Consider the following 60,948-nt stretch of genomic DNA (forward strand, 5'->3'; position numbering starts at 1 on the left):
TTAGCAGCATTTACTTATCAAGTATATCAGAAGACAAAAACATGATATAGCCATAGCCAGCAAAGGACGAACAACTAAGAACACCAATTAAGAATCTCAAATTTCTCATCCTCGAGCAAAGGACGAACAACTACGAATACCAATTAAGAATCTCAAATTTCTCATCCTATAGCTTCTCTGTGGTAGCATTCTTGGATGAAGCATCGCATCTAAGAAAACAATGGGAACCCAGAAGCAACCAGGTCAGCAAGGGAGCCAACAAAATGATTCGTGCTTGATTTAGACGATTATTCCAGATCCAGAGTACTTATTGCAGCCAAATGATTAATTCAGTGTACGTGGTAACAGTTGTTACGTGCTTTGCTAAGCTGCCATACATTGCAAATGCAAGCCAAACTATCTATATGGTACCTCTTCAGGATGATGAAGTGACATTTTAAGCACATCTGGGTGCCAAGATTCACCTGGTGCCATGGGAATGTTGCAACATTTTGCACCAAACAATGACTTCACCAGGATTTTCAAGCCCTCAATACACTGAGGCAAAGGAAAATAGGATGCTACAACCTGCATTTTTCAATAGTGGCTCTGAATCACCTCTCTGTAACTGCAGAAGCAACAAAAAGAGAGAGGTCCTATAAGTTCAACAAGTTCACTACTTACTGAGGAATCCAAGTTAAAAGCTGAAGACTTCATGAGGGCAGTGTAGTAAGCCTCATCCCATGGCTCCAAATGTGCAGTAGGACTACATTTCTCCCTTTTAACCCTCCAAATTGCTTCAAACTCCTGAGAAAAAATAATTGCCCACAAAAGGAATTTCACAACTGCTAGAATGAGAACATCCTAAGATTTCGCATGAAATAAGAATGACAAGAGATACCTCATCTGCTTTGTCCTTGACAATCTCACTCATCTCAAGCAAAAAGGACGCCACAACTTTAGGTGATGAAGCCATGTTTTGCTTCACTACAAAGTCTGCGTAGGTTCTATATCCAGTTATCTTCACATAACAAGGGTAATTAGGTTAGGTTGCTGGCTTGCAAAACTATTGAAATTACTCCTGGCCCAATCATTGCCAAATACAAGTGAAGAAAAATAGTGTACTCCAAGTTAGTCACAGAATCTCATGTATCAAGTTAGTTACAGAATCTTTTATAACTCCAAATATGGCATAGAGACAGAATATCTAAGTAATAAGACGTCATGCACAAAATGTACGTGCAAAGTACTGCATCCAATTTAAAGTACCCGTGCAAGCTCATGGCGTGCAGCTATAAGCCTATCTAGAACATGAAGGTTTCCATGAGGCACAGAATTTCCTTTAATATATGCCATTCTCCTAACCTGAGAACCAAAACAACAAAATCAATTCTTCTGCTGGCAACAAGCAAAATGAATATATAAATTGCATTCATTAATGCAAGAATGGAACTCTCTACAATAACCTAATGCCGCCCTGGATCGTTTAACAATAAAAACTGCTCAGATATACAATGATAAATAATTCATCATTCCTCAGAAAATCTATAGTCGAAAAAGCAGAGAAAGTAGAAGGTAAAAGCTACCTCTTCGTCAGCTGTGCATTGCAGGACAGAAGAAAGGGCAGATGGTTCTGTACTTATTCGAAATCCCCTCTCTTTCATGTGATATCCTGACTTCGATAATGCTGTTGATTCTCTGGATGATGATTGATAGATGGGCTTACACAAATGTCGCAGCTGTTTGGGGATGCGAGAAGTCGGAAATACATCGACATAACCTGGATCGTTGATTATATTTTCACCGAATCTGAAAGAATACACAAAATGGGAAAGCAAATATCAGTTGAATGATCATGGTGTGTTTTCTATTCTCTAATATGGAGAGGTAAGCTTATGAAATTAATCACACTTACTGCCTACAGAGCTGTGCTATTTCAATATTGAGCTGATTAACTCTGTCCAGTTTTTCTGTGACAAAGAATGACAAAGAACTGAGACAATTTACACTCTAAGTAAAGAGTTGCAGATAGTACATCATAGCAGAAATTAGAATAAAAGTAGCATGTAACATACCCTCACAGAGATGAATTCCTCCCTTTTCAAAGTCAACCCGCAAGTTATGAGCAGCCCTTTGAGCTTCTTCTGTGAGCGAGTTACCCTCACGCTCAGCTTTTTTCACCGCATCATATAGGCTATGATCGGTATTCAGATACTAGATAATGCAGTAGAAGAAGGAGAAAATCAGTTGAAACAGATGTATAGGAGATATGGATTTTAAGATGAAGTTATTAAAGACAAAAAGTAATGGTCACCTCACATGTAGATATTCATTAATTCTCAAAGATGCCTTGTTGGCCTCCTCTACGTACTCTCTAACAAAGTGGACAAGTAAACAATACTGAGAATTCGATATAAATAATTTTCCTAGAAGTATATAATTCCGGTGAAACTAACCTGTCCGGATGAGTATGTCGACAGAGCTCAGCAGAGTCCACTACAGAACAAACCTGACAAACAAATCAACAATTGCTGAAAATAACCATTAATATTGAAAACACAGAACCGACATAGATCCCCACCAACAACAGCAAGAGATAATCGATAACTCCAAACTTACTGTATCTGAGATCTCATCCATTGCTCGGACGACATCAGCCGCTGAAGGCATCGTAGAAATAAATGCAACCAATTCTGTCGACCTAACATATATCAGCAGAACGATAACGCGTCGGGATTTCATGTGATTACTGAGAACGCAGATGAAAAGTAGCAGAAACTGGAAACATTCAGTTGCTCGCCGCTTACACCCTGCAATTTCTAATAGTGGAATGGGAGAAACAGCAACAGAAAGTGCGCCGACCAATTTGGGCGCGCGAGAGCTATAAAAGTTTGGTATATTCATCGAATTGAACTGAGCTCAAATAGTTAGTGAACTTCTCCAGTTTGAGCAAGTAAAGAATAAAATAGTCAGATTCAAGTTCCATGCTAAGCATCCTCTCTCACCGCTCAGACGCATTGCAATCAACTGATCTAACATCCTCCATGAATAAATTGTATATACCTCTCGATGGCCTCATCGACGAAACGCTGAAATCCTCCTGCAGTCCTTAAGTGATGAAAGCCGTAGAGACCTGTGGAAACTCCGCTTCGAGGAGCGGCGTGATAACCTCGGGCCTCGAGACGGAAATTGGCGGCAACTCTTCTGATTAGGTTCCACATGGCTTATTTACGGTATGTCAGGAGAGACTGGTGAGCTGGTGGCGGTGGCGCCGCCTCGAGACAGCACACGAGTAGAGAGGAGCGAGGAGCCGAAGCCAACGAAAAGTGGAAAATGTTACGAACGATGGAAGGGAACAGGTCTGGTCTGGCTCTCTCAGTCCGATGAAACTGAAGTTTAATTTACACGCGCGTGCATGCCTTCGTCCCCGATGGGCCGGGCAGTGAGACGGAAATGTACGAGCAGTGATATCTTCGGGCTGTATTTCCTTTGGGCAACAGAACAGGCCCATATCATTTGTATGGATAATGGTCTCTTTCGTCAGCTCTCCTGTCTTCTCATACATACATAACATAATAATATACTTAAACTCCCGAGAAATAAATAAATAAGATACCTCTTTTTCTCCTCACTCATCCTCAACTCGATATAAGATCGGCGTCATCTATCTTATTTATTGCTATGACCAATAATACGAACAACTTGAGCCAAAAAAAAAAAAGAAAGAAAGAAAGAAAAAGAAGGAAAGAAAACTTAAAGACATATACACTTGTTTGATTTGTGAGTTGTGTTTTTAAAATTTTAACTCTAACTTTAACTCTATTCACTATACAATAAAAATCAATAACACAATTATTACTTTTAAATTTTCTTCAATTTTTTTAACTATTCAATTCAATTTTTAATACTAAATTCTCTTAACTATTCATTACTTTTTTAAAAATTCAACAATACAATCATCACTTTCTCTCAAATATTCATTACTTTTTCACATTTTTTTTTCATAATTCAACAATACAATCATTATAAACCAATTAAAATCAAAACCCAACTCTACTTAACTCTAAAACTAAACATACCATATATTTTTTGCTCCGTCGGATTTCGTCACACAAGTATTTTGGAGAGTTCTTTTTTTTTTTTGCATGATATATCATTTGATAATGCAATGATGCATTTTTTAAAAGACAAGCAATAAATGAAACAAATCGTACGTAATATCTGCTCAAGTGGAGAAGTGGGGTGTACCGAGTGGAGCAATGACCCATATTGCTGCCCTGCCTTCTTTTGGAGCGTGTCATGGCTTGATGAACAAAGGAATGATTACATATGCTACCATATTCTAATCTTTACAGAAATTAATTAATATAAGCACTATGAGAATATATAAAAACTTGACAGTGGGGAGCCAATCCGGCTTCAACTTTTCTTGTTTCAACAAAAAAGAGGATCGCTCTTACAAATGGCAGCTATTTGTTCTAACTACACATTCCATTAAATCCAATCCAATGTTAGGCACCTCGTTTGCATATTCTTGTTTCAAATTAAAATGCTTCCTGCTGGCCAATCGTAAATATATAATTGCGTGCAAAAAGAATGAATACACCTGTCCACCCACCACAATAAAAACGAATATAACGTGGTGTTGTGAAGTAGACCTTCAAACCAATCATAAATGGTCGAAGATATATATGATTTTTTTTTACAATATATATATTGTTTGAGATGCCTCAAATTAAGCCCCAAAGATCCAAATAATCGAAGACCCGGTAGGCGGCGACAAGATCGGTCGAAAAGAGGAATGAGCGATATATTTCGTATTTTTCAGGGATTTCGTTGTATTTTCTGAATATAAGAGTGAAATATTCTTAGAAGATATTAGGGATATTTTTAGAAAAAATAAAAATATCTATATGTCAAAGGGAAAATTATTCTAGAGAGATTTATAATATCTTTGAGATATGGGGGGTCTTGTATCTATACATAGAGAGTGAGTCTTGTACTCAAGCATATAACATTGCGAGGAACGGTGAGCGTTGGGTGAGATCTTTCGGGATTTTCGATTGAGACGTCGAGAAAGACTCTTCTCGGTGAGGTTTGAGTCGGTAAGGGGCTTGGGAAACACGAGTGATATCTCTGGTTTTTCGATCTAATGGACACTCATACTCTATCCATGAATGTTTCCCTCCATTTGAGGGTTTTATCACGTATATTTAGTGTCGTTATTTTTCGATTTCTCGTTATTCTAATCTCGTTTGCACCTCTTTGGAACAATATATATATATATATATATACATATATACATATACATGACGTGGTGACGGTGACGCCAAAAGATTTTCAAAGCCAATATTCTGACTTGGGAGAAAAACATTCCCGAAAGCTGTCTCAGTTGTGGATTGATTTCTTTTCTGCAATTTCGACTTTGTGAGTTGCGGGCTTTAAGGTTATCTTGATCATCGGTTGATCTTTTTCCTTCACAATCTGTTTGTTTAATTCGGCATGATTTTGATTGGTAGGTGAGCTTCATTCAGATGCATGCATGCTCCCCATTCTCATGTTCTGAATTAGGCCGGAATAAGTCGGATTAACAACTTGGTGAACTTCATAAATTAAATATAAATATATTTATTAGTGTAGCTATGCTGTTCTAATCCTCGAATAGTTGTCCACTAGAGTACTTGCTCGGTTGTAAAGCAAGCATGCCATCCGCGTTTCATATGTATATGTAGTATTCTCTACACTATTCAGGGGAAGATATGTATGCTACATCAATCAGGTGGTATATCCCATTGATTCAGATACCATTTCTACTCAATCAATTTGTGATATTAATTCTATATTGATTTGCAACTCTGGTGAGTGGATCAGATATAATATGAGAAAGAACCAGCCAAGAAAAAGTTGAATCATTTTGTACGTTCGATTTTATACATATATATCTGAAAAATAACCTTAAGTTTATTGATCAGCTATAATTGCACTTTCCTTGGTAGGATTCTACATCAATCAGTGAGTAATACTTTAAATGGGAGACAAGTGTGTACAAAGGTCAGGAAAATAGAAACTGAAGTCTGTCATATGCATTCGTAGGAATTCACATACAATGGTCGATCGATTAGACACCCTTAAGTACGCCTTGTAATCCGCTTTCGCTGGGAAGCCTTAATCATCAATGCATGCATAGTCTTGCTTGCCCTTTATTTGCCTCCCGTTTCTAACATGTTCATGTCCATGTCACCCACGAAGCAATCTACCAGGAATCTCTCCTCCTCGAAGCTCTTGCAACTCAAAAGCCACGAAGCGTTATCCTCTGATGAAGATAACCCGCATATGCTGAACTCATCTGTGCTGCTTGTACCCTGCATAAAATTCCAAGCTGAATCGTCTAGGAATGCCTCCGACCAGATGTACCTCATCAAGGGATCGTCAGGGTCATTGCTCTGGTCTAGGGACTGGCACCCATCGTTCGAGGAGTTTTCTGTTGGAGAGCAGTTACTAGAGTTCTCACATGAAAGCGCAGGCAACAAGAAGTCTCCATTAGTACCGACATCGAGCTTAACTTGTTCAGCATCAGGTCGGCACACCGTCTGATCTTGCGGGCTGACTTGATCATCTTTATACAACGGTTCATGTGTTACTGGGTCGATTCCCATCCTTATAAGCTTCTTTTTTATATGGGTATTCCAATGATTTTTTATCTCATTATCGGTTCTCCCGGGCAATCTTGCCGCAATTTTCGACCACCTATGAGGATCCCATGAATTAATAATTCATTGGCAGATACGACATGATACAACAAGGAGATCAGAAATTGAAGATGGAGATGACAAGCAACAAAATTAATTACCTATTGCCAAGAGCAGCATGAAGATCAATGACCAGTTTTTCTTCGGCCTCGCTAAGGAGTCCTCTCTTGAGGTCAGGACGGAGATAGTTTGTCCAGCGAAGGCGGCAGCTCTTCCCACATCGCCGGAGACCAGCCAGCTTGGGGACTGCCCTCCAGCAACATTGGCCGTGAGTTAGGATGAAGTTGACCAACTTCCGGTCCTCCTCTGCGGTCCAGGGCCCCTTCTTCACCCCAAGCTTGTCGCAGCAAGGCTGTCGACCCATCACAGTGTCCTCCCACCACTTTCTCTCCAAGAATACAATCAATATTATTATATCCTACCAACTCACAATGGAATTATGCACCCCCCCAAAGCTTACCCACCTTTATATATATATATATAGTCTCCTTTCCTTTCCCCCTCACCCTCACTTCTATTTTATGGGAAGTTATATATGCTTATTTAAAAAGAAAAATCACTTCGACCCCCAAATTCATTAAAAAAAAAATTCACTATTGAAAAGTGTGTTAATAATTTATGTGGCAAATTCTGATCTCCCCTCCCCACGTTCTCCTTATGGGCACGTACGACAGGTCGCAGTCCCAAGTGCTGGCACAAAGAAAACATGTTAAGGGGTTTTTTAATTACCACGTTAACATAAAAAATATTGACTAAACTAATTAATCGACACACCAATAAGCCTTGTCTCTCATCAGGTTACGGTCGACAACTTTTTTTTGTGGAAGGTTACCGATAATTTATTGATTATATAAGGGAGATTCATGAAATTAGTACAATGAAATAAAAAATTCTAATAACTAATAAACATGCACGGGTAAGTAATTTCATCACGAATATCAAATCTAGAACTTCTTAATTATCGAAGGAAGACATGCATCACTCCATTGCACCCTCTTTGATAGTTTACGGATACTTCAGATATGCATGCATGCACCGTGCTTTTCTAATGTTTCAAGAATTATATGAAGTAAGATTTGATTATTTTCTTATATTATATTCAAGGGTCTTCATTATAATTCAAAAGGAAAAGAAAAAGAAAAAGAAAAAGGGGTAATAGTTTATGAAAATATACGCATTTCTTTTACAAAAATGTTTTAAACGTGCATATTGATTTAACAACAAAAGGTTGCATTTTATTCTACATCTAGGAGATACCATAACCAAAGTTCCCGACTAATTAGGTCCCTGTAGGCTGTAGTAGGATCATAGACAAGCAACTATAAAATATATATATATATATATATCGTAGGCAAGCTTAATATGCTCTATTTGATCCGAAGCAATGTTTAAATTTATATATATGTGTATTATTTTTTTCTAGACTCAGAGTTTGAATGATTCATACATCTAGCCCATTTGGTGATAAATATATAGTTAGGGAATTTTCAATGTAAGAATATGCACGTAAAATGAAAATTTTAAAAGAAAAAAGTTGTAACTGGGGTCCAAATAGTTAACCCTCATATAGCTTCGCATATATATATATATATATATATATAAAGATAAACTACTTAATAGAGGGTCAATTAATTCTACCGAAAAAAGGTCAATTATTATTCAGAGTGTTTTTAATTGTTAATAATGCTGATCATAACAAAAATGGAGCAAGTAAATCCTGACGTTGACTGTTCCTTTCCTACCAAAACTAAAAAGTACATGATGTGAGTAGGAGAATATATGTATACTCGTCGAGGATCATATGGGCAAGGTCTCGTTTTTCACGCATAGAAACTTAAGCAGGGAAAGGAGCAGAGCACATCAACGATCAGTTTAGGAAAAGTACAGTGGAGCTAAGGTTGGTTTGTAGTTTGGTTGGTTCGTTCCGGGGCTTTTGGCAGGACATGAGTTGTGGGCCCACTTGATTGTGATAGTTAGTGGAGAAACTGACCCCCCCTTAACAAGAAAACAGGTCCCAATCCCATGTCCCCCTTATCATCTCCCCGCGGCCGGTCCCTCATAAAGTATCGATCGCCACCATTCCCTCATTTTTACTCTTTACTCAAGCGTTTCATCAGCACTGACGTCAGCATTATCTATGTCAGTGAAGAGGAGAGGAGAGACGCTTGGGCCACATTTTCCCTGTTTAAAATAATATTTCTGCCTAGGGCATACATATACCAGTTTATGGCATGATTTAATACGATGAAGGCAAGTGATAGGTTAACTCGTACCGTATGGGATCAGATCAAGCCCATCACTCGTAGGCCTGTACCCCTTAGCCCGGTCCAACACCATTGAGCCATGCACAAAATACAGAGAAACTCAACGGACCCTTTCCCCAAGAAATGCTCCGTTGAGCCCTTTCCCGAGAAGGGCTCGACGAGCCATTTTCCGCCCGTGAAGACCCTGAGAAGGGCTCGACGAGCCCTTTTTCTGTAGGAAGGCATGAGAGGGCTCGAATAGCCCCTCTTCGAGAGAAGGGGTCGATGAGCCCTTCCCCGAGACTAGGGCTCCACGAGCCCCCCCACTTGAGCTCTCTGACATATCAGACATATCTCCAACAAAAATTGAATCTCCTCTTGGTAATGTTGAATGGGACGATCGTGAACTCCACCCGTGCCCTGAAATCCAATCATAGAAGTGACAGTTGAGATTTTATCAGGTATATTCCGGGTATAAATATCCAAGTTCACCATGTTTTTGGTAAGTTCATTGTTCATGCTTTATTTATATTCCTTCCCTAAACTCTCTTCTCGAGGTAGATTCTAACTTAGGTGTCAGAGAGGGCTTTTGGGGAAAACTCCCGAGACTCGACTGACCTTAATTCGTGTGATTTAGGGTTATTGACAATTAGGCAACATACACGAGAGTGAGATGTGGATTAATGTGCGGCAATGAGGGAGAATTTTAATTGGCTCAGATTTCAAAATTGTTCGTGGTGGGACAAGGTTCAACTCAAATTCCTTTTCCACATAAGGAAGGTCTTCCATTTACATGCACCAGTATTACATATCCCGGTGAAAAAGTAACACTTTGAAGATGACATTGAATATTATACATATGGAGCCGTGTACATATAAATAAATTAGAACCGAATTCGCGCTACTACACTTATATATACATATATATATATGTGTGTAGATATGGACTAGTTTTAAGTATATGGTTCATATATATCTACATTATTATACCAATGGAGCACTCTTTTGTATGTTGAAAGAGGTCAAAGGAAGTGCCGAGATCCCTTTTTTTTTTTTTATCACTGAAGTGCAAAGATCTAGCTCTTACAATATGAACTCTAGACTTTTGTGGTGCGTTTGATTTTAAAGTTAAATTAAATTTGATTTTGATTTTGATTTTGGTTATGGAAAAGGACAAATGAGATGAGATTATAAATTTGATTTGGGAAGCGTGTATTTTTGTTGTGTAGTGTGTTGAGTTAAAATTAAAATTATGATTCTAAAATCAAGCTTACAAATCAAACGGTGGCCTTAATGTTACGGGAGTTATTGGAGTTGCGGTCAACTCAGCTCTACCTCTCTTTGCACAAACCCCTCACCGCCGGGCTACCCCTGTCATAGCCGAAGCGTCCGCGGATGCCTGCCCCCGTCCCCACCCCTGCCCCCTCCTTTCTCCCTTTCTCTTCCCCTATCCTCCCTCATCTCCACTATTAAGGAACTCGGCGCTTTCCTCCTCCCTACCGTCAAAGATCTTGATGCTATCTTCCCACTGTCCATCTGCTTTCGATTTGAGCTAGTCTTCTCAGACTAGGAGTCGTCGTCCTCGACTAGCTAATCTTTGAGGTGCCGCTGCAACATCTTCTCGACTCGTGCTCGATGGTCTTCCTCAGCTCCGATCCTCTTCTCCGGAGATCCTCTCGCCGCAAGCTCCCTTTAACCTTCAACTCGACAATTGGTTTCGGGCAGATCGAGCTTGATCCGACCATCCACAATCGAACCCAGCTCATATCCAAATCGGACTAGTGGTGGCCAGATCCCGCTCGATCTGTTCGGATTTGAGCAACCTCCGATGATGGCTGGTCGGCTTGAGCTCGATCAGCCCGGAATTGACGTCCACGATCTGATCTATCATGTTAGGTCGGAAGTCGTGTCGATTTAAACTGGTCGGTCTGTGGTAAGGGTCGGTTCTGAGAGTGCCTGAACTGAATGAGACGAAGACGGTGCTTACAGTGTCCCGATGGTCGCAGGGCCCTCCCCCTCCTCTCCTCGGTCTCCGGCGGGTGCCTGTGGTGGCTACCTCCTCTGCCCATCGGGGTCGCGCCCGATCCCTCTCCGACAGTTCGGAATCAGGGTAGTGTGATAGTTGCTCTGTCGGGTACAATCCCTTTATCGACTAGCACTGATGTCAGAACAGTGGAGGCATCATCCTCCTTCATGGCATTCCTATCCACCTTCTTTCTCCTTGGTAGCGGTTCTTATCTGTGGTTATCCGCCTTCTCCCCGCCATAGTATCCTCGCCCTTCACTTCAAGGATCAAAACACTAATCTGATTGGTTAAATCATCGCCTGCAAAATCAACCTTTCGTTGCTTGTAGGTCTCGACTCCCCGGCTATAGTCACTGGTTTGAACCGATCAGATAACCTGGCTGATTTGATTTAATTGTCTAGATTGATCTTGGCTGGTTTGAACTGATCAAAGAAGCCTAGCTGCTTGGTTTGACTATTTCGAGATTGAGTTTGTTTAGGATTGGTTTGGCTGATTAGATCAGGAGTTGTGATCTGTGAGGGGTTTCTGCACCGAGTACCAACCTAAGACTCATTTTAGCTCGACTTCTCTAATAGTAGCCATCTCTATATAGATTACGTTATCTTCTGCTTCTCGGTCTTTACTGGGTCTGTATAGAGTTTAGTCTCAAAATGTTGGGAGCGAACTACAACAACTAGAATGATTTCAGCAATTGTACTCGTGTTTTTATCCGACGTGCTTATTCACATGTACTTCCCTTTGCATTGATATAGGAAAATCTGCTGTACTTTTTTTTTATATATATAATGTACCCTCTTAGGCATTTTTTTCAAGTACTCGTTTCTTTATATCAATGGACATTCATTGATTAGCAAGAAAAAAAAATATTGGAGTTGCGGTCACTTCACATCATCAGATTTGGACAATGGTGGTTTATTGTGGGAAAAATGCATTGTAGCTTTATGTTTTGTCTGGTGCGGAGCTTTTCCTTCCGGAGTTGAATTTACCGCTTCAGCCTTCAAGTGTCAGTTTTATCTTACCTATAAAAAGAAAATTTCCCTAAAAAAATAAACACAGAGAAAGGGAGAGTTTGAGTACTAATTCAGCAACACTCTAGTTGATTAGCCCAAATGAGAAGAAAAGGAAAAAGGCTGCAAGATGAAGCCAAAGCAGCCTTACTAGCAATTTCACTGGCCCTCGACCACGGATAGCGTAAGGTCTGGATTAGGTCCGACGCTCTACTGCTAGTTGACGCCGTTATTTTCCTGCATCGGTCGTCGTGGGAAATCAAAAGCATCGTTTCTAATATTTTTGCATTATAGCCTAAGTTCTGGGATTGGAAATGTACTTGAATTCCTTGTTCGGATAACTCACAAGCGCACGACTTATGCCAAATGGGCATTAAATCAAATTTTCCTCCCTTTTGTATGTTTGAGGGTTATCCATGCCTTGATGTACCGTCTCTTCATTAATATTACTCCTTCTACCTTATTTATCAAAAAAAAAAGAGAAGAAAAGGGAAAAAGAAAATGAAAAAGGGGAGCTATAGGATCCAGTTATCCAATTTATTTAATTTAATCAAAGATCCAATCATACGATTTGCACGAGTGGATTAAATAAGAGTATCTTTTTCTATGGATAATTAAATAAGATTATCGTGGATTAATTCAAGAAATATGTGATTTTTATTGAAGTTGTAACGTAATGGAACACGGTATCATTAAAATAATTGTGATCCTCTAGGGAGATCTGACGGACAAACAAGTTGTATTCCTTTTCTTTTCTTTATTTTTTTTAATAAGTATGCAGTCATGTAGGGTCCGAGTTATTGACCTCCCTCTTTGAATTAAAAGCTTAAGCATGTTAAAATTCACTTGAAAAAAAGCATGTTAAGCACGCTATGTTACTTTTGGCACATGTAAACTCGTGTGGATTAAAGTAATATTAAAAGAAGTTGTAACGCAGTGGTACACACTCTCCCCTATTGACCTAGAGATAGCATGTTTGATATCTACTGGGACTCCACGTACCTCTCTATTAGTTATTTATTATTTATCTTTCATTATAGTAGGTCTTGTGCCTCTTTGTAATAATAAAAAAAAATATCAACTTTCCGCCTTGTAGTTTTATTTGGGCTTTTGTCTCGTTTATCTGCTAAAAAGAAAACAAATACTAACTATTATGTTAGAAGAGCAACAAATAATTACGATTTACGACGCCTCTACAAGTCAGAGATGAAGATATGTAAATTGAGTGAACTTCTAATATAAGAATTTAAGAAATATAATAAATGGAATCAAGAAAGGATATAGCGTGCCTAGTCATTAAGAGGTTTTAGATTCGATATCCAGTGAGATTACCATACTCCTTTATTAGATATATTTAGTATTTCTATTTTAATATATTAGATTCATGAACCTCCCTTGTAACAAAAAAAATAATAATAAAAGGAGAGAGTGTGAACTGAGCAGGCCTTGGTCCAAGTCCACCCGAAATGCTACCGGCCCATTTCAAGGCTCAATGGGCTGCAACTTGCAAGTCTCATTTCAGAAGATACTTCTTCATCTCAAACTCAAAGAACACCAACCCCACCACACAACAACCCCCCCCCCCCCCCCCCCCCCCCCCCCCCCCCCGGGCGCCAATTTTGGATGAGTAGAAGGACAGGCGGTAGCTCAGTCGCGGCGGTACGGTGGCGCCGTGGAGATTCGGGCTTCCCGATTATGCTGACGGTCTCACGCCCTCCTAGCCTCCGTCTCCATTGTTCTTCGTCCCAAAGGAAGCAAACTGACCAGAAAAATGGCCGATATCTGAGCCAGCGGCATAAGAAACAACGTTCTTCTACTCTCTCCTTCCGGAAGTCATCTCCGACCCCTCTCCTCATCAACCACAAGCCCTCCCCTCAGACCAAGCTCGAAGCCCTCGACGCTGTGATCAACGACCTCGAATCCTCCATTAACAATGGCATAACGATCGATACGCAAACCTACGCCTCCCTACTGGAGACGTGCTACCGCCTGCGAGCCCTCGATCAGGGAGTCCGCATCAACCGGTTGATCCCGCCCAACCTCTTGCGCAAGAACGAAGGCCTGTCTTCGAAGCTGCTCAGGTTATATGCGTCGTGCGGTCAGGTGAATGGAGCTCACGAGGTGTTTGATAGAATGTCTAGGAGGAATGTGGCAGCTTTTCCTTGGAACTCCCTTATAGCGGGATATGCAGAATCGGGTCAATACGAGGACGCTATTGCACTTTACTTCCAGATGGCTGAAGAGGGTGTCGAGCCTGATAGGTACACCTTTCCTCGTGTGCTGAAGGCGTGTGCTGGAATCAAGTCGATTCATATTGGCGAGGCGGTCCACCGGGATGCCATCCGTTCAGGTTCTCTAAAACTCGAACAGGAATTCTATAATCACCAGTTAGATATAGTGGCCTATGTAATACTGGTGCGATCAAAATGGCCTATTTATATAGACACACGCACGCACGTAAAAGCATGAATTTTATAAATTTATGTCTCGATTGCCTAAACTAGTGACCTTGCTAAAGTAGGTTTTACAAAGGATGATTTCGTCCTCAACTCACTGGTTGACATGTATGCCAAGTGTGGTGACATTGTGAGGGCGCGGAAGGTATTCGAAAAGATTGTGCACAAAGACATGGTCTCGTGGAACTCCATGCTGATGGGCTACATTCGTCACGGGCTTTTGTTGGAGACCTTGGACATATTCCGTGAGATGCTATTTCAGGGATTTCAGCCCGACTCAATTTCATTATCCTCTATTCTTACGGGGATGTCATCACTGAAGCTTGCTCTCCAAGTCCAAGGCTGGGTTGTTAGGAGGGAAGTTCAGTGGAATTTATCCATAGCCAATTCTTTGATTGTTGTCTACTCCAATCATGGCATGTTAGATAAAGCGAGGTGGATATTTGATAACATGCCCGAGAGAGATACCGTGTCGTGGAACTCTATAATATCTGCCCACACGAAGTCTCGAGAAGCCCTTTTATATTACGAGCAGATGGTGAGGGATGGTGCTAAGCCTGATTGCATCACATTTGTTTCATTACTTTCGACTTGTGCTCACTTGGGTTTAGTAAAGGATGGGGAGAGGCTATTCTCCACAATGAAGGAGAAGTTTGGGATAAGTCCGAGCATGGAGCATTATGCATGTGTGGTAAATCTCTACGGGAGGGCCGGGATGGTGTATGAGGCATACGCCATTGTTGTTGAGAGGATGGAGATTGAGGCGGGCCCAACTGTGTGGGGAGCTCTGTTACATGCTTGCTGCCTTCATAGGAACGTAGAGATTGGAGAAATAGCTGCTGAGAAGCTATTTGAATTGGAGCCTGATAACGAGCACAACTTTGAGCTCCTCATAAGGATTTACGAGAATGCGGGAAGATTGGAGGATGTGGAGAAGGTGAGGATGATGGCAGCTGAGAGAGGATTGGATTTTTTACATTCTGATGGCCAGAAGCATCGAACTCGAAATACTTCATACTAATTAAAGCTTTCTATATGGTCTGGGGCATTGTCTTGTATCATTTTTCTGCTGCAAGTTGTAATTATATCAGTAAGGATGATACGTGGATTCAGATTTTGCTGTTGTGATTGATTGATGGGTGCGCCGCTGTAATTTTTTTTTTATAACTAGAATACATTATTAGCAAATTGATTACGTGAAGTGTTGAATTTGAATTTTATCACCACGTCGATCCAAACGCACAGCCGCCTTTCCTTTTCAAGTTATGTATCAGTCCTGAGAGCTAACTCTTCTGCAGAGCTATTAAGGATATTTTGGATCGTAGGAATCTTGTATATTTAGTTAGTCGATATATTTGGTAGTCCTTGATATTAGGCTTAGAATATTACAGAAGGTTATTCTGATTTCCTTTTCCATGTAAGGCTTATGGCCTAATTACTAGACTGAACGTTCTCAATGCAATTGAGTTACATTGTTCCAAACTTCACATTGTATCATAGCGCCTATGCTCCTGGACCAATTGAATCTTTTCCAATTATCTCTATAGTAGCAGATGTCAGATGTCGGCGATGACGAGAAGAGCCCAAGAAAGGGCGTTGATCCACTGAAGAACAATGATTATTTCAAGAAAGTGCACTTCGAGCTGGATTTCAGAGCGATGCCAAATGGAATGGATTCTACAAGTGGAGCCACAGAGCAAACATTGGACAGAAGACCAAGTTTGGGCTGCCGGATCTATGGAGGTTGCTGTGGAACTCCTGTTCCCATGGATGAAGAAGAAGCAGTCTCTGCTACCCTGACGCAGTCGAATTCCTCCAACACCCCGGGCGAGCTGCATCAGCGCTACAGGTCCCCCCCCTCCCCCAAGGTTATCACCCGTCGTCTCTTGCAGTGAGGATGTGAAGTTTGGAGCAATTCCAACTTGATTTTTATTCATGTCAATCAGAATTATAAATAGGCTGTAAGCCTTTTACATGAAAGGAAAACGAATAATAAGAAAGGAAAACGAATAATGAGAAATAGAAAAGTATCTACGGTTGCTATGTATGTTACAACATGCCTATTATACATTGAAGTTATCATTAATACTCCCCCTCAAGTTGGAGCATGTGGATTACAAATGTCCAACTTGGAAAGAATAAAATGGAAGCGATCCCGTCCTAACGCCTTTGTGAAGATATCTGCTAATTGGAGTCGTGTGGGCAGATGGTCAGTAGTCACAAGTCCAGCTTTGATGTGATCACGAATAAAATGGCAGTCGATCTCAATGTGCTTCGTCCGTTCATGGAAAACAGGATTAGCTGCGATATGGAGTGCAGCTTGATTATCACAAAATAATATAGTCGGTGTAGTCATTTGTACCCCAATGGAAGAGAGAAGACTTCGTAACCAGACAATCTCGCTAACAGCTGCCGCCATTGCTCGATATTCTGCTTCAGCAGACGAACGAGAAACCGTAGTCTGTTTCTTTGTCTTCCATGAAACTGGGCATCCTCCTAGAGTGACAAAATATCCCGTTATAGAACGATGGGTCAAGGGACAACCCGCCCAGTCAGAATCACAGAAGGCTTCAAGCATAAGAGATGTAGGCTGAAGAATGATTCCTTGACCAGGAGATTATTTCAAGTAACGAAGAACTCACATAGCAGCATCCCAATGATCCTAACGAGGCTCCTGCATAAACTGAGCTAAGATGTGTAGGGAATAGCTGATTTCTGGCCTTGTAATGGTCAGATAGATAAGTCTCCCAATCAACCGTCTATACTTGCCAGGATCCGATAGCAAGTCACTAGAACTCATGGAAAGTCGATGTCGTTGTTCCATAGGAAAAGGCGATGGTCGCGATGCCAACATGCCACATTCGGTCAAGATATCCAGCACATATTTCTGTTGACTGAGGAAAATTCCAGAATTCATTCTAGTGACTTCAATATCGAGAAAATACTTCAGAGGCCCTAAGTCCTTAATACGGAAGCATTTATCTAGATATTTCTTAAAAGAATCACAGTGGCTAGAATTGTTCCCCACTATGATAAGATCATCGACATAAACAAGCACTCCAAGGAAATTGTTACCTTGATGGAGAGTGAAGAGGGAATGATCTGCACCTGATTGACTGAACCCATATTCTCGAAGGGCATTAGCGAATTTCGAGAACCAATTCCTCGATGCCTGACGAAGTCCATATAGAGATTTGCGAAGTCTACATACATCACCTTTCTTCGAAGCGGAGAAGCCCGGTGGTAATTCCATGTATACTTCCTCTTCTAAGTCTCCATGTAAGAAGGCATTGTTTACATCCATCTGATGAATGATCCATCCTCTTGCTACTGCAACTGTCAATAGACATCGCACAGTTACCAACTTGGCCACTGGTGCAAACGTCTCATGGAAATCAATCCCCTCAACCTGGGTGAAGCCCTTTGCAACCAGCCGTGCCTTATAGCGCTCCACACTTCCGTCCGCTCGATGCTTCACTTTAAACACCCATTTGCAACCAATAGGTCGTTTACCAGTGGGAAGTTGTTCAACCGTCCAGGTCTTATTTAATTCGAGGGCATGAATTTCTTCTGCCATTGCATTCTTCCATCTGTGATCCTGAATGGCTTCCCGATAAGACGTAGGCTCTGCATCTGAATCAATTGCAGCTAGATATGCCTTGTGATGATTAGAAATACTGGAATAATCAATAAACATCTCAATGGGGTAAGACATACTTGAGGAGTGCGAGAAAGTAGGTGAGTCAGGGGAGAGGGTCTTATGGCGAGCAGTGTGAACAATGTAGTCCTTGAAGTGTTTTGGACGACTAGAAATCCGTTCAGATCGTCGTAAATCATCTCACCACTTTTATGGTCTTCATTTTTCTCCAAATTATCACCCCCATTTTCTTCAGAAATGCGGCCCTCTGCATTTTGGGCCGGTCCAGAATCACTCCCCCTTACTTCCAAATCTCTACCCCTATCTGTACTTGTTTGGTCAAGTTCAGAAAATCCCATGGGTCCTCTATTTTCTTCTTCTCCTCGACCTTGACTCATTGCCTGGGATGTTTCCAGAACCTGCTGGGCTAGATTGAGCTCATCTCCATTTCTGTCCCCAGCTCCGCCCATAAATAACGGGCTCCCTTTTCCTTGTTGCCTTGATTCCTCATTTTCCATGGCAAAAGGAAAAACTGTCTCGGAAAATTGAACATCCCTAGATACCAATATTTCCCTATTTTTCATATCGTAAAGTCTCCATCCCTTCTTCCCATGAGGATATCCAATAAATACACATTTGCGAGACCTAGGCCCGAACTTATCCTTGGTTCGCATATGTGCATAACATAGTGACCCAAAAACCCGTAAATTCAAGTAATTAGGTGATTCACCAAAAAGTACCTCGTGTGGACTTTTGTTGTCGAGTAAAGGCGTCGGGGTGATATTAATCAAATGGACTGCTGTCGAGACACACTCTCCCCAAAACCGTGTCGGTAATGAGGCTTGGAACATGAGTGCCCGTGCAACGTTGAGAATGTGCCGATGCTTCCTTTCTACTCGACCATTCTACTGAGGTGTATCTGTACAAGAAGTCTGATGTAGAATCCCATGTGCAGAGAAAAAGTTTTGTATCTCCCTCGACAAGAATTCCATTCCATTATCACTTCTAATAACTTTAATCGTGCGATTAAACTGATTCTTAATCAAATTGTAGAAGTCAATAATAAACGCCGAGCTTCAGATTTTTCTCGCAGAAGATATACCCAGACACCACGACTAAAATCATCAACAATAGTCAAGAAATAGTTGGCTCCACAACTAGCCTTAACCCTGTATGGTCCCCATAAATCACAATGAATTAACTGAAACGGATACTCCGCTTTATTCATGGTCAATTGAAAATGTGAGCGTGTCTGTTTCCCTCTAAGGCATACATCACACTCCTTATTACTCCTTTCGCCAAAATCTAAATTAATACCATGCAATTTTATCAGACGAGATGGGTGACCAAGCCTCCGGTGCCAGAGATCCCTAGATTCCTCAAGGACTGCCTGGCATGTCTGCGGTGTGGTAGCCACTCGCCTCAGGTAATAGACCCCCCCTTGAAGCTCACCCACTCCAATCGTTCTCCTCGAGGTGCGGTCCTGTATAATGCATAGATCACCATAAAATGTCACGTAACAGTCCATTTCCTTCGATAATTGTGCAATGGAAATCAAATTGCAATTAAAAGTCGGCACATAAAGTACGTCCGTAATTTCCATCATGCCGGCAATTTTCACATTTCCTGTTTGGGTGGCTTTTACCATGCCCCCATTAGGAATATATACCGGTGCTCCACCTTTGATTGCAATCGTTCCCGAAAAATTTTCGAGGCATCTTGTCATGTGTCTCGATGCTCCTGTGTCCAAAATCCATTCATTTTGCAATTTTATAAAATTGAACTCATTACCGACTAGCCGGTTCGGGTCTATGGTGTCATGCGAAAGCAAGGACAGCAACCGGTTAAATTGGTCATCAGAGAGGGCCTCCAACTTCTCAGCCCGTGATTCACTCCCTCGTCCGGTCTGGGCTGCATGCGCGTGATCTGGGCCGTGCTGGGCTTGCATTTTTCCCTTCGGCCCATTGCTCGGCCTGACTTGTTTCTGTCCGGGCCCCCTTCCTGGATTTGTTTTGGACTTGTAATGCCAGGATGGGTACCCATTAAGGGCCCAGCAAGTATTTTTGGTGTGGCCCAATTTTCCACAGTGCTCCACAATGCTCGCACGAGGGCCTTTCGCTCGCTTCTCCCTGCAACCTACCGATTCTTCCTTGCCCGTGCTCTGCTTCCGCTTTGACGAAGAAGACGGCAGATTCCGGGGCCGATTCTCGAGCTCTCGTCACCAATCGTTGCCGTTCCTCATTTGCCACCATTTTGTAGACTTTATTCAAATTTGGCATCGGTTCAATGCTCAGAATCGTCGACGGAATCGTGTTGAATTCGGAGGTAAGCCCCATCAGAAACTGGAAGCACTTCTTCGTCTCCCTCTGCACTGCCATCGCGACTACTGCCCCCCAGCTACAACCCGGGTGCTCCAGGTAAATCTCCAATTCGTCCCACAGCAGCTTCAATTTGTTGTAGTATTCCCGAATGCTTAATCCTTCCTGCCGTAAGAGACAAATATCGGTTTTAATTTGGAAAACCCTAGATTGATTTCCCTCTGAATACCTCTCTTTTAGGTCATTCCACAAGCTTCCGGCGTCCACGGCATACGTGACCGTCGCCTGAAGGCTCACATCCATGGTGTTGAACATCCACGCCAGGATTGTTGAATTGCATCTCTCCCAGCAGCCTCGGAGAGGATCGTTCACTTCCGGTACCTCCAGACTCCCATCGATGAAGGGCAATTTGTTTCTTGCCCGTTGAGCGATTAACATCGCTCGTGACCATGTCAGGTAATTATCCCCATTGAGCACGCAGCCGATTATTTGGGCGCCTGTGCTGTCTGATGAATTGAGTCGATAAATCGGCGGGATTTCCACGCTCTTGCCCGAGTCATCCCCTGCCTTTCTGTTTGCAGATGAGTTTCTGCCCAGCCTTGGAGTTCTCTCACCCTCACTCACATCCGACATTCTGATGGTCACCAAAAAAAAAATTTCAATTGATCTAGGAACTTTGTTGCTCTGATACCATGTGAAGTTTGGGGCAATTCCAACTTGACTTTTATTCATGTCAATCAAAATTATAAATAGGCTGTAAGCCTTTTACATGAAAGGAAAACGAATAATGAGAAATAGAAAAGTATCTACGGTTGCTATGTATGTTACAACATGCCTATTATACATTGAAGTTATCCTTAATAGAGGAGAGCGACTGATAGGGAAGAAGACGAAGAAGAAAAAGTTTAATTCAGAAGGTTTAGGAAGACCGGCATGGAAGAAGACGGAAGAACAGAGTTTGCAGAAGAGGGAAGAAGATAATTAGATGAACTGTCATTTAGTATGTGTTTTTTTTTGTGATTAAATATCTAAATAAGCACGGCCTTTGCATTAGCACAATCTTTGAAAAGTAGCACAAAAATGCATGATTTTTGCACTTTTTTCTAAATATAGCACGACTTTTAAAAAAATAGCATAGAAAAGCATGACCTTTAGGTTTAGCTGCTCATCTATCTCAACGTCATTTATTCCGTCAGCTTATAACGATAACGGTTAATGTGGAGCTAACGATACTACGTGACACAACATAATTGGACGAGTAGACTTATAAAAATTTAAAATTAAAAAAATTAAAAGAAATGAAAGGAGGATTCAACTTAAAAAAGGAAAAGGGGAGGAGGCAGATGATGGTGGTACGTTAGTGGCTATCATCTCTCAATTGGCATCACCGGCCATAGCAGGATCCAATTATGTGGGTGATGGTCATAATCAAGGCACCCACCACCAGAATTGAAAGAGTTTCGGAATTGGAGTTTTTTCATTTCGACAATGGGAGCCCTGATTGCGCCCCCACAATCTACAATTCACTCATTTCTTTTCTAAAAAATAATATTTTTTTAATTATTTTTTAATTAAATAAAAATATATGGGATTTATTCGTCCAATCATGTTATGCTATGGGGCGTCGTTAGCTGTTACTGTTACATTTGACGAATAGTTAACGTTGTGTCAGAATTGCTAGGATCGAGTTTTTTGGACCAAGTGGTGTAAAACAATGAAATAAAATGAAAGTACTGCTGAAATTAATTCCCCAAATTCATTCTACTACTGACAGAAGACGCTAAATGGGAAAATGAGACTGTTCTTATCAGTCTCATTTGTCATCTGATCTTTTATCACAAAAAGCATGCAAAAGGAGCTACAAGAAACTAATGTGAGGAGCAAAAAAAAAAGTGAAGCTGTCGACACTTTTTATTTGATTTTATCAGGGTGTTTCCCTTAATTGTACTATCTTTTATCACCAGAAGATAGTATGAACGTATGACTTTGTCTTGACACTATTGACTTTTTTCTTTTTTCTTTTTGATCAGAGGTTGTTTTCTTTTATATGTAAGGATTTGAGCTAAGTTTTAATATATAGCAGCTTCGGCATGAATGTTATTAGTTACATGTACTCTTTTCGCATTTACTTTCACATATATGATCCTTAGTGTCATCTGCAGAGATGCCTAATATATTATGTCAGGTGCTATTAGATCGGATAAAAAAAAAATAAGTACGTGCTGGGGATACGATAATATGATGATGACAAGCAAGAGAGAAGTATTAATTTTATATAGATTGAACGTTTCTCCGAATTACAAGAATGGAAGGCTTATAAACCTAGCAATAAGTTATTAAATAATGAAAAATGAAGGGATATGAGATTTGATGATGTAGAAGCAAAAGTCTTCCTCATATTCATAGATTAGCCCATCATTTAATTTATTTTATAATGAAAAGCGGGCAACTAAAGTAAAGCAAATCCTTTATTTTTGGGGGGGCGGGGGGCAACGAAAGAAAGCAAAAATTGACTGTTTATAATTCGGAGTTGGCCAGAGGGGTTGAGGTGATTTCACATGTGATTCATTCGCGAGAAGAAAAAAAAAAAGGAAGGAAATATATATATATATATATAGACTTTCGCATATGCATGTGCCGTTTGACGTTGCACTGCAACTGCACCGTTAAATTGGAATTAGACCGACAGATCAGAAGTCAACTAAGTAACAGAAAATAACTGTAACTGCTAGCTGCTGGAGCGTTCACCCCAAAAAAAAGAAGAAGAAGAAAAACCTGTTAGCTGGAGCTGGAGACTGGACAGCTCCCCTGTCCTCCAAGTCTCTACTAATTCCTCGTCGAGTGAAAGCTCATTACACCGTGTCGGTATATAGAAAAATAATAATAATCGCATTGATCAAGAAATCTCCTAACAAAAATTGAACACGGTCAGGCATTATTTTTTCTTTCTTTTTAATTGATTAGCTTTGATTTATTTTTTAATCCCAAATTCTTTATATTATATTCACGTACAGCCATTGGTTGGTCACTTGCCGATAATTGAGTCCGCATCAATCGCCAAGGAAAACCAAGGAGAAAATTATCTATCAGCATTGGTCGACACAAAAACATTATGAAGGTGTCATGAATTAATGAAATATGATTTTTTTTAATCCTTTTAAAAAAAAATCTCATGAGAACCCGCCACTAATTAATAAATTACCCACTGAGGCGGAGACTGAGAGAGTCATCTTCAACTATATATATATATATATATCCTCTCTCCCTCTCTCTCAATCTAAGCTCGCTCCCTCTGTCAATTATTAAGCATCCTCCTCTCTCTTCTTCTCCTGCTTCCTTCTCCAGTTAGTACTTCATCACTACCTATACCTTGCAGATCAAAATATGGCAATTACTAGCCGACCCACCTTTCTCCTCCTCCTCCTCCTCCTCGGCCTCCCTTCCTTATTAGTTATTAGCTCCGCAACTGCTGCCACAACCTCAACCTCAGCCTCAGCCTCAGGCAGCGCGGCCACCAGTTTCATCAAGTCCTCATGCACCGCCACCCGCTTCCCGGCCTTGTGCGTGCAGTCCCTCTCCTCCTATGCCAGCTCTATCCAACAGAACCCACGACAGCTGGCACAGGCGGCCCTGTCGGTGAGCCTCGTCAGGGCCCAGGCCGCCAAGGACTTCGTCGCGAAATCCACTAAATTCAGGGGTCTTAAAGCGAGGGAGTTCGCCGCCATCAAGGACTGCTTGGACGAGATGGACGACACCGTGGATCGGCTCAGCAAATCGATGGCTGAGATGAAGGGGATGGGGAAATCCAATGGCCAGGAGTTCCTCTGGCACGTCAGCAATGTCCAGACTTGGGTCAGCGCCGCACTTACCGACGAGAACACCTGCTTCGACGGCTACTCGAGCAAGACGCTCGACGGCCGCCTCAAGGCATCCATCAGAGTTCGCGTGCTGAACGTGGCCCAGGTTACCAGCAATGCCCTTGCGCTCGTCAACCGGTTTGCTTCCAACTAGTTGATCAGCAGCTGAACTGGAGACATCGATCCATTTCCGGTTCTCCCAATAAGTGTGATTAATTATTCTTCCGGAGTTAAGCAGTTGCTCATGAGATATAGATGGAAAGCTGCAGCTGGCTTAATTGATTGATCTTGAATGTGTGTGCCGTGTACGGATACTATATTACCATCACTTTATATGTACTGGAATATATAAGGGAAAACAACTATATATAGATCATGCTTAATTACCATCAGTATTCCCTGTTAAAAAAAAAAAAAAACTTGTCCACACGGTTCGGTTGTAATGATGCTTTACAAATTTAGATCCTCCACCAGCCAGCTGCTAGTTGAGACACACTTATTATTTCCACGCAATCTAAGGAGCATCGAATGACAAAATAAAAGGCATTTCAACTTGACAAAAGACCGTGGTCCCTTCCCTTTTGGGCCATGAAGGCACATGCACACTCCATCCATCCATCCATCCATCCCGATTCCAAAAACATGAGTACTATATTATGAAACAACGATTAAAAGCAATTAATCGATCATTTTCTTCAAATTAAACCCTTTAGGCTGTAAGTGGCCGTGTACATTTTCTTTTATGCTGCCATATCTAATGATCAGGAGGGCTCATGCAATAACCAAACCAAGTGTATTTAACATTCTAGACGAAAGGTGAAATATTTAAATTTGTAGCAGCACTAGCAGACAAACGAAGGACCAACTTTGACCGCGTGAATTACGGAGGAAAATCCGATATTGGACTCTCTCTCTCTCTCTCTCTCTTTCCTGTAAAAATTAGGCTGTCTATTTTGACAAATTTGAGATAATTCATCCATCTAGAAAATGGCCCTACTACTACTACCCCTTTGCTTTTCCACACTTTTTATTTTTTTAAATAACCTAATTACTCCCGACAAAAGAGCAAATCATATAGCGCAACCGGCGGCGGTGAGGATCGAATACCGTGATCATTTGGCTTTCCTTGGAAATGACTTTTCAAAGTGAGAGATATCTCATACGACTATATGAATAAAACGATTGAAATGAAATAAACCGCAATTTTTGTGATATTGTGCATAATCCCGTTCCAAATTGGGTCACGCACGCAATCGGTTGTTATATGTTCGATAACCAATGAGATTATTTATTTCCGTATATTAATTATTAAAATTTATGTTTCAAAGACTCATAACCTCCCTTGTAATTATAAAAAAAAAAAAAAAAGTTGGGCTACGCACGCAAACAGGTTATGATTATTGCCCATTGGGGAAAGCTAGAAGCATGTGAGAGAAGGTCTGGCATCACGGCATGTGCTTTTTATGCATGGACGCTAGTTGAATGGAGAAATTATTATATGAACTAGGTTCACCACGTCAAATATGAACTAACGAATAAGGGATTGACACCTAAGGTTTCGTACTACGTTATCAATGACTCCAAGTGACGTCTCCGTCAACATCCACAATTGCGTTTTCTCTTCATTCCACTGCAGAAGGTACAAAGATTGGCTTTTTGCTTATATAATAAAATATTACAAATATTGCCCAAGAGATATATTCAAAGTGAAACCTCCCTAAACTTGTTCAGGAACCAAAAGAATCCCATTCATTTTACAGATATTATCTATCCTCTCTTAAGCATTCTGTTCTTCAGCTTGATATTTGTAACATGGCACGAAGCCTTAGGTGTCAGTCTCTTATTCGCTAGTTTATATTTGAGGTGGTGAACCTAGTTGATATAATAATTTCTCAGCTGGATGAAAGAGGAAAGTGGAGGGCGTCGGAAAAATGGGCCTGGGCGTTTTATGCTTGGTCCCGCGTGTCAGAAGGCCCAAGCTATCAGCCAGCCCATTAATTTCTTCTGTGAACTGATCGTCATGAAGTGCAAGCTGTGAAAATGCAAGCTGTTAAAGATGAAGAGCTACAATAATCAGCGCAAAGCAATTAATTGGCTTTTCGTCTGTTTCATATATATTTATATAGGGAGCTCCATACCTCCCTCTACAAATTTCAGACTGTTTGATTTAGTTTGTCCCGAAGTAATGTGGACAATAAGTATCACTTTTGACGCAAATTGTGTATGAAACTGAGAACGAACCTTCTATATATATATATATATATATATATATAGAGAGAGAGAGAGAGAGAGAGAGAGAGAGATAGATATAGATATATATCTCTTGATTTGATTTCCATAATAATTGTGAGCAGCTATATAGATCCATCGGAAAGAACAAAAAGATTGCAATCATGCAGCCGCGGGAAAGATACTTCTCACATTCACGAACCAAATAGTACAGTTTGCTGATAAGGCCAGCCCCTGCCCCCTCTTTTTCCCAGCCTTTAAATTTTGTGGTTGTGACAATAATGGCAAATCAGCCGACAATTCCTTGAATCTGAACGTACCCGGTAGTCTCTCCTCTATAATCGAATATTAATTCATTACAAAGAACACCGGAGGGACACGTAAAATGATTAAACTAGCCGTTGGGACTTTGGAAGCCATTAAATAAGCAAGTCGATCGGCAACATGCCTCCAATTTAATAATGTATTTGATTTCAGAGTTAAAATAATTTTAATTTTGATTATAAAAAAAGACAAATGATTGTGTAGTGTGTTGAGTTGAAATTAAAGTTAAAGTTAAAATTTTTGTGATTTTAACTGCGAAATCAAACGGAGCATAAGTGTCTACTCTACTGATCACAATATAATTATCATATATACCATAACCTGAAGTTCAAGCTCTTGAGGTTGTACAGATATCATATATACTACAAGTTCATTACCGAACAAATTTTTTACACGCGATAATCCCGAGTAGCTCAGGTAGGAATCCTACAATATTTTCTTGGCTAATGTTTACACGATTAATTTATTACACACAGGAGAGACAAATTAATTAATGGCTCAGTCATTTGGATTGGAGCCTGTTAATGAGAGCCAGAGCATTGCTAGTGAGCTGAGCAACCCTCACGATGCGACTCTTAATGGTGCGCTTGACTTCACCGTTGAAGGCCCTCCCTTCGATGCCGTCCATGCAAGTGTCCTCATCGGTTAAGGCAGCACTCACCCGTGTCTGGATATTGCCCATCTGCATCTCAAACTCTGGCCCTCCCAAGTCCTTCATTGCCACAATGTTGTTCGTTCCCCGTGGCAGAAAAGATCAGTATAAATGGCTGATGCCCACTTTTGATTTTGAAAAATAGTGATATAAATGGGACCCACTTTGAATTTGTATAAGTTATTTTGTTTTGTTGTTGGTAGAATTAAGTTAAAATTGTAATTCTAAAATTTCATCCACAAACCAAACAAGCCCTCAGAGAGCCGTGCTGGCCATTTCAGTCGGGCTTGTCTGGATGGTGCTGGCGTAGGAGGAGAGCGTCTGGTAGCAGATGTCTGGGTACATAGTGGCTCCGCACGAGCTCTTGATGAACTCCGTGCTGGGTGAAAGTCTAGGACTGATCCGAGCACCGAGACACTGTCCTGAGATGGGAAAAGCACAAGAAGGATAACAGAGCAAACTTCGTGGGCGAAGAAGTGTTTCGAAGTGCATGTGAAAGATTCCATCGCGAATACGAAGATGATCGATCGATGACGTGGGGTTCCTAGCCAGCATTAGCAATCAAGGGACCCTTTTATAGGGCACTGACCCTAATGGTGGAAGGGAGAACTCTACATGCATGCAGAAATAGTCAGATTTTTATTTGGCGATTTTCATTCTATTTCTATAATTTTTCATACTAGAAAAGGGAACCAACTACTATCGAATATTTCTATTATTTCTATTGCCGGCTCTTAACGTGAAGAACAAAATGCACACGAGCCTGACGATGGTTCAATAATTCAATGGGGGAAGGGGAGATCAAGAGATGGAATAGTACAGTGATGCACCTCTCGCTTGGTGACCAAGAGATATCAGGTTCGATACCCAGTGGGATTATACGTGCCCCTTCATTAGATATTTATGATTTCTATTTCAATGCACTAGGCCCATGAGTCTTCCTTGTAACCGAAAATAAAAAAATGGGGGAAGGAGAGGGAAATGGAATCCATTAAAAGTTGAAACCAAGCGAAAGAGATAGGATTGGGTTGGGAGGCTGATCCCCATGCCCTTGCAAATGAAGAAGGGAAATGGAGTCAACAAATGTGATAGGAAAAATCCATTTGGAAGACAACACGATAATCAATCACGAATATGTGACTCAACAGCAATAGAATTTTTAAAGAAAGAATTATATCATCTTATGATCATGATCAAGTCAATGTCGGCTCGGAGTTAGTCTAGGCCAATAAGCTGAAGATACTCTTAATTTATATATATATATATATATATATATATAAAGGTACCACAGCACTAGTTTATACATATTTTTATTAATTTCAAGAATCACTTTAATCTGCCGATTTTTCTTGGCAAACACTTGAAGATTCACTTTCAGCTGAGCTCTCTCGGAGGTGTGTGATGTCCGCAAACAGAGTCTCACTAACAGACTCTTATTCTTATACTTTTAACAGTTGAGATTATACGCTTAGTTTAATCCTAAGACACCAGTTACCACTGCTAGAACTCAAAGCGGCCCTGAAAGCCGAAAATGATGTGATGGGACATGCCATCTGCAAAAAGCACGTTTAACTTATGGAAATTATGGTCAAGATTAATTGCGATGCAGCGTGGGATAAAGAAACATCGGTCGCAGAAATTGGTGTAACAGCTCAGAACAACATGAGAAATCTGGTAGATGGTCTCGGAAAGAAAATATGGGCTGACTCCATTCTGGATGCAGAAGCTATTGCTGTGAAGGAAGGAATGCAGATGGCTGAACAGAAAGGGTGGAGAGCAATTATTGTGGAAACCGACTCGAAAATTCTTGCTGATAGCCTCATAATAGAGGTCCCTGAAGTCCAGTGGCAGATTAGATCAATTGTGGGAGACCTAAGGGGAATTAAGAGTAGGTTGCAGGAAGCCCGAATTACCCATCTTCGAAGAGAAGCTAACAGTCGTGCCAATTGGGTGGCAACTCAGTCTAAGAAGGAGATGTGCCCTACGAATTGGGTTTTGTTGTTGCGTAAAGATCGTAGGAGTGAATGTACTGTGTCTGTAAGTGATACCTTTGTTCTTGATCCTGGGTGATATTAATAAAGAAGTAGTTTTTGAGTGGCCCAAAAAAAAAAAAAGAGCCTAAGGAAATTATGGGGACCATCCTGTATGTATGGAGCACGTTTCTTATTTACCGAGCTTATCTCCACCGGTATTGGTTGTGTGGTTTTGGGCTAGTGTGACTTCCGTCTCGCTATAGTTTTTTACACATGATATCAAAGCCACTTTGGGGGTGATTTGTTACGTGTCAAGATCGTTGAGGTGAAGAACCACGATTAATCTAAATATGGATTTTAATTATCGAGTACGTGGGCTTAGTATCGAGTTCTAGAATCAGTCCAATTACCGGATGTGGAAGTCCTGTATGGAATCGTATATCGTTGCAGAAGACTTGTGGGATGTTGTGAGAGGTGATGACAGTACTACCGCTCTGGAGGATGATATCGGGACGTGGCATCAGGTGAATGCAAAGGTGGTATCCATCATACAGAGTTCTATTTCTGCAAATTTGTCCGTGCACATTGCATGGTGCACTTTGGCGAGTTCAATATGGGCGACTCTATACGTCGGTTGTTCGACAAGGAAGATGAGGCCCGTGACATCTCGATAGTTGATTTCTTTGGGTATGACAAGTACCCGAACTTCGTAGACGAGGAAGAGGATGATTGGGACATGGTCCTAGGTCAAGAAGAAACTATCGAGGCGGATATCTCGAATGTCGCTGAGGGAATATTCTCGGAGATGTTTAGCGAGCTCTGCTCACATGGAAGATGGATGGTGCTCGTGATATGAACCGTCTTGATTCGGATTTCTCCGAGGACGGTAAACAATACATGGTGCTTTGTTCGAGGAGGGTACTTCTTTTCGTGGCTCAGATGGAATTTACTTTTCGTGTCTTACGCAAGGAGGTTCCTGACTTCAGTCTTGGAGTAACAATATTTTCGTCTGATACTCCTGCCTTATTGGCTGAAAAGCAAAGTGAAAAGGGGGAGTTTGGTCTCCAAGCAAGAAATTGGATGGAAATCACCATTCAATGCTCTGACTTCATTAATGGAAAAACATGGTAAAAGCGGAGCATGTTTTTGGATGCAGACTAATATTCTATCTCGTGCGTTGCACAAATTGATTTTTATATATAAATTATTATGTTATTTTAATAAATCACATATTTAAAAAGATTTATTTTCCTATTTAGAATAATAATATTTTTTATTATTAAATGTAATTTTAATAATGATTTTCAATCGAGTAAAGTAATTTTTTTGTGTAAGAATCATAATAATTTTAATTATAAATAGAATAAGTTTTACGATTCAACGATATTTTTGCAACTAAATATCTTGTGTATTGCACATGTTCATTTTAATTATATATATGTATTTCTTATTATATTTAAGCTTTAATAATGTTAAGTATAATAAATTTTATATTATTTATTTTAATATTTGAACATGATCATCAATTAAAATGTAAATATTATTCTAATAAAATTTAAAATTTCCAATGCAGTTTCATTCATAGACTTAGTTTCTTAATAGTTAATATTATATGCTTTTTAGTAGACTTAAATGCTTCATTTTTGCTTACATTTGATAAAAAAAAGTATTGTATTTTCTATTAGTATTTCAACATTTTCAAATTATATTATTTTTCATAATTTCAAAATAATATATTTTTTATTTTCAAATGCATTAATTGAAGTGCATTTATTACGCTTCAAGTTAATTTTACTATGTTGAGCGAGACAATTGTTTTTGGGCGATGGATTACCACATGAAGGAAAAGGCTGATTTTCGAGTGAAAGTCGTGACTTGGGGAACCGTGCCTAATCTCTCAGGTGTTGATTCCCTCTTATGGCTTGTTGAACGAGGATATTCGGGAAGATACGGAGATAGTGAAGAATCCATGTTGATTGTTCCTAGATTGATCCATCGTGGAAGGCCCAGGCATCCGGAGAGGGGAGATCAATTTGATCGCGGAAAGTTGAAAAAATTACTCTAAGGGGGAGGGTTGAAAAAAGTAAAGTAATTTTTAACTAAATAAATGTGATCAACATATATAATTAGTGGTGAAAGGTCTACATGGACGTAGGATGTATTGGCGAGAAGCAAATTGTCTAGGTTGTCCTATTTAACGTAGTTTTTGGTCTCACTAGAAGGTGTCTAGAATTATCCTTTGTGTCTATAAGTCTAGTTATTTTTTCGCATGTCTTCCATATTATCATATTTAGAGTATTTCTTATTCATCGAACTTATCTCCACCGGTATTGGTTGTGCAGTCTTGGGCTGGTACGTCTTCGGTCTCTCTATGGTTTTTTACACAAAGATACGTCGGGATATAACATTAAGCAACTAATCTCAACAAAAGGAATGAGTTAAACTTGGATCGGGATAGGATTATTAATGAAATCACAGAAATGCCCCTGACTGTCTTTCTAATTTTCATAAAATGCCATCGGATTAGGGTAAGCATGGAGAGGTGTGGTGGTGGCCTGATTGTGGCCACCACCGCCCCCACGAGGTCACTTGGCGGTCCCTTGACTAGAATCGGGCCACCATCGCTGCGGAAATCACCCAAGAGAGAGAGGAGGCAGGGAGGCACAATAGTGGCCCGATTCCGGCCACTACCAAGCCAATTGAGGTTGTCTGCGACACTGCCATCCAGATGAGGTCTCCAACAACCTAGCAAACTGTCTGACAAAGATCAGTTGCTTTTTTTTTTTTTATAGATTTTTTCAATTTTTTTTTAAAAATAATTTAAGAGTACATTTGTCATTTCAGTCTCATATTCCAATCTCAAACCTAAACATACCCCAAACACTAATAAAATATCCATGAGGATTTAAATATCTACTCATTCCATCCCGATTCCTATCCTTAACCCGATCTCCAAATATAGGCTTACATATATCGTTATTGGGGCTTCAAATTTCATGCTTTTGGATTGGAATGGAAAATATTCATTATGCACCTAATGCTGCAATGCCTACAATAGAGAGAGAGAGAGAGAGAGAGAGAGAGAGAGAGAGAGAGAGAGGGGAGGGAGGGAGGTGCATGGGCCAAGGTGTGGTTGGACCACTCATGGATGAGATCGAAGAAATTAGCGTCAATTGTGGGTGGCTGCTAAATGAGAAGACAGACAACGGGCCATAACTCAGCCGATGCCGGAAGGGCCCATCCCCACATGCCACAGAATGGGCAGGACGTCGCTTTTTCCCCTTTTCCTTCTCCTTTTTCCCCACATGCTACTTCTACCGAATGGAAAGGAACACCTACACTGTTACATATATGCATTCCATATATTCACCTATACATACAAGAAAGAAATGAAATGATTGCCTACATTGAAATTATTCGGCCAACAAAGTATTAGTTAAACAGTAAGTAGTTTTAACTTTAGTACAAATTCGAGTTCCAAAAAACGCACTTGTTAAGAAATAAAATAGTTTTTAATTCTCGATATTTTGAAATTGCGAAAGCAATGCCTCTCATATTCTTTTAAAAAGAGTTAAACTACTATGTAGTAAGCACCAGATTAGTACTCGAATTATTTCGAATTCGATTTTAGGTTACATATTTGCTGTCCAATTATATACCTTCAAATCAATCAAAGCAAACTCAGCTTCAGTCCGCGGTGAAGAGCCCGTACAGTTAAACGTTCTGAGATGGGAGACTCCACAAAATGTTTTCATTACTGCGCCAAGCCTGCATAAGGAATCAGCATTCGGTTCACAAGTTTACCGTTTCCCCATCACTCGTGCGACTATTTAGGATGAGAAAGAGAACATCTCACGGTTCGCATCTTGGACTTATGCCTTGGGCCCACTAAAATATCATGTCATATGATGATGAGCAGTAATACAATACATGGGATTTGTGTTTTTTTTTTTAGGGGGGGGGGGGTGTAAATCACGGGATGTGCTTTTATATCGTGCTCTTTTTATTCCGTGGACATTTCTTTTTTTCTTATCCAATCTTGCAAAAATATCTTGCATATATATTAGCCTTATATTATCATAATAAAATATGAATTAATAAATACTTCCAAATTGAGCAGTTTGATAGCTGCTTTCGAAGGCAACAAATGCCCATAATTGTTGAATGAGTTTCTTGCATGCAAATGGGAGAAAATAAACCCCACCACAGCATGCCAAGAAAGAATTCCCTCATTGGAAAAGGAAAAAATCCTGTAATTCAATTTTTAGGCCCTATTGTATACTCTAGAATCGTGTAAAATTGAGCTTCCTATTACCTAGCAGATCTCTTGGAATCCTCCGCCATGCATGCGCTCCAAGTGCAAGAGGAGCTGAAATCGGGTCGTTGGTCCTTCTCAATCAAACCTTTTGAGGTTGAACGAAGCACCGATCGATGACATACATCGGCGTGAAAGAACAAATAAAAAAGTAATCATGAAGCAAGCACCAACCAAAAGCTGAAAGAAAAAGGCAATATCAATCACTTTGGCCCATGAAAAGCCAGCATTTATCGTACGACCTCGACTCATTAGAACTACTCATCGCTCGTGACATTAACGACCCAAAGAATCTTTCTGTATATGTAATTTTAGTTTAGTTGAAGGGTGTTAGGGCCTAGCTAGCTGTAGAAAGGAGCAGAGATGTCCTTATCAATAATAATTTGGAACATACTCTTATATATATATATATATATATATATATATACACATATACATGTTTTAACCTATTAGTACACTGCAACGTCAGAGCCGACTAACTTCAAGTTGCATATAATTAATTGTTGGGGATAGGGATGTACTCAACCAAACAATAACGCAGCGATTAATCTTCCTCCCCTTCTAGTGTAATCGAGATAGGAACTAATCAAATCAACCAACAAGCAGTAAAGTAAAACAACACCAAGAATTTTACGTGGAAAACCCCAATGTGGGGAAAAACCACGGGACCAACTCCGAATCAACGATCCACTATGAAGGTTATACAATGTCTTTCATCAAGGGTAAACCCTTGGATCACCAAACTCAAGAGAAACACTCTCTTGGATCACCCAAATACTAAATTCGTCACCCACACCGGGTGGTTCACAAAATCAGCTGAAACAGCACCTACAGAGCTCGAATAGAAATTCTGACCGTTCAGAAGTTAGCCCCACGTGTTGTGAAGCTGCTGTCAAAATTTCGTCCCAATCGGAGTTCGTTTGATATCCCGATCGAGGTTTGATCTCCAGCTGCGCGCTGCCCCTGCTCTTCGAATTCTGTTGTCTGCTCTTCCCTGGTTTTGTGCTGCTATGCTGCTGCACTTCTGCCGCTCTACTCTAATCTGCAGCTGTTCTGCTGCTATTTATACCTCAGCTGATTTGCTGAAACAAAAACCCTAATAAAATGGGTTCTTGGGCCTATTAAAGCCCGATAAAAGCCCAATACAATTTGAGCCCAACTTCCTCCAAATTGGAGGGATACCCAACAAACTCCCCCTCCCGACTATTTGGAGGCTTCAAGCATACCGGCTATACTTCGGCAAACATGAAGTTTCTCCCTAGCGAGAGGTTTTGTCATCATATCAGCTCCATTCTCATCGGTGTGCACTTTGTCTAGCTTCACCAGCTTGGACTCCAACACATCTCTAATCCAATGAAACTTGATATCGATATGTTTCGACCTCGAATGGAAAGTGGGATTCTTGCAAAGATGAATGGCGCTTTGACTATCACAGTGTAGAACATACCTTTCTTGCTTCAAGCTCAACTCCTGCAAAAACTTTTGCAACCACAACATCTCCTTGCAACCTTCGGTCACCGCAATGTATTCGGCTTCCGTTGTAGACAAAGCGATGCACTTTTGAAGCCTTGACTGCCATGAGATAGCTCCCCCTGCAAAAGTCATCAAGTATCCCGAAGTGGATTTCCGGGAATCAATATCTCCTGCCATATCCGCATCCGTATAGCCCACTAACTCCGGCTTACCAGTGCCAAAGTGTAAACACACCTTGGATGTTCCTCTGAGATACCTCAGAATCCACTTAACTGCATTCCAATGCTCTTTCCCCGGATTGGAGAGAAAACGACTAACCACACCAACAGAATGAGCGATATCTGGTCTTGTACAGACCATGGCATACATCAAACTTCCTACAGCTGATGAGTAAGGAACTTTCTTCATCTCTTCTTTCTCCTTCTCACTTGTAGGATATTGCTTCGAGCTAAGTTTGAAATGAGAAGCAAGTGGTGATGAAACTGGTTTAGCATTACCCATGTTGAACCGATCCAAAATCTTCTCGATGTACTTCTCTTGAGAAAGCCAAAGTTTTCCACTTGATCTGTCACGAGAAATATGCATCCCAAGGATCTGCTTTGCCGGTCCCAAATCCTTCATGGCAAAGGACTTGTTGAGCTCCTTCTTCAACTCTGTAATCTTGCTCATATCATGACCAACAAGTAGCATATCATCCACATATAACAGTAAAATGATAAAATCACCATTCGAGAATTGTTTCACGAACACACAATGATCTGAAGTTGTCCGTGTGTAGCCATGGCTCAACATGAAAGAGTCAAACTTTTTATACCACTGCCGAGGTGCTTGCTTAAGCCCATACAAGCTCTTCCTCAGCCTGCACACCAAATGCTCCTTACCTTTAACTCGGAATCCTTCAGGCTGCTCCATATATATTTCTTCCTCCAAGTCACCATGTAGGAAAGCTGTTTTTACATCGAGCTGCTCGATCTCCAAATTTAGACTAGCTGCCAGTGCGAGAATAACTCGGATCGATGACATCTTGACAACAGGCGAGAAGATCTCCTCGAAGTCAACTCCTTTCTTCTGGTTGAAACCTTTCACTACCAGTCGAGCTTTGTATCGAGGTCGCGAGTTCTCTGTCTTCAACCTGTAGACCCATTTGTTCTTCAATGCTCTCTTACCTTGCGGTAGCTTCACTAGGTCATACGTGTGATTTTCAGACAAGGAGTTCATCTCCTCATTCATCGCCTTCAACCAGTGCTCCTTGTACTCATGTGCCACAGCTTCATCATAGCACTCAGGTTCTCCCCCGTCAGTCAGTAGCACATACTCATGAGGCGGATATCTTGTAGATGGTTGTCTTATTCTATCAGATTGTCTAGGTAGATCTGCAGGCTCTAACTGTAACCGCGAGCCTGTATCATCCGTAGTCACATCATCATCTACCTGAGGAATCTCACCCCCAGTCGTGGTTTCTTCATACTCACCAGGTACCTCTTCCACTGGATGCTCTACATCAACCGGTACAGGAATAGAGATCTCGTGAGGATTGCCTACACTGGCCTTCTCTAACTTTTGCAAATCCTCGATTGTCTGGTCCTCAAAGAAGACAACATCCCTGCTCCTGATGATCTTCTTGCTATCAGGGTCCCAAAGCCTGTACCCGAACTCTTCATGTGCATAACCCAAGAAGATGCACTGTTTTGCCTTGGCATCAAGTTTTGATCTTTCATCTCGAGGAATGTGAACAGATGCCCTGCACCCGAATACTCTGAGATGCTTGTATGATACTTTCTTGCCGGTCCACACCTGCTGGGGTACATCTCCATCAAGTGCAACTGACGGTGTAAGATTAATAAGATCAACCGCTGACCTCATTGCCTCGCCCCAGAAAGGCTTAGACAGTTTCGCTTGAGAAAGCATACAACGAACTCTCTCAACAATTGTGCGGTTCATCCTCTCTGCAAGCCCGTTCTGTTGTGGTGTCTTCGGTACCGTCTTCTCAAGTTTGATACCGTGAGTCCTGCAATAGTTCTCGAAAGGACCTCTATACTCACCACCATTATCAGCTCTGACACATTTCAGCTTCATGCCTGTTTCTCTTTCCACTGCTACATGGAAGTTCTTGAAAATCTCAGTCACCTGATCTTTAGTTCTCATAGGGTAAGCCCAAACTTTCCTGGTGTGATCATCTATAAATGTCACAAAATAGAGAGCACCACCAAGAGATCTATCCGACATAAAACAAACATCTGTATGCACAAGATCAAGTATATGATGGCATCTAGAGGGACGACTTCTAACAAAAGAAACTCTCCTCTGCTTACCAGCTAAACAGTGATCACAAGTGCTCTAGCAAGAATTTGAATACCTTTCTCGCTGATATGTCCGAGTCTCCTGTGCCATAGCTCGATAGGATAATCCTCAGCAACATTAATTTGACCGGAATTGTGTCTGGCACGCAGCCTGTAGAGAGTGTCGGTCTTCTGACCCCGTGCCACAATCAACGAACCCTTGGAGAGCTTCCATCTCCCATTGCTGAATTCATTACTGTAGCCTTCATCATCAAGTTGACCCGTCGAGATTAGGTTAAGGCGAATTTCTGGAACATGCCTCACCTTCTTCAAGAACAACTTGCAGCCAAGCTCGGTCTCTAGACAGACATCACCAATACCGACAATCTTGCATGATTGTCCATTCCCCATTCTCACATAACCATAGTCCCCGGTAGTGTAAGATGAAAAGAAATCCCGATGAGGAGTGACATGAAACGAGGCACCTGTATCTGCAACCCAGGTAGAGTCCTGACATGTGAAATTCACATAAGCTTCATCACAAATGATGTAGGTCTCTCCATCACATGCCACTGCTGTAGTGCCTTCTTCCTTCTTGCTCTCACCGTTGCCATTCTGATTTTTCTTCAGAGCTCTACACTCCCTTTTGTAGTGTCCCTCTTTTCCACAGTGATAGCAAGTGACCACTTTCCTCGTCTTCGACTTTGATCTGCCCCTCGATTTGCCACGTGAGTTACTATGCTTGGAAGAGAAATTTCTGCTTTGACTTCTCCCCCGTTGTTCAGTAACCAAAGCTTCAGACTGAATGGAAATTCCCGTGCCTTTCCTTCTAGTCTCCTCATTAAATAAACTGTCTGTCACCGTAGCCAACGATAGCTTCCCGTTTGGCGCAGAATTGCTTAATGCAACCACGAGTGTGTCCCAATTATCCGGTAGAGTCCCTAAAAGTAGACAAGCCTGCAACTCATCGGGTAATATTATCTCCAGGTTCGTCAACTGGTTAATAATATCCTGGAAATTACTCATGTGCGCAGCCATATCACCTCCATCCTGAAAACGAAGATGAACCAGCTTCTTCACGAGGAATGCTTTATTTTGCGGTGTCTTCCTCGCATAGAGATTTGTCAATTTATCCCACAAAGCTTTTGCATTTGTCTCCTGAGCAACATGATGATAAATACTATTGTCTATCCACTGCCGAATCAAACCAATAGTCTTCCGATTTGTGCGTTCCCAAGCCTTGTCATCCTTATCTTTGGGTTTCGCGGAATCCCCTTCAATAGGATCGTACAAATCCCTGCAAAATAGAAGATCCTCCATCCGAGACTTCCATATAGAGTAGTTGGTTGCATTCAACTTGAACATAGATCCTGTAGACTCCTCCATCTCGAAAACACCGAAAAAACTCAAACTTCTCTAACCCGAAGCTCTGATACCACTTGTTGGGGATAGGGATGTACTCAACCAAACAATAACGCAGCGATTAATCTTCCTCCCCTTCTAGTGTAATCGAGATAGGAACTAATCAAATCAACCAACAAGCAGTAAAGTAAAACAACACCAAGAATTTTACGTGGAAAACCCCAATGTGGGGAAAAACCACGGGACCAACTCCGAATCAACGATCCACTATGAAGGTTATACAATGTCTTTCATCAAGGGTAAACCCTTGGATCACCAAACTCAAGAGAAACACTCTCTTGGATCACCCAAATACTAAATTCGTCACCCACACCGGGTGGTTCACAAAATCAGCTGAAACAGCACCTACAGAGCTCGAATAGAAATTCTGACCGTTCAGAAGTTAGCCCCACGTGTTGTGAAGCTGCTGTCAAAATTTCGTCCCAATCGGAGTTCGTTTGATATCCCGATCGAGGTTTGATCTCCAGCTGCGCGCTGCCCCTGCTCTTCGAATTCTGCTGTCTGCTCTTCCCTGGTTTTGTGCTGCTATGCTGCTGCACTTCTGCCGCTCTACTCTAATCTGCAGCTGTTCTGCTGCTATTTATACCTCAGCTGATTTGCTGAAACAAAAACCCTAATAAAATGGGTTCTTGGGCCTATTAAAGCCCGATAAAAGCCCAATACAATTTGAGCCCAACTTCCTCCAAATTGGAGGGATACCCAACATTAATTAAGGATGTTGCTCCACTTGATGTACGTTCCTGAGAATCCTAGTCATCAACTACAACTAGTAGTTCACTTCACATAAGACGCTCCCACTAGATCGTATTGTATATATCATCCACGGTAGCGTTAGTTTTTGGAAGATAATATCTAATCTATGATAATAATACAAGCATTAATTACTCCGAAATATCACAAACTATTTTTGCCCTGCCTATAAATTGGGCGCCCCTCCTTGCTTCTTTCATCAAGCCAAATTATCTCCTCCAAGAGAGAGAAAGATTAAAGAGAAGAGGGAGGAAGATTAGTTGGTTTGGTTAGAGAGAGATGGAAGGGCCAAGTACTTCTAGGAACAGTTTAGCCGCAGCCCTTGTTTTTCTCCTAGCATTATTTTCCTACAGTACAACCTTAGTTGTTCGGGCGGAAACAAGGTTCAACACCGAGTTCATAAGAACATCGTGCAGCAAAACAACTTACCCTAGGCTCTGCTTCAGCTCCCTATCGAGGCACGCCAGCCTCATTCAAACAAGCCCGAAGCTCCTCGCAGGAGCTGCTCTCAATGGGACCTTGGATGCTACCCGCTCTACATCAGGTATGATGCTAAAGCTGTCTCGAACCCTAGGGATGACAGCCAGACAGATCGGGGCCATGAAGGACTGCGTCGAGGAGCTCGCTGATTCAGTGGAGGAGCTCCGGAGGTCCATTGCGGAAATGAGCCGGCTGAGGAGAACTTCTGACTTCGGCCTCGTGATGAACGACATAGAGACATGGGTGAGTGCTGCCTTAACAGATGAGACTACGTGCTCCGACGGGTTTGCTGGAAAGGCGATGAACAGTAAAGTGAAGAATGCTGTGAGAGGCCAGATTTTAACCGTTGCACATCTTACTAGCAATGCTCTGGCTTTGATCAATAGGTTCGCCGCTCTTAATGGTTAGATATATAAGAGCGCACTTCTGCTTGCACATCTTCTCTTCACCGGCACCGTGAAATTGTACCATACGATGCATATGTATATACACGCATATATGTCGGTTTTTCATAATTTCTCGGATATGATTGTGCCGGTTTGCTGTACTTTAATTAGGTTTGAGAAATTTGCATAGTAAGTTTAAGAAATTAGTATACGTAGTGATATAATATAAGCAGGCTTGGGTATCTCTCGTTAGACTCGATAATGAAACTGTAATTAATGTTGTTCGAAAAAGTTGGTCGAAGTTTGTCTCCGGTAACTGACAAGTTAAAGAACAATTGTTGACACCTGAGTCGTGATAACGACTCCCAAAGTTACTCTCGAAAGGGACGAGGACTGAATAAGCTAACCTGAAATTGTAAGATGATGGATATCCTAGAAACAACCATAATTAAGCTGAATATTCAGTAAACGTTTTTCATCCACTTGATTAAGTAACACCAAAAATTAGAATGCTTGAAGTGAGAAAATGATCCTACAGTGATCCTATAACTTTCTACTTAATTTTAAACATTCTAATTGGTTCTTACATAATCATCCACTCGTTGAATATTTTCTACGCATGCAGCCTTTTCACCGACAACAAGAGAACAATGAATCAATAATTACAAAACTGTACGTGCCGAATCAGGGCGTAGCAATACATGTGGAGAGCACTGCATGCAGAATGAGATTATGACCCCAAATATCGTGGGAGAATTGAGTCAAGGTGCTAAGAGTGCGTTTGGTTTCAGAGTTAAAGTAATTTTGATTTTAATTTTGATTTTGATTATGGAAAAGGACAAATAAGATGGTATTATAAATTTGACTTGAGAAGCGTGTGTTTTTGTTGTGTGGTGGGTAGAGTTAAAATCAAAATTATGATTCTAAAATTATTTCATCAAACCAAACAGGCCTGCTTTTATTTATTTAAGAAAAAGAAAACCAATTGGGGTGGGGGCTCCCCATTTTGACCTATATTAGACGAAAAACTTTAAGAGTGGCCTATATAAACTTGACTGCAAAGAGGAAAACGTATTTCCAAAGCTGGATACTCGGTGTTATCCAAGCAGTCATTATTATTCACCCTATCTACTACTCACTAGCTGGAGAGTAGTGCACCTGCTTGCACGCATCTAACGCACATCACCTTGGACTTGAGCGCCTCCTACGTACCCTAGAATCAAATCGCCTAATGCAAAATTAAAACACAATCCGCACCTAAAGATATATATATATTGGGCATTACTGTGCTATGACTAATCACATTACTTAAAAAGTTTTTGATTGATTAAGAAGGCGAACTGAGAAAATTAAAGCCCCAAATTCAATTCAACATCGATCGTCTCTGTCTGAACTAACGGGAATCAGAAAATGACATTGCGCTAGCTTTAAGAACAAAGATCAGAGCCAGAGCCAGAGCCAGAGCCAGAGGGGGCAAGGTAAAGCTGAGGTGGAGCCAAAGCCCAAGGAGCAGTCCCGTCCAGTCCAGGTCGCTAGAAGGTTAATAAGAGCAGATCATGTCCGTCCGAATCAAACGAAGTTGAGTTGCTATGACTAGACTAACAGAAGTAGCCCACTGAGCTTCTTCTCTGCAGTTTTTGTTTATAATTATAAAATCCCACGAGTAAAAGATGAAAAAATATCCATGAATTTATATAAAATTTATGTACCACAACTTATCAGCTTGAATTTTTAAGTAGATATGAGCCAAGTCCGTGTAAGCCTAATAGAAATTAATATGGTATCAAAGCCAATGTTACGTGTATGCATGCTTACGCGCGTGTGCGTACCCACACCATACCAGGCCCAGTATGTTGAGTGCAGCCAAAGTGCGCCTCGTGTTAGTCCCCCATCGCCCGAGCAAGGAAGAAGAGCCCGACTCGAGGTCAATTGTTGAGTGCGGGTGTTTAAGGGCACGTGAGAACGTGTAGGCAAAAAATAGATCACACGTTGCACGTGAGGGCGGGTATTGATGATATTAATCCCAAATAGAAAAGATGTATAAAAAATTCATTGGTTTATATAAGACTTTGGTACCACCACTTATCAGCTTGAACTTTTAAGTAGATATGGGCCCAGGACCGTGTAAACCCAATGAAAATTTAATACGGTATCAGAGCGGGCTACGTTTTTGCATACATGGACTCACATTATGCCGATCCAATATCGAGAGCAGCCAAAAAGAGTGCATCATGCTAGTCCCCCCTCGCCTGAGCAAGGAAGATGAGCCCGACTCGAGGTCAGTTGTTGAGGACGGGTGTTTAAGGGCACGTGACAACGTGTAGGCAGAAATAGATTACACGTTGCATGTGATGGCGGGTGTTGAGAATTACAAAATCCCACATGGAAAAGATAAAAGAATATCTATGGGTTTATACGTTGCATGTGAGGGCGGGTGTTGAAAATTACAAAATCCCACATGGAAAAAATAAAAGAATATCTATGTCTTTATATAAGACTTGTGTACCACCATTTATGAGCTTGAACTTTTAAGTGGATATGGGCACAAGTCAGTGTAAGTCTAATAAAAAATTAGTAGTTTTGACTGCACATACGAAACAACTACTTCCGACATCACCACTTCCCTCCCTCCCTCCCTCCACCCACCTCCCACAGGACAGCCTCCTTCATTTGTACAATTGTGTCTTCTCCGCCACCTCTCCTTGTTCCAAACTCACACCAGAAAACCTGCCAAAAATGGCGCAGGAAGGGAAGCAACTCATTCATAACAATAACATACACACGGAGACGGAGACGAGGTCAGAGGGAAGTTGAATTTGTTTCCTCGGGCCTAACAGAGGCCGGACGCCACGGGCCCAGATGCCCACAGTTGAGAGGCTCAGATAAGACAGCCCAGTAGATTTAGCCTTGTCAGCCCAGCGAAGGGTGGGCCGCTCTCGCTATCATCATATGAAGAAAGTAATTAACCGTAAAAGTCTAAAGAAAATCCTTATTAACTGGACAACTTTGACTTTTGACATATATATATATATATATATATATGAGGGTAAACACAAATACTCACGTTCCATGCCACCCCTTTTTGTTAATTTTGTGCCGTAAATCAACTATCCATTTTTTATCGTCACATGATACGTTAATTCACGTAATCCTACTAATTACCGTACTTTCTTTATCCGTTACTTGGCTTAATAGGCTTTCATTTTACTTAATTTGCTTGGAAATATACGATATGACGAGAAGGTTTAGATAATTACTTTTGCAAGAGCTCAGAGCCCTTCCATTACCGCACGTAATCCTTCAATGGGTAAATTATCCTGCAGGAGGGTTTATTCGCCTTCCGCATCAGACATGCTTTCCACCGCTCCTTCCCCTTAAAAAGTCAAATGTTTTATTTGCAGAAATCCCTTCTCTTTTTTCTCTCCCCCATAACTAAGCTGGACCTGGATGGATGCTTTAATTAGTAGATAATTAACGTAACGGAGAGATTAGCAATCACATGGGGCCACTTCACACCCCCCGGTCCCGTCCGTGTCTTCAGCTAAGGGCTGTTTGGTCACCTGCTTTTTGAGTGGGATTAAAGTGGCTTAACTCTTCGGAACCAAACTGTACGTTGTTGCTTAGTATTTACTCAAGACCCCATCTACACTCAACCAATTTTATACTTAATCCCTTATAAATAAATTCCCCAGTCCACCCCTTCAATTTTCAACGCGTCTTACTCTAAATAATATTGTTACGTACGTCTCAAGTCCACCCGTCGTATATTATTGTTTGGCATCTGCTTTGAACAATATCACATAATTTCCGGACTTTTTTTTTTCTCATTAATTTGACCTATATATATGATTGAAATGATTTCAAGATCGGCAGCAAGACAATGCAATTTGGCCAAGTTAGTAAGAAACTCTTCCCCTCTGTCTCTGCCTTCGGGCATTCTGATTTGCATTTATTCCAAGGAAGTAATGTAATGTTTGCTTGGGAAGGGCACCTCATGGTTGACATACCTACATATTTGCAATGTTTGTTCTCGTCACGTTTGCTGTTCACGTCAAGCTCGAAGTAAATTTATGCATGTATATTTTTGTGATTTATATATACATGTTACGCACTTATTCCATATATTAATTAGTAATATATACATACGTAAGTCCATTTTCAATGGCCTCGTGATGTTTCTCCATTTCCGCAGACATGGCCAGCCTATCACCTCAAGCTCCATCGCCCCAAATAAATGAAAGCTATATATCAAGGAATTAGGCATGTCAAACTGAGATTGGATCTTCTCTCAGCCTCAGCGATTAGTATAATACAGCTGCATGCATGAGAAAAAAAGCAAACTAGCTAGAGAGGGAAGCTTACATCCTGAGACCATACGAGATCATGACCAACATGAGATCACTATTAGTTGCATCTACAATTCTCTTCTTCTTCTTCTCCTCTTCTTGCTCCTTCGTGTTGTCAAGTAACGAGCCTGCTAGTGGCAGCGGCAGGGACATAAGCTGGTGGTGCAACACGACGCCCCATCCCGAGCCATGCAACTACTTCATGGAACATCGAAGCCCACACAGTTCCCCACCAAGAGATCGTACCAATTTCCGCCACATGATGGTGCAGGGAACCCTTAACCAAGCGTTCAACTCGCATATGCAGGTATATATATATAGATTGATACCTCATATGAATTCTCTTTCCCTGATATATTAATATTCAAGTATGGAAAGAAAAAGTATTAACTGTTTCAATAAAACTATAACTGTTTCGTTTCGTTTCCTTTTGATTAATTCTAATAATGAGGTTTCTATCGATATTGAATGTAAGAAGATGTATTTTCATCATCAGGTACAACAACTGGGATCAAAGTGCAACAACAGTAGTCAGGAAAAGTCCATCTGGTCGGATTGCTGCAAGCTATACGAGGACACCATCTTCCAGCTCAACCGGACCCTTGAAGGCATAGACAGTAGCAACCAAGGAATAAACTGCTCCAACTTTGATGTCCAAACTTGGCTCAGCACTGCACTCACGAACATCGAGATGTGTCAGCTAGGGTTTCAAGACCTAAACCTCACCGACTTCATATCCCCTGAGACGTCTAGCAATAACTTGTCCCAGCTTATTAGCAATAGTTTGGCCATCAATGGGGGAATGCTGACGTCGCCAGAAGAGACAGGTGCAAACACAACCGGAAGTGACGAGTTCCCAAGCTGGTTCTCAGTTCATGACAGGAAGCTGTTGCAATCTTCTGTAGTGAAGGCCAACATCGTGGTGGCTAAAGACGGATCAGGAAACTACCGAACCGTTCAGGCGGCTATTAACGTGGCAGCGAAGAGGAGATCGAAGAGTGCTAGATTCGTGATATATGTGAAGAGAGGAGTTTACACGGAGAACATAGAGGTGGGAATTGGCAACGATAATATAATGATGATTGGGGATGGAATGAGAAAAACTGTAATCACCGGGAGCCGAAGTGTTGGTGGAGGCTACACTACCTATAGTTCTGCAACCGCTGGTAATTTTTTCTCTCTCTGTTTTTTTTTTTTTTGGTAAACGGAACGATTTGTAATTAGAGTTGATTCAAGTGGTTCACCGCTTGTTGTCCTTAAGGTCTTTAGTTCAAGTCTTGTGAATGGATGAAATCCATACTAAGAGAATTTTACCTTTATTGACTCAACCCGACCCTACTTGAACTGAATTACTCGGACACATTAAATTTTCAGATATCATAGTCCAAATAATAATAATAATAATAATAATAATAATAATTTCACTACCTAGGTTTTTTTTTTTGGTTGGGGGGTGTGGGGTTGTGTGTTAAAATATGAGGACGAAAACCTTTGAAAAAGGACAGCATTAGCAGGATTCATGGCCCAAAAATAAAAATAAAAAAATCAGACAGATTCAGTTCATTGCATAACTATGAAGAAAAGGCCATATCAGTGCATCAGCGTAGGGAGTGCTCTTTTAAAAAAAGAAAAAAGAAAAAAAGTCTTCTGGACAAAGCAAGTTACTTAATTGTTGCTTCATTTGCCAAATCATATTTGGTCATTGCTCTTTTCTTTAATCAATTTTTCTTTGCTGTATTTCAACAAAGAGAATATAAGAAAAATCTTTAGAAAAGAAAAATGGGTTACCTAGGATGAATATCATACTTCACTGCTTTCAAATTATTCTTCAATTTATTGATTAATTTTGTAATTGGTTTCCATTACATTATTATAACGTTATTTTACATACTTACAGGAAAGAAAATGCTTAAAATATATATTCTATTAAAAAAATTGGCGATATCAACTTAGAAAATTTGCGAACTCGTTGAATATATCACCGTAGATCAGAATATGGCTCTTCCTCTTATTATAGTGAGTTTTTGTTTTAACGGTGATTTGACTTTTTTTTCTAAATATATTTTTTGAAATATTTTTATGATGATGTAGCAGATGCCATGTGAGTCCTTACCTCTTTCTTTTAATTTTAATGAATTAATATTTGCATTACTGAAATTTACCATGTGACGGTAACATAAGTTGCCAGGAGACATTTATGTTATTGAGACATTCAAGTAATTCCATTTGACGAGATGCTCCCCTTTCTCAGGAATCGATGGCCTGAAGTTCATTGCTCGGGGCATTACATTCAGGAACACAGCCGGCCCACGTAAGGGACAGGCAGTTGCACTTAGGTCGGCCTCCGATCTATCCGTGTTCTACCGATGTGCCTTTGTGGGGTACCAAGATACCCTCTTCGTCCTCTCACAGCGACAGTTCTACAAGCAGTCTTACATCTACGGCACCATTGACTTCATCTTTGGTAATGCAGCGGTTGTCTTCCAGAGCTGCATCATCTATGCTAGGTTACCTACACACGGCCAAGCAAACGTGATAACCGCGCAAGGTCGAAACGACCCTTATCAGAACACCGGAATCTCTTTCCACAGTTGCCAAATCCTAGCTGCTCCGGACTTGTCACCTTCAATCAAAACCGTCAAGACATACCTAGGAAGGCCATGGATGCAGTACTCGAGGACGGTGTACATGAAGAGCTATCTTGGGGCTTTAGTGAGTCCTCTCGGTTGGTCCACATGGGATGGCTCTAAATATGCCCTTAACACATTGTACTACGGAGAGTACAAAAATTATGGGCCGGCTGCATCGACCAGATACAGAGTGAAGTGGAAAGGCTACCATGTCATAACAAGCACAAGTGAAGCTTCACGCTTCACTGTGGGCACCTTCATAGCTGGCAAGTCCTGGCTTCCCGCAACAGGCGTGCCATTTACTGCAGGAATCTGATCCCATATATGTTAGACCTGAAGAATTCAATTTATTAACAATATTCTTTTCCAATGAAATCATGACATACTATTTTTCACCGTGCTCTAGTATCTTGGGAAAGTAGAAGAAGATATGAATATATTAGCTAAAATCATATGTTAGACAAAGATATGAATCTTACGCACAACATCCATATGTTAGACCGGCTAATTCTGCTGATTTTATATACAAATCACTTCACTTTGTGAGACAGTTTGAGGTGAACAAATGATCCTAGCATTAACAGGATAGGCCTTCGACTATGAGCCTTTCCCTTAATACACATATTAATGAGCTCTATGAAACGTACTGATATGAACAAGTATACCTCACAATAATGGGGTAGATCTTGGACTATGAGCCTTTCCCTTGTCCATTCTATGAAAAGGAATGCAGCAGGAGAAGACTATTCACATCAGTAGTGACAGGGCATACCCTGCATAATTTGAAGCACACGTTATTGAATGGAGACCAAGTTCTGCTATAGAAGCACTATGTATGCAACAGAGAATGAGAATATCATAAAATAAGAAGAGAAACTCATCCAAGAAATCTGACCTGCCTTAGTTACATCCCCTATTCATCAACTTTGAGGAGCTGCAGAGTCCACTTCGTACTTGGGTTTGTACCTGCCAGTACCCAATGCACTGAGCCTGCATCAATTATCTCTAGTTAAAAATATTAATTAGTTAATGAAGAACGAAAAGGAGCAACAAAAGTTATGGAAGAGAGAGAGGAGGAATGAAAGCAATACCTAAGTCTTATCAACAATAAATCTTCTCAATTGTCAAGATAAGTTTTATTACTTACCATATGAGGAAGGAAAAAAAAAACCTAAAACAAACATAAAAATTCAGTGGAACTACTCTCTAGATGTCAAATCACATGATGTTTTTTAAGATCATGGATAAATTTGCATGAATTGATCAATGAAGTTAGGCAACGATACATGTTTCCTCATCGTATAAATGCAAGTGATCACAATTCCAGAGAGACTCTTTCAGTTCATAGTCTCAAATAAACAAACTATCATGGATCTAAATGGTCATCATATATTTATAGCTTAGTACAGAACAAGGTCAAAAGAAAAGAAGAAGTACCAGATAGTCCATGCAGGAAACACAACTATTCTTTGAAAAACCAGAGTCCACAATTGAAGACTCGGTCATTTCCTGTTAAAGATTGCTAATACTCTTCAACAAACACATGACATCTCTATCAACAAACTGCAATTTCAATGGAAAAGAGTCGGAGAACAAACCTTCATAAAAGACCTTTATAAAAGGATGTGCTTTGTCAAGGTCGGCCTCGAGATTTTTGCAGCTTCTCAGAGAAAATTTCCACCTTAACAAGCAAGCACGTTTTTGGCTTCATTAAAGACCAAGTGAGAATTTTTTTATCCACCTCCTCGTCCATAACCCGACTCAACCATGAACCTCTCCACTTCCTTATTCATAGACTTTCCTTTCTTGATCAAGAAATCATATACTATCTGAGCCTCACCCATCATTCCATCTCTGCACAAGTTATAAAGCAACCAACTCCGAGTTTTATGGTTGGGGATGCACCTAATAGAGATCATCTCTTCAAACACTCTGAATGCCTCAATGTTCATATCAGTCACACACAGATTCCTCAGCAGCATCTCATAGGAGGATTTGCTCGGAAAGAAGCCCCTCTTCTGTAGTGCAAGAGAGAGAGAAAGTGCATCCACTAACCTCTTTGATCTACAAAGACCCTTTATCAGAGTATTGCACGCGATTCTATCAGGAGAACAACCTTCAGCATTCATCTGGTTGAAGACGCTCACTGCATGATCAATTTCTCCTCTGCAAATGTGCCCATCTATTAGAACAGTGAATGTCACCTGATTGGGAGATATTCCCTCTCTTTGCATCAAGTCAAGATGATTGTACGCTTCCTCCATCATATTCGCTCTACAGAATCCTGAGATTAAGCCATTAAATAGGTACAGGTTGGGCATGAACTCGTTATCTTTTACTTTCTCCAACAGTTTCAATGCAAAGGACTTCATTTCTTTGGGACAATTACCAGGAATTCTCAAGAAACTCGGGTCAGGAGCAGAACTCCTGTGCTGAAGCAAATAAAACAGCATGTCTCTTGCCCTTGCCGATGTCTTATTTACGAATTTCCACCTTTTCCTTATGCCAGTTATGTGTTTACATACCCCACTACAGAGAACGATATAAGTTATGAGGTCAGACTCAATCTGGTTCCTGCCCATCAAATCGACTATCCTCAAGGCGAATTCAAATTCCCCTACCCTCAAGAAGTGATCGATGAAAGAGGTGTAGAGCACTTTGTTTGGCTCGAGGCCTTCTACAATCATCTGATCAAGGTAATGGCATCCCTCCACCGTCATATTCTTCTTCACCAAGCCACTTATCAGAGCTGTATAGGAATATGAACTAGGGCGAATAGAATATTCCACCATCTTATCAAACAGTTCACCTGCTTCACGAAGTCTCCCACTCCTCACATATGCATTTATCATTGTCATGAACACAATCTCATCGGGGTCCAGGCCAGCCTCGAGCATACTCTTGAACAAGTCTTCGGCCTCAAAGACCCTTTTATTTCTGCCTAAGCATCCTATCAAGGCATCATAAATGGCGACATCAGGCTTCAGGCCCCTCTCACTCATTTGGTCTAAGACACTGAAGGCTGAATCCAAGTTCCCTTGCTTGCAGAGCTCACTTATCAGTATCAAGTAGGTGTGTAAATCGGGAAGAATGCCCTTGTTCTGCATGAGGCAAACCAAGGACTCGGCATCCTCAAAGAGACCCTTTTGACACAAGCACTTTATCAGAGAATTATATGTGAACAAAAGAGGCTGGGCACCAACAGTGATCATCTTGTCCCAGAAAAGTAAAGCAGTGTCGATCTCCCCGGACTCACAAAGGGCACTTATGCAGATCCCAAATGCAATACTAGCTAACTTCAGGTCCTTCCTTGTAATTTCCCCCAGCAAAGACTTGATATTGTGCCTCAAATCCTCGAGAGGCTCAAGAGGGTCACATTTGCATCCATTCACAGCAATGGCCTGCAACATCACTAGGGCAAGTTGAATCTCCTTTCCCTTAGGGCAAATCCTCATTAGGATGAGAAATAGGAGATGGTCAGGTAAAATTCCACTGTCCAACATATTTTTCCACAAGTCACCTGCTTCTGATAACCTGTTCGCCTTATATAGCGCAGATATCAAAACTGTGTAAGATTGGACACATGATGATAAGTTGGAACTGACCATGTTATCAAGCAAAGTTAATGCAGAATCCACCTCCCCTTCCTTGCAGTAGTTGCAAATCATGATATGATGAGTCACTGCATTTGGAACAATCTTCAAGTTCACCATTTGGTTGTACAGTGCCCAGCCTTTATCAAATAGGCCCCGCTTCCAAAACCCGTCAATCAATGTGTTATACGTGTAAATATCTGGCTCACATCCCACTTTCAACATTTTCAGAAAAACCCGAGTCGCCATCTTCATCATCCTAGCCTTGCCGTACTTATATATCAGATATGTATGCATCTTCCTATCTACAAAAAACCCTTCGGACTCCATTTCTCCCGATAGTAACTCAGCATCAATAACCCGGCCTCTCTTAGAGAGACCATAAAACAAAGACTTGTACTGTCTGAGGGTAGCGCGGAAGCCCCTCTGACGCATTATATCAAACACTTCAAATGCTTCATCGAAGTACTCCTTAGAGCATAGCCTATCTATCAACGAGTTATAGTACCAAAGCCCCATGCGAATCCCCAAACTGGTGATCCCCATAAAGTAGTCAAACGCCTCCAAAACCATCCCTTGAACACAAAACTCCCTGAGAATCGCATTACAGGCAGCCGCAGTAGGAACAGAGTCCAAAGCAATGATCCTATCAAAATGGGCCCTCGCCTCCTCAATTTTACCCAACCGACAGAAGCAAACCACCATAGAATTCAACATACACATATTAGGATCGACACCCGTTGCAATGATATTATCAAGGTAGAGGGCTTCGGCGAGTCGGGGCTCACCGTACCTCACCAGCTTCTGTATGAGAGCACCGTAGCCATTCAAATCGAGGGGCAATCCGCGACTGGCGACGAAATCTACAGCTGAAACTGCTTCGGACAACGAACGGGATTTAGAGATCATTTGTCGAGTCAGGATCTGAGCGGACGGAAACAGACCCCTTAGAATCAACTGGTCTACCAATGAGAGGCAAAGGGAATTATGGTCGCTGAGGACAGTGTCATCGGAAAGTGAAGGAGGAGGGTCTAAATCTAATGGAATTGTACAGGTTGTAATTGCCTTGCGCTTCCTAAACAGCAGAGAGCAAGCACGATTCCCTATTTTGAGCATATCAGAAGCAATTTACAAACTTCAAGAAAGGATTTAGTCTCCTTGGCGGTGAGAAGATTGCCCAGAAGAACACCTAAGCAACAGTTGAAGAGAAATGGACAACGCTAGCAAAGGATATATGGTCGGCAATGGAGCTTGGAAAGGGGGGCGAGCCTCCGACCAGACGGAGAAAGAGGCATCTAAAACCCTCTGCTGGGAGATGAGGTTTTAGGAACACCAGACGGTACACTTACAAGTAACGGAAGCACTGTTCCTTGTTTTGGTCTACGAATGTTTGGTTTTTTTTTTTTTTTCCTCGCGCAGTCCCTTCAGTTGAAGTTCTTTTCCCATCAAGGCTTCAACTTCTATAGGTATGAAAAAATATAGCTCTCATAACTTTCCAATAGTTTTATTTCCATAGCTTGATAATTGGAATGATTTTATTGCTAATAAGTTAGTTCGATAGTACTTCCTGCAATGGGCTATTGATAGCTATGATCGATCGCTCTCGTGATCTATTTTAAATCAAGTACATATGGAGAAATTATCTTCACCTCGATGAATAAGGCATGGGATAGCTGCTAAATTATCAGTTTAAGCTCTTTCAACCAATGAAATGAATCTCTTGGTTAGTCGGGATTTTAAAGCATTGGGGTTGTGTAGAACTCAAAGAAGCTAAATCTATATCGCAATCGAATTATTATAACAATTATTAACAATACTATGATGATAGTGAATCCCATTCACAAAACAGGACGGCAATTTTTCATTTCCGAGAGGTCGGCACTTTCGGTTTACCAATTATGTGGTCCGACAAGTAACACGTAGAACAGAGAGCTGGATGAAGCACTCTCTCGACTCGAGCAAGGAAAATTCACAGAATAAGAGGAAGAGAGAGGAACGGTTAACAGATGATAGAATGTTTAGGCACCGTCAGTATGTTGTTACCTTTTCAACTACGCACAAGAATATGATGAATTCCCCGTCAGCTAAAAGTTACAACCAAATTACATTTGACGACACTCCACCCCAACAAAAAATACAATTTCAGACAATCAAAAGTGTCTCTTACACTGTAAAAGCTTTAAGAAAAAGAATCTCAAAACCTCTAAAGCCTGTCTAATTACACTTCCTGTAGCTGTAAAACAACTCACTGTGACCGTCAACTTGGAAACAATACACTTCCATTAAATCTTGCAATCTTCGACCGTCAATGAGACCATCAGCAGAAAACGAGAGAAGAAGCTAAGAGTGCCGTCAGAACTGTCAAGAACAGCCTTCTTTTCCCAGGTATGAGGGGGCTTGCCGATGAGTGCTTTTGAGGCCTGAAGGAAAATCATAGGGGAAATTTTTTTTTTAAAAAAAAAAGTGAAGTGGGTCACGAATCGTTCAATTTTGACAGAGACAGAGACGGAGAGAAAGGGGAATGGCCATACTTCTGCAACTCTTCAAGGGCTCCACAGTAAAGAACATTGTCGGGTGGTGTCATCTCCGTTTTACCATTTTCTTCAGGATTGACGATTCTCATGTAAGTCTCTTGCCCAAGATACCACCTATCAAGGTTCTCTGCTCTAATATTCCACACTCCAGGATTGTCAAGGGATATAAAGATTGCGGTCCAAGCACCAGGATAAACCTTTACATGAAATATGGAAAAGTTTAATGTCCAACTCAATCTGAAGTCAGCATGATAACTCTCCCAAAAATCATACTCAACAACGTCCCAGCAAATGAGCAAGAAATTTGTACTCACTCAAGATGCAATGCTCTAGTGCACATTAATAGCATAAACGACGTAAGAAGAGACTGACCTGTATCGTGGCCCGTGAAATTGCATCCCATCTGTTGTAGGAACCTCTGCTGTTTTCAGTCCAGTCACCATAGTCCATCCTGCATTAGGTAATCAATAATAATATTTTAAATTAAAAGCCACAAGAATATGTATTGAGGTAGGAAATAAAGTCAAATGAAAGCTTACCCAACCAAAAAACAGGAGTAACCATCTACATGAAAGCTCTGCATTATGGTGTCATTGTTCTGAAAAACGACTTCAATAAATCCCTTATATGTACCATTGATCAAAGATATGTCGGTCTTGGGTGGGCGATCAAGTGGCTTACTCGGAAAGTCCAGCTTATACACTCCCTTCACTTTATGCTGATCAGCAAGCCTAACTGGTGTGGTCAGATTCTGGAATGAAATACCATTAAGCGTGGCTCTCAGTTTCCCACCAATCCTCAACGGTGGCACAGTCTTTAACAGGTATGTATCCGTCACATTGATCGAACCATAGTGAAAAGAGCCCTGAGGGTTTGGTCGAGCCCCGCTTGCAGTCACATTTAGCCTAGCCATCGATGAGACCAAAAACAAGATAAGAACTCAAGAAGAAAAGAATTCTAGCAAGTATCTTCGATCGAATGCTCTTGTAGAGTTAGTGAAGGTATTCCAATTAGTCAATGAGATATCAAATAAATACTTATTGGAGGGGGGAAAACGATATAAATCGATAGTTTGTTGGAACTAGATAGACAAACTAACTGGAAGGAACATAATCAACCTTTTGAGTTATGAAGAGAAGATACATGGATAAATCAAGTGAACAGCGCAAAGTCGCATCATGAAGGTATACCTGATGGATTTTGCTTGATTCATAGACAGTGTCTTGTCATAGACGTCATTGGGTGGGTCAGGTAGAGGACCGCTCGCAGGTCCTTTTGAATTAGAGTAGTGTAAGATAGCAACACCAGTAACTCTCTGCCAAAGTGATTCATTAACAAACCTTGCACTTGCCGCAATGTAGTAGTCACTACTTGCATTTTGATCCATCGTAACTAAAAAGGAGTATGACTGTCCAATATGAATATCCAAGCATGTGTAGTTTTGCTGCACAGTATAATGACCTTCTGTTTCCACTAAAAGTAGGTTATGATTCTGAATTCTAAAGTTCAGACTAGTCGAGGTTCCAACGTTGTGCACTCGGAATCGATAAGTTTTCCCTGCAAAACAGCCATCCAGTTAAAGTATTTCTCAATATTAAAAGAAAAAAAAAATATGCACAGAGCAAGCATCTATGGATCAAATGGTTAAACATAATGTTAGAGATTTAACATGCCAATAGTGAAAATCCACACTCCAGCATGGGAAATACAGGTTTTCGCATGGATATGTATTGCCTTGCTTGATGGCAAGCAAGTTTGTAATCTCAAATAAAGGAGTAGAAAGGCAGTCTTAAAATTTGAACTTACCACAACATATTTCAGCAATACTGGACTAATTCTATGGCACCATGGCTGACACAACCAATTTAGCTATTTTCATTTAGACAATGAGCTAATATTGAAGTGTGAGATAGATATAAGACGAGCTGTCGTATTAGAACATAGAGACTAACCTGGTTCAACATTTACAGTTTCATATGCTATGCCATCCGGCACAAGTGAGGTATTGTATCTGAAAGGCCCCCTTCCATTGATGAGAACACCGTCTGGCATTCCAAGATCTTTTCCAGCATCAAGTGCAGCCCTCAGTGCCTGAAAAAGAGAAACCACTTTTACTTCTTTCCATCAGACTCAAATCAAGCTTCCACAAGAAGATACCAGCTGCACTAAAGATTAATAACTAACCGTGTGATTCCGAGTGTACCAGTCGCCAATTATTAATGTAATATCCCCATCTGGCTGTCCGAAAGGAATGGGGATAATATCCCTGTTATTGATGATTACGGGGCCGAAGCCACCTGAAGCTCTCTGTAAATTGAGAGATGGAAAGTAGAAGTAGCTACCAATCTGATCCTTCACCTGAAACTCATAAGTCCAGTTCCACTTTGAAGGGATTGGACAATTGGTGCCGAGAACACCATCCTGCCACGAATCCTTCCTCATTTCAATCCCAGGCCTGTTACAACATGGAACCAATAGTGCAGGTTTACATCGAAATGCAGAATAACAGACAGCACAAAAAACAGTGGACTCCTCATCAGACTTACCATGTCAGGAGGAGGGGTTCATCTAGGTCATTGTGGACATTTACAACAACATTGTAATTAGTAGTGGCGTTAAGAAGAGGCCCAGGAAACTTGCCATTAACGGCTATAACCTGCGACCGAAAATGTGAATGCATGAGATTCATTTAGCCTTTGAATGCTTCAACAACAGCACTAGGTAATCATTTTGTGCGATTCACCAGCCAATGGATGATTTTCACGAGCATCCAATCAATAAAATGTAAGTTGAATCAATCACGTGCGGTGAAAAAGAAAAACGGAAACAGAAACTACCACCTATGTATATAAGCCCTTTCACGAAATTGACCATTACTACAGAAAGGCCCACACATTCTCGAAGTTTCAACCATGGCAGGCAGATCCAACAATCACATAAAAGAGTTCCTCTGAGGAAGAGCAAACCCAGCACCGCAATTAGCAACACATAGCTTCGCTCGGGACGTGATATACCGCTAGCTGACTACACATATTAACAATTAATATCTAAAACGACAACAGTTTCATGACTACAAGTCTCGGTTGCAGTCTTAAGCCTCTAAGTCCAGCCGATTGAAGAAAATCAAAATTGACGTTTTCCGGTGAAAAGTAACAGAACATTCGTCCTGTATCGATTGCATAGTAGATGGGCATCCCTCTATCTCTCTCTGTTTCAAGTTTTGCACCCGCAGCAACATAGATAAACAACAGTGGAGCGAGCGAGGGAGGGGGGAGAGGGACCTGTTGAGCAACACCGAGGGGCGAAGCAGTTATGTAGGTGAGCTTAAAATCGTAGAAGACGTAAGGATCAGCAGCAAGAGAGAGGCTCGAGAGCAGGGCAATGTGAATGACATAGAACACGGGCAGCCGAAGCAGAGCGGCCATTGAGTGAATCAATCAATTCAACGAAGCTATTGGACGCAATGTGAAACTGTTTCTCTCGCTCTGGGCTGTGGACTTCACATTATCAGCGAAGGAAGCAACACAAAGCACTACCAGTGTGAAGAGAGAGAGAGAGAGAATAGAGAGCGAGAGGAGGGTGGTTTTAGTTGGGTTGCTTGACTTCGTTAGAAAGAAGAAGGGGGAGGAGGAAGCGGTATTTGGCTCAGTTTTATGGGGAGACTCAAAGGTTGAGGGCTACGGGTCACCGGCTACACCTGTTGGGGCATTGTGTTGATGGTTTTTTTTTTATTTCCCTTTTTTCTTTTCTTATCTTTTTATAGTGTTTTATTTTCTTTTTTTTTTACTCTTATCTTTTTCTTCTTCTCGTTGATTAATCGTGGTGCATTCCCTATGGAGAATTGTTAGGATATGCCAACCACTAGGGAGCAGCTAAATACCTAGTGAACATGCCTTATTTCCTGTATAGAAATTAAAAATATTGCCATGTAGTTTTAGAAAACTAACGTCGAACATGAATTTATCATTCACATTGAAATTAATCGTTAAACTATTTCACTATTTTTTAGAGTGTGATAAAATGTGATTGTATATATAAATTTTGTTGATATAAAAAGTGTATAAAGAGATCGGAAAGCATCACTTGTAATAATTTAATATTATAAATTACAAGTGAATAGTTTCGATACTAATTAATTTATTGAATTACTTGTAATATATTTATGTCGTTCCTACATTTTCCAAGGGATTTTGTTTTTACTTTTTTCTTTGTTTAGTAAACAAATAAATGACCTACGACTACAAGAGATTTAGAAGGAGATTTGAAAGTTCTATAAAAAAATAAATTCAATAAAGAGATTTCAAAAATAAAATCTCACTTTGCCCAATAAGGGATAAATAAATTTATAAAAACAACAGGCGAACGAGATCTCTGCATTAATTTCAATCACCCGTTAAACTTCCTTATTATAAAATTTTCACTCCACCAGGCACCATCTTCGTCGGGTTCCTTTTTCATTCATTTTTTTTTTTTGTTTTCCTGTGGAACCATCAACCGGCTGCTGCCGGTGGAGGGAAGGGAGGAGAGGGGAGAGGGACAGGCTGACTGCCAATAGTCAAACAAAAATACAGACTCGACGCTACGCACAAATTTCGCCGCTCTCTCTCTCTCGCACTTTCTGGAATTTCTTTCCAACGTTCAGATTTTCTTCGCATTTGTATTCTCATTCATTCCCACCCCCCCAACCTTCTGGCCTGGCCGTGGTCCCCACCCACTACCACCTCATTCCATAGAAAGAAAAGAAGCCACTTACCGAAAAAAAACAAAAGAAATGAAGCCCATCCATCAGATTATGAACCAAACAAACGTCAGGATCTTTGCCCCAGCTGCTACCTGCCCCACGTGATTACGGTCCCTTTCTAAGCTGTTTTTTCTTCCATTTTTTTTTATTTTGTGATTAGTAGCCACCGATAGGGATGACAACAAATTTATGTAAATGGATATTTTACCCGTTCCAAACTTGATAGGTGCTTAATGAATTTTACCCATTGAGTCATGGGAAAGGTTTAGGGGTCAAAATTTGAAGGGTTTGAAAAGAAACAAGGATTTTAGGGTAAATTTACTAAATTACTCTTCATATTAGTCATATTTACAAAATAATATTTATTATTTTCTTTTGTTTCCCTTTATTATAATTTAAATTTATAGTATATGTAATACTTTTTAGTGTTATGCACTTGAAAGTGTTGTAATTTATTATTTTTGAACATATAATGAACTTATAAATGTTGCCATTCGTTTTTCTTGAACATGTTATAAATTTATAGTGACATGGTTTATTTTTTCGTATAATTATTTGTCTAATATTTATATTTTATATTTGAATACTTTTTGTTATATCAAATAAATTTTTACAAATAAGATATCATAATAAGTTCATATAAACTTTTCTCACAAACTTATTAACATGTGAAATATAGGTAGTGGTTTCGTTAAATTAGTGAAACTAATTTGAGAATTTTATTTTAAATCTTAACAGGTATGGAAATGGTTTAAATTTGACATTTCTTATGAATATGGCCATTTCAAACCCTCTCGAGTGCCGTCCCTAGCATCGGAATGCGCGTAGGAAGTCTACCGATAACAGCTGGCCACCATTGGTTGGACGTGGCCTTTGGTGGAGAGAAAGATTCCAATTTTGGCAATAATCATTACTTTGTACCAAAGAAAAAAGAAATTGCAGCATTTAAAAAAAACAAAAAGAAATTGTACTGTAATGTATATTATGAGATTCTCGGCATCATCTAAGTAAATTTGGCATCTGGTTAAATTGAGGTCACAAAGTGCCAGATTCCATTTTGATCCTGAATCAATTAAATTTGCATATAACACCAAAACAAGTATGTCCCTTTATGAGACACGGAAGATGCTGACAAACATTCATCTTATCAATAAAAATGATGAAAGTGACATGCCATATAACAAATATATGTAAAACTTGCATTGTACATTCATAGGTGACTAGGACTGAGGAAAAAAAAAATTGCAGTAACCGACAAGAGCAAATCACCATTTCATTTTCACCCGGATGTATGTCCCTAATTTTGTAACTTGAACAATGTTATGTACCGGATGCAGTTAGAAAATCGTAAGTCTTGTTTTAGAGATCATGTATGATATGATATCGTGAAATCATATACAGATTGATATCCTATAAATTATTTATATATACGAGCATTGACTTTTTTCGGCCCAACCAGAGATCATATACGAGCCGCAAGGCAAGATATGTATACTTGCAATATGAATACATATTATAATATGTCACGCATATATATGAACGAAATACATATTAAATGCAATATTACATATGAAGTTGCTGGGAGAAGGAATAAAATTTTGTCATGTTGTGGTTGTCTGATGAGGCAGTACGCAAGACCGGTCAACTTGAGAAAATTTTAAATGATGATAAATTATAATGATGTGACGAAAAAAATCAATAAAAATTATTTAATAAAAATAATTTTGATAATTATTCGAAAAATTAATATCAATTTCTCTATTTCATGTAATTTAATTGGTATTTTCTCATATCACGTGACGAAGTAGGATCACCCAATAACTTATCGGTCAACCATCGGCACATGCATGGCTAGCTATTACGGCTCTTATGGATATTTGTTGGGTTATTATAATTAATAAATTACACTATTTGTTCAATAAGAATAGTAAAAATTGAAGGATTTTTGTCACTTATTTAAAAAAAGAAAGAAATAATTGAAGGACTTTTATATTCTTTCATGAATTGTTCATAACAGAACTTGCAGAGGCAAGAAAGCCCAATATATATAACATTCCCACTTTTTTCGAATCACGTACATGCATACAAGCATATCTTGGGTATATATAATAATTGTTGTGCCACTTTATTTAACCCTTTTGCTTTTGCACATTAAATTCAGAGCATATACAGTGATAAATGAATCACGCATTTTGATAAATGAAAAAGAGAGCCATTCCATTTTTTATGATAAGGAAATTATAATTACCTCCTTTATAATTGAAATTAAAGAAAAAGAAACTCACGAAACTATCGGTTAAAAAGAAAAAGGGGTTGGGATCTCTCTGATCAATGTCTCAGTTGCTCGTGAAATTGGTGAATTCTATAATTATCACAAAAAATAAATAAATTTGGGGGGTAGTATAATTACGTTAATGTTCATTGACCAGCAAGGCTTTATTAATCTGCTAAGAAGACGTCAAATCATTAATTAATTGCGGCAAGAGAGGAGGTCAAGTGATAAATAAATAAATATATATATGTAAGTTAAGTATTCAATTGAACAATAA

General features: G+C 40.5%; 10 protein-coding genes across 20 annotated transcripts in view; 4 read left to right on the plus strand and 6 right to left on the minus strand.

The window, feature by feature from the left end:
- Positions 1–3,361, minus strand: part of LOC116195985 (mitochondrial intermediate peptidase, mitochondrial) — a 6,517-nt gene extending 3,156 nt beyond the window's left edge. The window contains exons 1-11 of one of the 4 annotated variants that reach the window (XM_031525464.1): positions 3,043–3,361; positions 2,599–2,728; positions 2,436–2,488; positions 2,299–2,353; positions 2,055–2,193; positions 1,895–1,949; positions 1,566–1,788; positions 1,249–1,344; positions 881–1,000; positions 664–786; positions 412–567 (exon numbers count right to left, since the gene is read on the minus strand). In XM_031525464.1, the coding sequence (XP_031381324.1) occupies positions 412–567; positions 664–786; positions 881–1,000; positions 1,249–1,344; positions 1,566–1,788; positions 1,895–1,949; positions 2,055–2,193; positions 2,299–2,353; positions 2,436–2,488; positions 2,599–2,728; positions 3,043–3,200 (1,308 nt within the window). In that variant the 5' untranslated portion in view covers positions 3,201–3,361. Of the gene's footprint in view, positions 1–411; positions 568–663; positions 787–880; positions 1,001–1,248; positions 1,345–1,565; positions 1,789–1,894; positions 1,950–2,054; positions 2,194–2,298; positions 2,354–2,435; positions 2,489–2,598; positions 2,790–3,042 lie in introns of all 4 variants that reach the window. The other 3 variants (XM_031525465.1, XM_031525467.1, XM_031525466.1) reach the window with 3 other exon arrangements.
- Positions 3,362–5,920: 2,559 nt separating this feature from the next.
- LOC116194301 (protein ODORANT1) lies at positions 5,921–7,212 on the minus strand. The gene is made up of 2 exons (XM_031523083.1): positions 6,830–7,212; positions 5,921–6,726 (listed from the first exon to the last, which is right to left on the minus strand). The coding sequence occupies exons 1-2, from the start codon at positions 7,090–7,092 to the stop codon at positions 6,180–6,182; spliced, it is 810 nt and encodes a 269-aa protein (XP_031378943.1). The 5' UTR covers positions 7,093–7,212; the 3' UTR covers positions 5,921–6,179.
- Positions 7,213–13,608: 6,396 nt separating this feature from the next.
- On the plus strand, positions 13,609–15,683 carry LOC116197105 (pentatricopeptide repeat-containing protein At4g25270, chloroplastic). Its single transcript, XM_031527128.1, has 2 exons — positions 13,609–14,354; positions 14,526–15,683. Exons 1-2 carry the CDS (start codon positions 13,628–13,630, stop codon positions 15,479–15,481), a joined length of 1,683 nt encoding a protein of 560 aa, XP_031382988.1. The 5' UTR covers positions 13,609–13,627; the 3' UTR covers positions 15,482–15,683.
- A 3,470-nt stretch (positions 15,684–19,153) lies between these two features.
- Positions 19,154–21,048, minus strand: LOC116194060. Its single transcript, XM_031522777.1, has 4 exons — positions 20,238–21,048; positions 19,686–19,837; positions 19,415–19,580; positions 19,154–19,212 (listed from the first exon to the last, which is right to left on the minus strand). Exons 1-4 carry the CDS (start codon positions 21,046–21,048, stop codon positions 19,154–19,156), a joined length of 1,188 nt encoding a protein of 395 aa, XP_031378637.1.
- Positions 21,049–23,677: 2,629 nt separating this feature from the next.
- On the plus strand, positions 23,678–24,664 carry LOC116197317 (21 kDa protein-like). Its single transcript, XM_031527412.1, has one exon. The coding sequence runs from the start codon at positions 23,800–23,802 to the stop codon at positions 24,424–24,426; it is 627 nt and encodes a 208-aa protein (XP_031383272.1). The 5' UTR covers positions 23,678–23,799; the 3' UTR covers positions 24,427–24,664.
- Positions 24,665–27,125: 2,461 nt separating this feature from the next.
- Positions 27,126–28,032, minus strand: LOC116194061 (21 kDa protein-like). The gene is made up of 2 exons (XM_031522778.1): positions 27,742–28,032; positions 27,126–27,561 (listed from the first exon to the last, which is right to left on the minus strand). The coding sequence occupies exons 1-2, from the start codon at positions 28,030–28,032 to the stop codon at positions 27,328–27,330; spliced, it is 525 nt and encodes a 174-aa protein (XP_031378638.1). The 3' UTR covers positions 27,126–27,327.
- An 11,842-nt stretch (positions 28,033–39,874) lies between these two features.
- On the plus strand, positions 39,875–40,856 carry LOC116195461 (21 kDa protein-like). The gene has a single exon (XM_031524674.1). The coding sequence runs from the start codon at positions 39,969–39,971 to the stop codon at positions 40,575–40,577; it is 609 nt and encodes a 202-aa protein (XP_031380534.1). The 5' UTR covers positions 39,875–39,968; the 3' UTR covers positions 40,578–40,856.
- Positions 40,857–44,487: 3,631 nt separating this feature from the next.
- LOC116195460 (probable pectinesterase/pectinesterase inhibitor 59) lies at positions 44,488–47,926 on the plus strand. The gene is made up of 3 exons (XM_031524673.1): positions 44,488–45,208; positions 45,398–46,067; positions 47,153–47,926. Exons 1-3 carry the CDS (start codon positions 44,939–44,941, stop codon positions 47,845–47,847), a joined length of 1,635 nt encoding a protein of 544 aa, XP_031380533.1. The 5' UTR covers positions 44,488–44,938; the 3' UTR covers positions 47,848–47,926.
- A 284-nt stretch (positions 47,927–48,210) lies between these two features.
- Positions 48,211–52,546, minus strand: LOC116195459 (pentatricopeptide repeat-containing protein At5g62370). Of its 7 annotated transcripts, XM_031524672.1 has the most exons (5): positions 49,921–52,546; positions 49,130–49,815; positions 48,969–49,040; positions 48,427–48,521; positions 48,211–48,304 (listed from the first exon to the last, which is right to left on the minus strand). In XM_031524672.1, exons 1-2 carry the CDS (start codon positions 52,238–52,240, stop codon positions 49,265–49,267), a joined length of 2,871 nt encoding a protein of 956 aa, XP_031380532.1. In that variant the 5' UTR covers positions 52,241–52,546; the 3' UTR covers positions 48,211–48,304; positions 48,427–48,521; positions 48,969–49,040; positions 49,130–49,264. The 7 variants fall into 7 exon arrangements, with proteins under 7 accessions (XP_031380532.1, XP_031380530.1, XP_031380525.1 ...); XM_031524670.1 differs by having other exon boundaries at positions 48,427–48,497; positions 49,130–52,542; XM_031524665.1 differs by having other exon boundaries at positions 49,130–52,542.
- A 585-nt stretch (positions 52,547–53,131) lies between these two features.
- LOC116197809 (monocopper oxidase-like protein SKS1) lies at positions 53,132–57,295 on the minus strand. Of its 2 annotated transcripts, XM_031528060.1 has the most exons (10): positions 56,940–57,295; positions 56,205–56,314; positions 56,017–56,113; positions 55,843–55,896; positions 55,611–55,749; positions 54,849–55,215; positions 54,198–54,563; positions 54,031–54,109; positions 53,656–53,855; positions 53,132–53,544 (listed from the first exon to the last, which is right to left on the minus strand). In XM_031528060.1, the coding sequence occupies exons 1-10, from the start codon at positions 57,081–57,083 to the stop codon at positions 53,442–53,444; spliced, it is 1,659 nt and encodes a 552-aa protein (XP_031383920.1). In that variant the 5' UTR covers positions 57,084–57,295; the 3' UTR covers positions 53,132–53,441. The 2 variants fall into 2 exon arrangements, with proteins under 2 accessions (XP_031383920.1, XP_031383919.1); XM_031528059.1 differs by having other exon boundaries at positions 55,843–56,113.
- Positions 57,296–60,948: the final 3,653 nt, after the last annotated feature.

This window comes from Punica granatum, chromosome 2 (assembly GCF_007655135.1).
Source record: "Punica granatum isolate Tunisia-2019 chromosome 2, ASM765513v2, whole genome shotgun sequence".
Taxonomy (NCBI): Eukaryota; Viridiplantae; Streptophyta; class Magnoliopsida; order Myrtales; family Lythraceae; genus Punica; species Punica granatum.

Coding starts and splice junctions, on each gene's coding strand:
- LOC116194061 (XM_031522778.1), bottom strand. CDS start 28,032: ATGCTGGCTAGGAACCCCACGTCATCGATCGATCATCTTCGTATTCGC. Junction 27,562..27,741: donor CGACTGAAATGGCCAGCACG/GCTCTCTGAGGG, acceptor CTGCCACGGGGA/ACGAACAACATTGTGGCAAT.
- LOC116194060 (XM_031522777.1), bottom strand. CDS start 21,048: ATGTCGGATGTGAGTGAGGGTGAGAGAACTCCAAGGCTGGGCAGAAAC. Junction 19,838..20,237: donor GCACGGGCAAGGAAGAATCG/GTAGGTTGCAGG, acceptor TTTTGGACACAG/GAGCATCGAGACACATGACA. Junction 19,213..19,414: donor TCGTCTGATAAAATTGCATG/GTATTAATTTAG, acceptor TGATGATTTTAG/TCGTGGTGTCTGGGTATATC.
- LOC116195459 (XM_031524671.1), bottom strand. CDS start 52,240: ATGCTCAAAATAGGGAATCGTGCTTGCTCTCTGCTGTTTAGGAAGCGC.
- LOC116194301 (XM_031523083.1), bottom strand. CDS start 7,092: ATGGGTCGACAGCCTTGCTGCGACAAGCTTGGGGTGAAGAAGGGGCCC. Junction 6,727..6,829: donor CATGCTGCTCTTGGCAATAG/GTAATTAATTTT, acceptor GGATCCTCATAG/GTGGTCGAAAATTGCGGCAA.
- LOC116195460 (XM_031524673.1), top strand. CDS start 44,939: ATGACCAACATGAGATCACTATTAGTTGCATCTACAATTCTCTTCTTC. Junction 45,209..45,397: donor CGTTCAACTCGCATATGCAG/GTATATATATAT, acceptor TTTCATCATCAG/GTACAACAACTGGGATCAAA. Junction 46,068..47,152: donor CTATAGTTCTGCAACCGCTG/GTAATTTTTTCT, acceptor CCCCTTTCTCAG/GAATCGATGGCCTGAAGTTC.
- LOC116195461 (XM_031524674.1), top strand. CDS start 39,969: ATGGAAGGGCCAAGTACTTCTAGGAACAGTTTAGCCGCAGCCCTTGTT.
- LOC116197809 (XM_031528059.1), bottom strand. CDS start 57,083: ATGGCCGCTCTGCTTCGGCTGCCCGTGTTCTATGTCATTCACATTGCC. Junction 55,750..55,842: donor GGTACACTCGGAATCACACG/GTTAGTTATTAA, acceptor TCTCTTTTTCAG/GCACTGAGGGCTGCACTTGA. Junction 53,545..53,655: donor GCCCTTGAAGAGTTGCAGAA/GTATGGCCATTC, acceptor ATTTTCCTTCAG/GCCTCAAAAGCACTCATCGG.
- LOC116197317 (XM_031527412.1), top strand. CDS start 23,800: ATGGCAATTACTAGCCGACCCACCTTTCTCCTCCTCCTCCTCCTCCTC.
- LOC116197105 (XM_031527128.1), top strand. CDS start 13,628: ATGAGTAGAAGGACAGGCGGTAGCTCAGTCGCGGCGGTACGGTGGCGC. Junction 14,355..14,525: donor CCGGGATGCCATCCGTTCAG/GTTCTCTAAAAC, acceptor TTGCTAAAGTAG/GTTTTACAAAGGATGATTTC.